Source organism: Peromyscus leucopus, chromosome 12, assembly GCF_004664715.2.
Source record: "Peromyscus leucopus breed LL Stock chromosome 12, UCI_PerLeu_2.1, whole genome shotgun sequence".
NCBI classification, from domain to species: domain Eukaryota; kingdom Metazoa; phylum Chordata; class Mammalia; order Rodentia; family Cricetidae; genus Peromyscus; species Peromyscus leucopus.
The window spans coordinates 64,494,827-64,555,774 of NC_051073.1; the positions used below are offsets into that span (position 1 = coordinate 64,494,827).

Sequence of the window (60,948 nt, forward strand, 5' to 3'; positions counted from 1 at the left end):
CAAGACTTGAATATCAATACTCAAACTGTCATGTGACCGTCTTTGCCGCGAGGGACAGTATGATTAGCAGTGGAGGCACTCAAGATGTCAGAATCATTGACATAAACAGTTAGCAAAGTGAGGTACGGGCTGGTCAGGTACAGGAGCCCACCACGTTGCAGCAGTAACAGATGCATTCTTACAGCCATAGCAAGGCACGGTCACACCCTCCCCTGAGATTCCACCCGTCTTTCCCCTAAGTCACTTCATCTGAGTCATGGTTGGTAGGCAGACTCTGCTCTTCATGGGTCGACGACGACTCCGTTACCCTGTTCTCTCCCTTTTCTTCAGGTGTAGCCTCTGGAGACACTTTGGAAGCCCTTCGTCCACGTTCCACAGGTTGAATCAGTCTTTCTGGTGTCCACAATGGCTTTTCAGCACCCTGAGGGAAATCACAAACACAGTCTTGGCTCCGATGAATCCCAGGATCCGGCTCTTCCATTGACCTGACATAACATCTCTCCAAAGGACCATGACATTGGACTTTTCCAGAGGGGCCTAAAAAACATTCTGCAACAGTGGGGTCATTCTTGCCCAAAATCTGAGAATTTAAAGTATATAGAATAGAAGATAAAATATTGTGAGGAGTAGTCATACTACCTCACAAAAGACTGGCTGAAGGTTCTATGGAATGCCTGTGATGTGGGTTATATCAGACTGTTGTCAAAATTCCTGAAAAGGCTCAGAAATGTATGTAGGAGCATTGATTTTTTTTAAAAAAATATTTTACAGGGGCATAAAATAGTAAAAACCAGTGCTAAGTCATCTGAAGTATTTAATGGAAATTTTAATATTTTCTTTCACGAGGACTACACATTTAAAGGATTAGTCCAATTTTTATCTTTGTAAACAGATTTTCCAGCATTTTATTACTTTTAGCACAATATCATCCATATACTGTATTAATAAAAGCAAGAGGAAATAGCTCTTTAGTTCTTTTTAAAGCACTAGCAACACACTTTTGACACAAAGTTGGACTTAGTCGTTGTTAATCCCTTTTTCCTTGTTGAATGACTGCCAATAGTTGAGGCATTGACTGCCCTTGGAGGGCCACAGCCAGGGTTGACCCTTGAGCATTATATCAGCACAGAGGCAGATGTAACCACTGATGTCTCTTTTCTTTCGAAAGGGGTGGATAGCAGTCTGGCATGTGGCATTAGCAGTCTTATAGGCCAGTTGTTTAACCGTAACCATCTCCACCTCCCATCAACCATCAGGCAGTTGATCACCTGCCAATGACAAGGAACAAAATCTTGATATGGCTTGTGGGGCCCCTGTCCAATTTTAGAAAGCTCCTCTGTCTCTTTTCCAGAATCTGATAATTTATGCCATGCCTGTAAAGCCAAAGCATTGATTTGTGCATAAGCCTCAGGAGAATGTATGATTGTTGTTGAGCATTACTGTACATGCCTTCTACTGTTAACCTTTCAAAAGTTGTGGGCACATTATTTTATTGCTTTCAATAGCTTGGTCCTGACAGCTTTCTGAATAATCAGTCTTCCACAGTAAATATTCACCCCAGGAAGACAAGCCTTGGAGAAGATCCTTTAGTCAGAGGGAAGAAAAGTTTCCCCAGATGTGGAGTCAAGGAGAGACAGTGGGAAGGAGCAGCTGGTCCTGTACTGAGCACAAGCCTGCTGAGGAACCTTAAGTCTCGCTGGGCAGTGGTGGCGCACACCTTTAACTCCAGCACTCGGGAGGCAGAGCCAGGCAGTGAGTTCCAGGCCAGCCTGGCTACAGAGTGAGTTAGTTTCACGACGACGACGACGACGACGACGACGGTCTCCAAAGCTACAGAAAAGCTCTGTCTCAAAAAACAAACAAACAAAAAGAATCTTAAGTCTTCAATGAAAGGGGTATATAATTCCTAACTCTTTGTCCCAGGTTATTAGGATCGGGGGTTCACTCATGGGGTGGGGGTGGGGGAGAACATCCTCTCAGATCTTCTGCCATCTCCTGGGCTCGATGCACAGTCCACAGCCCCTTGCATCAGAGACCTACACCCTGACTTAGAAAGAGTTAATTCTCCTATGGGGTGGGGGAGGATGAGGGATAACCTCAGTGAGAGATGAAGTAAAGCAGTGAAAAAAGGTGTCATGCTGTTAGCATTCAGACCCGCCCCTTGGGGACCCACCCAGCATCCTGATGTCATCTTACATAAAGTCCCCTTTAAGAGAGAAAAAAAAAAACCCTCCCTTCTTCCTCCTTCCTTCCTCCTTTTTCACACCATGAGGTAATGCACAGCTCCACTTCCCCTCCCTCCCTCCCTCCCTCTCTCTCTCTCTCTCTCTCTCTCTCTCTCTCTCTTTCTCTCTCTCTTTCTCTCCCCTTCTCTCGATTCCCTCCCTATAGCAAGAAATCCAAGGGAGTCTGCTTAAGGGGTATAGAGAGTTTATTCAAACATAAATTGGAGAAAACAACTCACTAAACGGAATAGGCAAATTGTTGCAGGGACCTGGAGGGCTGGGGTCCTGTCCCACGCTGCTCTTGCCGCCTGAGTCAACCTGCACCATCCAAGACCACGAGGGAGAGAGGGGCCATGTGTGTGTGTGTGTGTGTGTGTGTGTGTGTGTGTGTGTGTGTGCCCGTGCCCCTCAGCTTAAGCTAGCCCCTCAGCCCCTCGGGGCTGGCACTTCAAGGTCATAGGTAGGGCAGGTACCCACTACACTGTCCCCTCCCCCTTTAATAATAAAACTTTCCACATGGATACCGCATCTGCATGGCGTCCATGGGGCACCTTGGATCAAGCCGCCAAGGCCTCTTGAGCGCGGCTTTACGAAACATGCTGTCAGGAACTGCACTTGAAGGGTAGGTTTTTAAGAGCTGAGGAGATTGGAACTGGGGGAGGGGAACATGACAAGGAGGGAAACCCGCAACCTCATCACAGAAAGAGGACACTAGATGATATCTCTTCAGGTTCTGATTTTTCTTCTGTTCCCAGCATTAGTTCTGATTTTTTCTGATCACTTTCATTTTTAATTTCGACTGTGCCATTTTTTTTTAAATCTATTACTGTTTTTATTTCTTCCCAAAGACCAATTGTCCAGCCAAGCTTCCATGTTTCCTTGACTACTAAGGGAACAGACAGAGAAACACCAAGTGGCCTGAACGTTGTACGTTGGTCTTCCAGGAACTGGAGGGGACTTTATGTCCCAGGAGTCAGGGAGTCTGACCTGCAAAACCTGTGACGTGCGCCTCTCAGGGCAGCTAGGCCAGGCCAACCCCGTGGTTCCCTGGATAGCCCCCAAATCTGTCACCATAACTGCTATGGTCGGAGGCACAGGCCTCTGGATTTTTTCTGCCTCAGCTTCCCACCTCCTCAGCAGGTCTCTGCAGGCGGCAATGGGGGTTCATCAGCACTGAGAATTATACAGAGGTGCCCTGCCCCCGACCAGCTGCCACAGAGCCAGGGCCTTGCACAGAGGCGACTGTCTGAAGCTGGGCTGCTGGACTGAGCCCTCAGCAAGCATCTTGTGGTGTCTTTTGTCGGTAGCTGGTTGTTCCACACCCTCCCCGTCTCTCGGCTTCCTCATCAGTAAACGAGAGGTCTGAACAAGATGAGATGAGGGAAAATGACGACTGACATGTTGAGTTTTACTCTTTTCTTGTCACCTGTACACGTATTGTTTCTGTTAGTCCCCGTGAAACAATTTTTACTCAATCCTCATTTTTCTTTTTCTTTCTTTCTTTCTTTCTTTCTTTCTTTCTTTCTTTCTTTCTTTCTTTCTTTCTCTCTCTCTCTCTCTCTCTCTCTCTCTCTCTCTCTTTCTTTCTTTCTTTCTGGTTTTTCGAGACAGGGTTTCTCTATGTAGTTTTGGTGCCTGTCCTGGATCTCACTCTGTAGACCAGGCTGACCTCAAACTCACAGAGATCCGCCTGGCTCTGCCTCTGAGTACTGGAATTCAAGGCGTGCACCACCACCGCCCAGCTTCAATCTTCATTTTTCACAGGGAAAAAGGAATAGGAAAATCAGTCATTTTAGAGGATGTTGTGTGTGTGTGTGTGTGTGTGTGTGTGTGTGTGTGTGTGTGTGTATTTCAATGGTCACATAGAGGGATTGGGAGATAATTCAATAAAATGCTTGACTCACAAGCACAAGGTTTTGATCCCCAGAATCCTAGAATCTGTGTAAAAATGTCAGCTCTATGGTACCCTTGAAATTCTAGCACCAGAGAGAGACAGACAGATTCCGGGGCTTGCTGACCAGCCAGCCTAGCATAATTGGTGAGCTGCAGCCAATGAGAGACCCTGTCTCAAAGGAGATGGACAGCATGCCTGAGGATAGCAGAGCTTGCCCTCTGGCCTCCACACACGTGCACCAGCACACACATGAACATGTGCACACACACACATGCATATACATGAATATATACACATATGCACACACACACACACACACACACACACACACACACACACATACACACAAATCTTTTTAATGGTCACTCAGAAACTTCCACAGAAACTATGGCCAGGAACACTGTCTCTTACGTTACTTAGTGTCCCTTATGTAATAGATTAAGAGAAAAATTCCTCCTAAAAGTCAGTGCCTGGTAACTGTCCCCTCAGAAGCTATAATATATGCCATTGTACGAGGCAGAACTAAGTTTCCAACTCTTTACTTTTGTCCTGACTCCCAGGAACCTTGCAGCTAATTACAAGCTTATAAAAGACATTTGACGCCCAGCAGTGATGGCGCACGCCCTTAGTCCCAACACTCAGGAAGCAGAGGTAGGTGGATGGATCTCTGTGAGTTCGAGGCTAGCTTAGTCTACAGAGCAAGTTCTGGGACAACCAGGACTACATCGAGAAACTCTGTCTTGAAAAAACAAAAAGCAAATAAATAAAAAAGAACTGGGTGGTGGTGGCACACACCTTTGATCCCAGCATTTGGGAGGCAGAGGCAGGTGGATCTCTGTGAGTTCGAGGCCAGCCTGGTCTACAGGACAGCCAGGGCTACACAGAGAAACCCTGTCTAGAAGGACACCCCTACCCACCCATCCCCACTCCCATCCCTCCTCTCCCCCCCCAAAAAAAAGACATCTGGGCTCTTGGCAGCATTATCTCTAACCTGTGGCCACTAAGCTTGTGGAGAGTCCTCTGAACAGAGTGACTGTGCCACCCACACTGAGTGGGACCCCTTTCAGAGGCTAACGCCTTAATAAAGACATCAAGGTGCCAGGTGCCAGCTGGGACCGTCCCAGACAAACCCTGCCTGGAACGGAAACAGTGTTGCTGCAGCCGTTTGGAGGGCGCTCTAAACGCAGTGACTGCACAGAGCTGGAGCGAGACTGTCATTCCCAGAAAACAGCGGTTGCAAAGAATCTCCACAGTATCTGCAGACCGGGAAAAGGCAGGGGCAAGGCCTCTCCTGTCCTGCATCCGGGACCGCTTCATTTCTCAAAGACCTCATGAGCAGCACTGATGCCATGTCTGGTGGCCAGGTCCCTTATAGAAGGAAGGGTCAAACAACCTCTTAAGAAAGACATTTGAGGGGGGGGGGTCTGGAGAGACAGCTCAGTAGTTAAGAGCACTAGCTGTTGTTCCAGAGGTCCTGAGTTCAATTCCCAGCAACCACACGGTGGCTCACAACCATCCGTAATGAGATCTGGCGCCCTCTTCTGGCCTGCAGACAGAACACTGTATACAAAATAAATGCATAAATAAATAATTTCTTTTAAAAAAGAAAGGCATTGGTCCATAATCTCAGCACTCAGAGGCTGAGGCAGGGTGTGTGTGTGTGTGTGTGTGCACGCGAGTGCGTGCATCATTAATTCTAGTCCTGTTGTGCTACATGGCAAGACCCTGACTCACAGCGGTGGGAGGTGGCTCAGCTGAGTTCCCAGCACCCGCACTGGGTGGAAGGATGGCAGACATCTTTAACTCCAGCTCCACAGGATCCGAGGTGCTCTTCGGGCCACCTCGGGCACTTCAAACTCACGTGTACATACTCAGCACAGACAGATACTTAAAAATTAAATCTTAAAACAAAAACGGTGGTTGTGAGATGGTGTTGCTGAAGATGCCCAGCACGCTGTACAGTTCTGCCCCCAACCTACGGAAGGCAGGATCGACTTTCTGACTTCTCCCTAGCCAGGACCAGCTGAGTCGCCTTGCTCCCACTTTCCGGCAAGACAGATCTCAGAGGACCTCACAGAAGTAGGAAGAGGGGACCACGCTTCTTCCAAGAACCGACACTAGAGGTCGCCCTTCCCCAATATTAGACGAAATTCTGCGGCAAGATGTACTCTGTTCAAAAGGCAGCCTGGGAAGTGAGCTCTTGGCCCTTCAAAGGTGGCAGATGGGAAGGTGTCGCTGTGGGTCAGATAAGGTGGCGGAGCTGTCCAAGTTCCAAGGACGTTCTAAGATTGCTGACGAGAGGCAGCGATGGGCAGGACACAGAGATGGGTCAGTCATGTCTCTCCTCAACCCCCCTGCCCCTTTCTCCTATATGCCACCTCCGTGGAGAGCATGGGGTGCTGTGGTCTGGGGCAGGGTGGAAAAGACATCCTTTCCATAGTGATGAACTGGGAAGAACAGAGGCAGCCTCTTTAGAGCACACACTAGTGTGCGCAAAATAGGAAGGCGCTGTGCGGACAGCTGGACCTGCACCCATTTCTCACTAGCCTGATAGTCTCTGCAGAGCAGACAGACGATGTGTTAATGATGCTTAGGGGACTCAAGAGAGCCCCAGAGGCTGACGGAACCTGGTTTGTGTGCCAGTTTCTCTCCATTGTGCTGTTCTTGGTCGTACTTTTCTTGTGGAGGCCTGTTTGCCTGTGTAAACACAAGACTGCTTCTAGAAGATAATACTGTAATCTTTAGTTCTCTAGCCAGATGCCATTGTCTGCTGGAAGCCGGTAGGTCTTGTTCTAGCTGAGGGTTACAGGTTAAATGCCCAGTTCAAGTCACTAGGCTTTGTAGAGTAGGAGTCAGGCTGTTCACCTTCAGCAGTGACGCCCAGTTCACATAGGAGAGCTACCTGCTTCCCTCAGCAAACCATGCAGGGCTAGGAAAAAAACTGTCACTGAGGGATAGGGATGCAACTAGGCATTGGCCCGGCTGCCGTTTGGGTGGTCAGTGTCCTTTAGAGACTGATGGATAAAGGTGAGGTCGCTACCATGACACACTGCTGAGGACTGTTGGGTGGGGTCTTGTGGAAGGTCTCAGGTCATTGTGGGTGTGCCTACCAAAGGATTGTGGTACATCAGTCCCTTCTTCTGCTTCCTGGCATATGAAGTGAGCAGTTTCTTCAGCCACACCACATGCCCAACTGATTACAGATTGATACCTTAAAAAAAAAAAAAAGTGAACTAAAGGAAGCCTTCCCTCATTTTCAGTTTCAAGCCTGTGGTGGTTTGTAAACGTCCCTTATAGGTTCATATGTTTGCGTGTTCGGTCCTCAGCTAGTGGAACTGTTTGGGGAGGATTAGGAGGTGTGGTCTTATTGGAGGAAGCATGTCGCTGGGAATGATGGGATTTGGGGTTTCAGAAGCTCGTGCAATGCCCAGTCTCTGTCTCTATCTGTCTCTCTTTCTCTCTGTCCACTGCCTGTGGATCAGAATGTAAAGCTCTCAGCTACTGCTCAAGCACCATGCCTGTCTGTTTCCTGCCATGATGATCATGCACTAACCCTCTAAAACTGTAAGCAAGCCCCCAATTAAATGCTTTCTTTTGTAAGAGTGGCCATGGTGTCTCCTCACAGTAACGGAACAGTGACTAGGACAGTACCTCGGGTATTTTGTTATAGAAACGGAAACATGACTGGCACAGTCCAACAAAGGGAAGCATTGCTTCCGGTTGTGTGAGCCATCTCCTGGTCCCTCGGGCAGAGCCACCCACGAGCCCTCCTGCCCCGGCCTTTTGGAAGAGAACAGCACCCTGACCCTTCACACTCCAAGATTTTCAGATGTCAGGTCTCAGTGTGGCTGGTCATACCCTGGTGCTGGCTGTGACCCAAGTGTAGGGCAGCCATTTGTATCTTCAGCAGAAGGTAGAGTTTTGTCTCCATGGAAAGCCCGAGGGAGCCAGCTTGCCATGCGCCGATTCCTCTTCCCACTGGAAGGAAACAGTGCAGGAGCCGCTCCTCAGCAGACCATGAAAGCCAGACACCCCCAGGTACTGAAGGGCACAGTGATGATGGAAGTATAATTGTAAAAGCACAACATGTCCCATGTGGTCAAGTGTCAGGGCTGGAAGTACTCACCCAGCTGTGCACTGGCTCTTACTGTGGCTAGAAAGACCTGGGGCAGGGGCAGGACTGTAGCCGACCCCTCCCAGGACCCCTGTGTGGTGGTTTGAAAGAAAATGGCCCCTGAAGGGAGTGGCACTATTAGGAGGTGTGGTCTTGCTGGAGGAAGTGTGTACCTGTGGAGGAGGCTTTTGGGGTCTCATATAAACTCAAACCATGCCCAATGAGACAGACTACTTCCTGCTGCCTGCCTATCAGGATGCAAAACTCTCAGCTCCTTCTCCAGCACCATGTCTGCCTGCATGCCGACATGTCCCACTGTGATGATAATGGACTGAACCTCTGAAACTGTAAGCCACCCTAATTAGATGTTTTCCTTTATTAGAGTTGCTGTGGTCATGGTGTCTTTTTACAGCAATAGAAACCTGCAGATATCCCCCAAGCCCAGGTAAGAGTATGATGGATGCTCTAGGAAAAGATCTGCCCATCTTACTATTGAAGAGTGACCTCTCCAGTGAGCTGAGTTTAGCCATGGCTTGTTCTCTGGAACACAGGGAGGAGCCTTAGATAGTGCAAGTGGACATTTTGAAACATATTAAAGACATCCGTTTAATTCTTTGAAGGCAACTGATGCAAAGTAGGAGCCTCCCCACCAGGACCGTCTTCCCAGGAGCCCATGGTATCATCATCCTTCCTGGTTCTTACTCAAGAATGATAGTGTTCTTCTAAAGGGGTGCCCGCCTTCCATAGTGTTCTGTACCTTGGGAGGCTGGAGAGGGAGTATAACAATGTCAGCAAGCTGGCATTGGGCTCTCCTTGACCTTGAAGACAGTCTTTAGTGTCAGGAATAAGACAAAATATTCCTGAGATATCCATGAAATGTCCTTGCTGGAGGATGTACGCCAGATTCCTTTTATTATCAAAATGTCCCTGAGCCCCAGTCTGCAGCTTAAGGAAGGTTCTGACCACACAAACATCGCACATTATTTTTGGTCACCCTATTCCTACCTGCTGCTGATTCAGGATCTTGGTGTCCCCACCCGATGTCTCCCCCACTCTGCTTATTTCTGGGACTCCCCAAAGCTTCGTAGACATGCTCTGTGTCTACTCCCTTGGCTTTCTCTCCATTCTACCACACTAAGGCAGGCCTGCGCTGGAGGAAAAGGATACTTAAAATTCTCACCGCAACCTTGGTTTTTCTTTTGCTTTCTACTAGAAGTTTCTCGGGCCCGGTTGAGTTTTCCATTGTCCTCCAGGACCTCTGTTTTCTGGGAGATTCATTTGATGGTCACATGGTAACCGCTTTGCTCCTGGCTCTTATTTCTTTAAGAGCACCTTGCTTGGGATCACTTCCAGCATCCTGGGCCACTTAACACCGATCACTGCTACTTTTCAAAAACTCCCTTGCTATCTTCATGATTATTTTAAAGACATGTCTATCAAGCCGAAGGATATGTGACAATTAAGCCTGCAGAGAGAGTTTAGACTTGGTACAGTTACTGGGAGAAGCACAGCTCACCCCTGTTATTTCCACCCACTGGTCCCAAATAGGATGTGGTATCTCTGGGGTGGGCATGCAGGGATGGAGGTGGTCAGTGTTAACCTAATTTCCCCCCTACACACACCCACCTAGGAATCCTTATCTGTTGTCACAGATTGCTCAACCAAGAGACAGCTATCTCTGGTGGTATTTCTCTTCCCCCGAGTGAAAGAGGATGTGTGTGCTGTTCCAGTCGGTGTCTGAGTAGCTCCATTTTTTGGATGTCAGGGGCTTCCCTGGTGGCCTTCTGTTCTTTCTTGCTCTCAGACTGGTCAAGTTGCAAACTTTCATAAGGCCGGATATGGTAGTGCACTGTTGCTGGAGGGCTTCTCTCCAGGTTCCACCAAACCCCGCAGTCCCACAATTCACGTATAAAATAATCACTCAGACGCTTAAAATACTTATAAACTGTATGGCCGTGGCAGGCTTCTTGCTAACTGTTCTTATATCTTAAATTAACCCATTTTTATAAATCTATAACTTGCCATGTGGCTGGTGGCTTACCGGAGTCTTTACATGCTGCTTGTCCTGGCGGTGGCTGCAGTGTCTCTCCCTCCTTCTTCCTGTTTCCCCAATTCTCCTCTCTCTTTGTCCCGCCTATACTTCCTGCCTGGTCACTGGCCATCAGTGTTTTATTTATATAGAGTGATATCCACAGCAGTGCACATCTGTAACCAGTGTTCCTGTAGTGAGATGAGACCACATAGTAAAATGAACCTTATCTTCCTCATCATTCTGATGCAAAGACTGGTCCCAAGTAGCACATTCTAAGCCCTGATGGTGGAGGCAATGGTCATAGTGACCAGGTAACCATTTAGGAGCTGCCCCTGTGAAGGATTTCCCCATTGTTATCAGTAAACTCTCCCCAGGATCATGGACTACAGTTTTCAGAAGCACCCAGAGAGCCAAGTGACTGATGGGCTCTCGGCACTCTCAAACCCTGGGTGGGACAGAGGAAAGACATTGGGCACTCAGCACCTACTGTGTGCTCTAGCAGACTTTCTTGAACTGCCAGCCCCCAAATCACGACTTGGAGACTTATTATTAGTTATGAATGCTCGGCCTTAGCTTAGGCTTGTTTCTAGCTAGCTCTTTTATTTTTTTAACTTAAATTAACCCATTTCTATTCATCTATGTGCTGCCCCGAGGTTCGTTTACTTCATCTATGTACTGTCCATCCTGCTTTCCTGCTTCCTCTGTGTCTGGCTGGCTGGCCCCTGCTGGCTAGTCACCGGTTGGCTGGCTGCCAACCAGCCCTGCCTATCCCTCCTCTGTCTAGCTATTGGCCGTTCAGCTTTGTGTCTTAGGCAGGCAAGGTAAAACAGCAACACATCTTTAAATAGTTCAACAAATGAAGCATAAACAAATGCAACACATCTTTACATAGTGAAACAAATATTCTATTCCACGACAGTGTGCTTGGTGTTTAACTACATTCAACCCTTCTGGAAATACTGAGAAGTAAACTGATGGTCATGCAGTCCACCACTACAGCCACAGAGGCCTCCAACTAGGCAGCCAGTGATAGGTTGGGAAGGCCCTGGCTGGAGTTGTAGCTTGGGCTCTGCCATGTCTAGCCTTATATGATACAATGCTTTCCAGTCCTCTGAGCCTTGGCTCCTTCATTCCAGGAGTGGGGAGGATGACCAGGACGCGCCTTCTTGGCTCCCACGGAAGATCGTATAAAAATCGATCAGCGGCTGGGGAGAGGGCTTAGTCACACAGTCCCTGTTGGGCAAGCAAGAGGATCTGAGTCCTAGCACTGAGTGGGAAGACAGGGGTGTCCCTGAAGCTTATCAGCCAGCCAGCCTAGCTGAATAGGAGGACTCCAGGTTCAGTGAGAGGGCCCTTCCAAAAAACCGTGACAGATCAACTGGAGACACCTGATGTCAACATCTGGTCTCCACAGGCAAGCACACACATGTGCACTCATACCAGCACGTGCACGCACACACACAAACACATGCGTGTACCACTTATAAGAGAGAGCAAGAGCAATGGAGAGGGAGGAAGAGAGAGGGCGCACATATTCAAATCAGGTGAACATTTTCTCAATTATGAAGCACTACACAGGTATAAATAATGCCCAGGCTGAAGGAGGAGATCCCTGAAGGGAAGATGCTGTCTTGCCTGTAGTATATAGCCTCTTCATGTCCCACGTCCTGCTTCCTCTCCCAAGTAGCAGGGCAAGCGTCCCATGTGGGGTATTGATAAGTCACTATGGAGGATCAGCATGGATGCCTATTCGTATCCTCTACCCCACCCTTCATTTGCCTTCAATCTTCACAGTCTCTCAAAGGTAAAGGACCCGCCATGTTTCTCTACGGCCATGGTGCCTGGAGCCATTCCATAAGAACATACTGGCGTTTTAGAGACAGAGCCCCCTGGGGAGACCTCGTTTAAGATGGATAGGGTAACATTAGATGATCACAGGCTTTGCACGAGCCAGATAGTTGAGAAGCAAACATGAGGAGAAGACACACCCGCTTAGGCATTGCCTGAATAGCTACCGACCCTAGAGCAGCCGTTCTCAACCTTCCGAATGCTGTGACCCTTTAATACGGTTCCTCATGCTGTGGTGGAGGGGAAGTGTGGAGCGTGGAGGGAGGGTGAGGGGACTGTGGAGGAGAAGGGGGACCCCCAACTATAACAGTTTCATTTTCTTTCAACCTTGTGGACAAATGTGGAATCAGGGTTGACTGTGCGAGCAGAGAGGATTCTTAGGGAATCATTTCACTCAGTGCTTGGTACATATTTGATGTTTCCACAAGTCTCAAAGCTCTTTCTTAACAAGGAGAAAACATTCTCTGGAGATACGGCTAACCCGACTCAAAAAAAAAAAATTAAAAAATTAAAAAAAAAATAGAAAGCAGCTTAGGAAAGCGGAGTCCTGAAAAGCCGTGACCACGATTCTGCCACGTGGTGGCACCACATACCGCAGGGAGCCCGTGGGTGGAGTAGGCAACCGCTGGAGAGCTCTTGCCACAGGAAATTGGAAGAGCTTTCAGAAGGGCAAGTGAGAACATCCTTGGGACATCTGAAGTAGGGCAGTGTGGTGCCTGGCAAGGAGGTGGGAGCGAGAGCAGCCGATCCAGAGGCGATCACGGAGCAGCAGCTCAGCAAGTCTTCCAGAGAACTGAACCCGGGTCCTCTGGAGGAGCAGCCAGTGCTCTTAACTGCTGAGCCGTCTCTCCAGCCCCTCTTCTCATTTCTTAGTAACAGTTTTAAATAGTAATTTTTTTTTTTTGTTTTTGTTTTTGTTCTTGTTTTTTGAGACAGGGTTTCTCTGTGTAGTTTTGCACCACCTTTTCCTGGAACTCACTTGGTAGTCCAGGCTAGCCTCGAACTCACAGAGATCCGCCTGGCTCTGCCTCCCGAGTGCTGGGATTAAAGGCATGTGCCACCACCGCCCGGCTTTAAACAGTAATTTTTAATTTGATGAGATAAAACTGATAACTTCTCTTTTATATTTTCTGATTTTTTTTTATGTGTCACAAAGATTTTCTTAAAGGTGTCCTTCTAGACCTTTTAGATCTTGTATTTAGACTTCAAGTGAATTTTTATATGTGGCTTGAGGTTGGGATGAAAGTTCATTATTTGCCAGGTGGATGCTGATAACTTGTTAAGACCAGTAAGAGCTGAGAGTGGGAGCACGGCCTTGTAATCCCAGTACCTAGGGGACCGAGACAGGAGGATTACGAGTTGAAGACCAGCTTGGGGTACATAATCTGATCCTGGGAGGAGGAGGAAGAGGAGGAGGAGGAGGAGGAGGAGGACCATTGGCTATCCTTCCCCCATAGAGTTACCTTAGCACTTTAGTCAAAACTCATCCAGCCACGTACACATGTTTATTTTTTTTCTCTGATCTACATAGCTATCCTTCATGCTACTAGCATGACTGTGGCAGCCTTAAGCGTACCTGGAAGTGAGTATTAACTTTTTATAATTTAAAAAACAAGCTAAAATACAACCTTGTAACCTTTGCATTTTAATTAGTGTTTAGACGATTTATACTTAATATAATTTTCAATAGAATAAGCCAATACAACGGAACTTTAGGAACTATTTTGTCTAAAAGAGGACGCTAAGAAGTCAGGCGTGGGGACACACATGTCATCCCAGCATTCAGTTGACAAGGGGGGGATCATGAGCTTAAGGCTAGCCTGTGCTACATAGTCGTGAGTCGCAGGCTGGCTACACAGTCAGGTCCTGTCTCAAAAAACAAATAAATATATAAATAATAAAAAATGTAGAGATGCAATACAACAAAAAAGTAAGAAGTCAGGAAGAGAGAGCAGAATGGAGAATAGATAATAAACAAGCGGTTAGAAGATTTAAATAGAAATTAAACCTAGACATACATTTTAAAATATTGTCAGTGGGTAAATAATTGTGGTTGAAAGATTTTTTTTCTTTAATTACAGACATTAAAGGTTCAGCTTCCTTGTTTCTGGGCTACAACATCCCTGATGAAAAACTGGTTGTCAACGCTACATTTCCTCTTCTGTATTTTCTGTATTTGCTATGTTTTTTTTTCTTTTTCTGAACACACATCTCTATATCTTTAATTTTTATTGGATTATGATGTCCCAAGAAAGTGATTCTTGCTTGTATTAATTCTTCTTCTTCTTCAGGTATTGTTTTTCAGCTTGTTAAATTCTCAGGGGGTTATCTCTTCAAATATTTCTTCTTCCCATTTTATGCCTCATTTTCTTGGGGGGCTGGTAACATGCTGAACACCAGTCCTGCCCTAAAGCTCCTGAGGAGGTTTCTGTCTCCCTTCCTTCTCTTGTGCTTTGGTTACATGACTTCTCTTCATCAACCTCTACACTCGGTGACTGTTCTCTGTGCTCCTGGCTGTCCTGGAACTCACTCTGTAGACCAGGCTGGCCTCGAACTTAGAGATCTACCTGTCCCTGCCTCCCAAGTGCTGGGATTAAAGGTGTGTGCCACCACTGCCAGGCATATTCTTATCTATCTCTCTATCTATCTATCATCTATCTATCTATCTATCTATCTATCTATCTATCTATCTATCTATCTATCTATCTATCTATCTATCTATCATCTATCTATCTATCTATCTATCTATCTATCTATCTATCTATCTATCTAATCTATCATCTATTATCTTGGTGTTTTGTCTGCATGTATGTCTGTGTGAGGGTGCCGGATTCCCTGGAACTGTAGTTACAGACAGTTGTGAGCTGCCATGTGGGTGCTGGGAATTGAACCCAGGTCCTCTGGAAGAGGAGCCAGTGCTCTTAACTGCTGAGCCATCTCTCCAGTCCAAAATAATTCTGAATTTCTGATATTGTTTTCCATATGAAACATTTCTAATTGAATAACTTCAACAGCTTATTTCTTTGTTTAAATTTTTCTATGCTGTACATTTTTCTAATGTTTGCTTTAAAATAGTAATTATGGTAACATATTAGCTTCCTATAGCTATTACAACAAATCACTAAAAGCTTTAATGGTTTGAAGCAGCGTAAAGTCATTATCTTACAGTTCTGGTGATCAGTAATCTGAAATAGGTCTTATGGGGCTAACACTGAAGTGTCTGCAGGGTTAGGGCCCTTTCGCTTTGTGGAATAGTTACCAGTGGTCTATAGGAATTCTCCTCTTCATTTACATATTCCCTTTAATCCGAATTCCAACTCTTGTTCCTGTTTCTTCCCCCTATGTAAGTAATCATTCTAATGTGGTGGGTTTTTTTTTTTTTTTTTTTTTTTTTCCAAGACAGGGTTTCTCTGTGTAGCTTTGTGCACCTTTCCTGGAACTCGCTTTGGAGACCAGGCTGGCCTCGAACTCACAGAGATCCGCCTGCCTCTGCTTCCCGAGTGCTGGGATTAAAGCCGTGCGCCGCCCCCCGCCCCGCCCCCCCCCCCCCCCCCGCCGCCACCACCCGGCTTTAATGTGTTTTATGTGGTCCTTTTTGTGTTTTTTTTTTTTTTTTCAAATGTCTTTCATTGCTTGACATGACACATACTTTAACCATATGAAGGGTATTATGGGTTATATCATACTCATTTTCCTTCTCCTTTAACTCAGCACTGAGAGCTGAGGTTCCGTTCCCAGCATTCCACAGCTGCCTCTAACTCCAACTCCAGGGGATCGGACACCCTCTTCTGGTGTCCAAGGACACCACCAGCCACGCATATGGAACACATATATACATGCAGGCACTTCACCCATACACACAAAATGAAAACAAACAAATCATGCAAAATCCAAAACACATTTGAACTCGGCACTGTGTTTTAAAAGTCCATCCATGCCATTGTTGTTACAACTGACCTCTTGCTTCTGACTGCTACGTAGCCCTTCAAGCTGTGTGCCTATTGTAACTCCTCCTTTCTGTCCTCCAGTAATAGCTGGCTGAGCACCTCCAACACCAGCAGAAATGCTGCCATGAATTCCCTGTGGATGGCCCCTCTGGGGCCTCTGTAAGACGTGCTTTGAGACACACTAGGACCGAAAGCCCTGGATCATATGGTGTACACAATCTCACTAAACCCTTCTTCTCTCCAGAACTGATGCAATGAACTTCCACCGTACCACAGGGCAGGGGGTTTCCTGGGTCCCACAGCCCATATTCAGCATCATTTTGCTTTCTGACCCTGCCTGCCAAACTGGTGAGCTCTTTGTTCTTTTACTGTCCGCTGCTTACTGACGGGTCCGGTCACGTCGCCTTTTATCTGGCTTTTTCCATCTACAATGTCCTCAGTTGAAAACTGTCCCCAGGCCTCCCTTGGATCTTCCCACAGGTATCATTTATCCGTTATCGTCACTGATCACAGTAACCGGCGACTAAGGGTAACTGTTTCCTCCCTGGCCTGCATGGTGCTGTGAGCATGAAGGACCCTGAATTTTAAACAAACACTGCTCTCAGCAAGACTTCTGGGACCATAGTGTTTGTTTAGTTTTTAATTTCAGTCACAAATAAAACTTGGATATCCCCCTCCTTGGGACCCAGTACTCAAGGTGTGTGGGGCCTGGGGTCCATTCTCCCCTTAAGGTATTTGGAGTCTTCAAAGTTGCTGTCATCCTGTCTTTCTTGGGAAGATAAGATGGATGCAACTCGTGAATGGTCTGTGTCAGTGTGGCTGTGACTGTGAACCTGTATGAAATCTGGTCGGACCTGGGCTGTGGAAATCACTGGCCCCAAAGTGGAATCTGGAAAACAAAACCTCATTCAAATACTCTCTCTCTCTCTCTCTCTCTCTCTCTCTCTCTCTCTCTCTCTCTCTCAGTAACAAACCAAAGACAAACCAAAGGCACAGCTTTCTTCTGTGACCTTTAACCTTTCTATACCATGCTCGAAACTCTCACGCCGGCACCCTTGCTGGGGACCGCACAAGGTGAGCAGGGTCAGGGTTGAGCTGCAGAGGACAAGAGTGAGTTTTTCTAAGGCCAGGCGTGGGATTGCGGTTTGCCTCACGCCTCCCAGTACTTTTCACACCAAGTGCCCCAAACTGTCTTTGCAGGCGCGGGTCATCCCTTCCTCCAGGCTTCGGTCAAATGCGCTTCCATCCTGTGTGTTCCTGATTCTGCCTGCCACGGTGCAGTTCGTCTTCTGTACAGCAGTTTGTTTTGCTGCACCATGAGGTCCATTTGGAAAGGACCCTCCCCTCCCCACCCCCACCAGCACCTCAGTTGTATACGTGTGAGAGAAGAGGGGCTGTCCTGGTTTTAAGGAGGAAGGGAGGGAGGGAGGGAGGGAGAGGAAGAGGAAGGGAAGGAGGAAGGAAGGAAGGAGAAGGAAGGGAAGGAAGGAAGGAAGGAGGAGGAAGGAGGAAGGAAGGAAGAAGTGGAAAGGAGGGAGGAAGGAGGAGGAGGAGGAAGAGAAGAGGGAAGGAGAAAGCAGGAAAGTAATGAAAAAGAGGAAAGGAAAACAGAACAGCTGTCTGGGATAAAGCACAGTGACCAAAAACGTGAGGAGGAAAGGCTTATTTGGCTTCCACGTCCTGATCACAGTCCCCTGTGGGGGGAAGTCAGGGCAGGACCGTGGAGTCAGGAACTCAAGCAGAAACCACGAAGGAGTGCCGCTTATGAGCTTGCTTCCCGTGTTGCTCAGCCGGCTTCCTTATACCACTCAGGACCACTGCCCAGGGGGGGCACCACCCACAGTGGGCTGGTCCCTTCCACGTTCATTATTTATCAGAAATGTCCCACAGGCTTGGCCACGGGACAACCGGATGGAGGCAATTTCTCTGTTAATGTTCCCTCTTCCCTAGTGACATTAGCTGTGTCAAGTTGACCAAATGAACCAATACACTGTCCAGCTTTAAAAAAAAATTATACAGAACCTAACTATGCAATTGGTCTGAAACTCTCTATGTAGACCAGGCTGGCCTTGAATTCAGAGACCAACCTGCCTCTACCTCCCAAACTCTGAGATTAAAGGTGTGCACCACAAACTGAGTGGTGGTGGCACACGCCTTTAATCCCAGGCACTGTTTTGGAAGCAGAGAGCATCCTCGCAACCATACCTGCCAGCACCATGATCTTAGGCTTCTTCGCCTACAGGTCTTGGAGGAATAATCGCCATTCTTTATCGACTAGCCAGCCTCAGATGTTTTGTTACAGTAGCACAAGATAGACTAAAACACCTGTCCTGATTACCTGCTAGAAAATTGAAAACTGGGAATGTAGCTTAGTGGTAGCCTGGTATTCATAAACCCCTGGGTTCGAATCCAGAACAGCAAAAAAAAAAAAAAAAAAAAAAAAAGGCATAAATTTTAACCCACTTCCTTGGCATTTCCCCCCAGCGTTGCTCACCTTGAAGGTGAGTTTCTACTATAGTGTTTGGTGATTGAGTGTGGACGAATGGGTACAAGGATAACTTGAAGAGTATGTGATTAGATGGACAGATGGATGAATGACAGATGAAGAATGACTGTGTGGTAGGCAGATGGAAGGGAGACAGAAAAAGAGGAAGAACGTGGTAGTAAAAATGAGAGCAGAGCACCTAGACAGCAGGTCTGTGGCTGTCGGGGTGTGGGGGCTGCAGCCGTGGCCCCAGGAAGCGGGAAGGTGGAAGGGGGTGATAGGTCAGCTCACAGCCGTCTGCCTTATTCCTGGAACTGTAGGTAGGTTGTGCCTTTCCACGAAGGCACTAACATCCATTAAGGGGGCCAGGGAAGGCCATCTCTCTTTCCCTGCACTTCCATTTCCTCCTTAGGAAGTGAGAGTGGAAGAAATCACGTGGGAAATCTAAATGGCCCATCCCGGCAGCCTCCGAGGTCTCCGCAGAGCTGGAGTGATTGCTAGGAGGGAAACTGAAGCATACAAGCCTTCTCCTGTAAATCCCCTCCAAGTCTCCAAGGATCTAGGTAACCAAGAAAGTTTAAAGTCCACCGTGCACTAAACCTTGAGCTCCAGGCTAAACTGCCCTCAACTCCTGTTGTACGGAGGGGCCAGGTACAGCAGCCAGGCAGGTAGCTCCTGGCCATGACCTGAGCCCACAAGAGAGTCCAGATTACAGGTTTACCTCAGTGCTGGAGATGTGATCTCCAGTGGGTGTTCCTTACTGGGAATGTGGGAAGACTCATCTAGACAGACTTTACTGATGATACTTGGAGTGTTTCCACCCAGGAAAGCCATGGGAGTGAAGATTCTACCATGCCTCCAGCTGAGAACTTTACTGCATGATCCCAGGTTAAGCCTAACACACACACACACACACACACACACACACACACACACACACACACACACACACACACACACACACACAGAGCTATTTCTCTTTTGTTTGAACCTCTGTTAACTTCTGTTGTCTTCCAATCCCTAACAGGCAACTTCTCTTTTTTTAAATCAGTTAAAGGCCACTAATAGCCAAAATGAATAAATTGGAACATGATCACACCGGAGGCCGTGGCATTTCAGTCTTCACTGACTGTGACCTGATAGAAGAGTCTAGGAATGCCATTGTTAAAGACTGTGCCTTTTGCCTGGGGTCATGTGTGTGAAATCCTTCGTATTTAGAAGCTATGGAATCTTGGGTGCCTAGTCTCCTGCGACCATAAAACCTCTGAGCATGCTCATGCATGGAGGGAGGGGCCCCAGGCAGCCATAATCTTTCAAAATTTCAAACTTGGATTTCTCTTCCTGTGGTTGCCTTACAACCTGTCAGCACAACAGTACGTAGCTAAATGGAATTAAAGAAACCCGAGAAGCTGGGCATTGGTGGCACACACCTTTAATCCCAGCACTCGGGAGGCAGAGTCAGGCAGATCTCTGTGAGTTCAAGGCCAGCCTGGTCTACAGAGTGAGATCCAGGAAAGGTACCAAAACTACACAGAAAAACTCTGTCTTGAAAAACAAACAAACAAAACAAACAAACAAACAACAACAATAACAAAAAACCTAAGAAGGTGATGGACACAGAGACTAAGAATCAACAATTTATACAGGGCCAGCACCTCTCAGGAGAGGGGCTGAGATGTGTGACTAATGTCAGACCCTAGAATGGGCTTGAAGTCACTGGACCCTTTTACTTTTCTCCTCTTCTGAAGGTGGCCACGTTGAATAAGTGTCCCCTTTCTGCTTTACCCATCACTTGACTCTTTAATTGACATGGGGATGAGTAGCTGAATCCAGCCTAAGGTGACTACGCCTGGCTTTTGCCTTTAAAACTCTGGTAACAGGGCTGGGGAGATGATTCAGTAAGGAAAGCGCTTGCTTGCTCTGCAAGCTGAGGACCTGAGTTCAGTCCCCAGGATCCACATGGAAAAGTTGAGCGTGGGGCTGGGGAGATGGCTTAATGGGCAGAGCGCTTGCTTCCTAGCGCTCATGGGAAAAAGCCAGGCAGTCGTGACTGTGATGTAACCCCAGAGCTGTAGGGAGAGAGGGAGGAAATGGTGGAAACAGGAAGGCGGGGCTTCCTGGGCAGTCAGTCCAACCGAAACCTATGAGCTTCAGAATCATTGAGAGACTTTGTATCAATAAAGGCAGAGTATCACAGAGCAGGACGCCTGACATCCTCCTCTGGCCTCTGCATCTATGTGCACGCACGCGTGCACACACACATGCTTACACAGCTAAGCAGAGTGACATGTGCTTATTTGTAAACCGACACTGGGGAGGTGGGGACGGACAGATCCGTAGGGTTTGCTGGCCAATCTTGCCTATGCTGTGAGTTCCAGGTCAGTGAGAAACTCTGTCTCAAAAAAAAAAAAGATGAATGGCACCCGAGGAACTCCCAAGGTTCACCTGTGGCCTCCACACACACATACACTTGCACACTCGCACGCACGCACGCACGCACGCATGCACATAGAGCAAAACTCTGCCAGTAACACCACCAAGGTCCTCTGGGAAACTCACCCTTTCACTTGACACCTGACTCCTGCCTTAACTGAAAGGTTTCGATGGTGCTCCCTGGGGCTCCCTCTCAGATAACTCCCTCCTTTCGGTAAGAGCCAAACTGGTGATTTCTATACATTCCCTTTCAACACCAGAACAAAGCATGTCCCGTTCTCATTGAGCGGCTGGCCCTCAGCTCCCTGGGCACAAGCAATCCTCCAGTCTCAGCCTCCTGAGGATATGAGATTACAGGCCTGTGCCCTGGCCCACTTTGCAGAGCCGTGTCTAATTGACTCCTTCCCCCTGAGTCCAGATCTCTCAGACTGCTAGCTTCCACCTCCTCTCCTATCTTCTTTGAAGAGATTCCCCAGGGTGCTCTCCAAAGAGAGGAACATTTCTTTGGAAAACATTACTTCTTAATGGGTCCATTAGATATTCTAATAATTAAGAATGCATGTGGAGAGGAAGGCCCCGCCTGACCAGTACCACTCTCCATCCTACCTCACTAGAATTTTCACATGGCTCCCCTTGTCTGTTTGTTCTTTATTATTTTAAGGTGTACATGCATACGTGCATGCGTGCATGCATGCATGCATGTGCGTGCGTGCGTGTGTTTGTGTGAGCACACGTGTGCTCATTGGAGGCCAGATGTGTCAGATCCCCCTGGAGCCGGAGTTTCAGGTGGGTTGGTCATAAGCTGCTCGGTATGGGTGCTGGTAACTGAACTGGGAGATCCCCAGCAGGAGCAGTGTGTGGCCTTAACCAGTGAGCACAAACCCCATTTGCATTTTAAAATCTGCTTTTTTATTTCGGTGTTTATCCACCTGCAGGCTTCTTTTTGGTTTCCACTTGTTCTGCCCCTTTGGACTGTGAGCTCCATTCATGGAGAAAGCATGCCTACTGTGTTTTCCATGGTGGCCCCGGCGCACAGCAGAGCTCATGCCCCAGAGAGGCATTGTTAAACCGGTCATCGAGTGGGTGGATACAGTAGAATATTCGTGATAAGTGATGTACCGTGGTGGCCTTGGCTTGCATTAACTGAAAGACATGGTGCGGCAGGATGGGGCAGGTGATGCTGGATACACAACTGGGTTCTGGGGAGCAGAGCAGAGTGGGAAGAAGCCAACGGGCGTAAAAAGCATCCTTTATGATAGAAATGATTGCCCACAGCTGGCTGGGGTGGTTTGCATCCAGAGGGGGCAGAGCAGCTTCAGGCCACTGATTCATGCTAACAAACCAGCAGGCTGATGACAATGTCCACCTTGTCCATGGGGACACCTGGCAAAGCCACAAAGCCAGCATCCACTACGGCTTAAAGCATGCATGCATGGATACGTTGGACCAACTGCAAGGATCACCTCGTCATCTAATCCCTTAAGATGGAAGGAAGCTCCATGAATGTTGTCTGAGTTTTTGCTGGATTCCCAAGATGAATGGTGCCTGGTGCCAAGTAGGTGTTTAATATGACTTTCATGGAATAAATACTGAGGGCTCTTGTCCAAAGTCAGGAAAACCTATATGAGATCATTAGAAGACGGAGTGAAAATGTTTCTTTCGCACAGTGTCTGGGAAATGAAGTTAGGAGCGATTTTACACATTTAGCACAAAGGAGCTCTGCTGGTTAGTCTTGATTATCAGTAGACTGGACTCAGAATGCTTAGGAGATCAGTAAGCACACCTCGGGTGCCTCTGTGAGGGCATTAGACCATGATGGTTCTAGCCCAGTGAAAGGTTTGATCCACGGATGGAGCCTAAATTTGAATATACTATTAGGAGGGGACAGAACTGTGGGAGGTGGGGTGTGGCTGAAGGAAGTAGGTCTCTAAGAGTGCCTCGGAGGACCACATCTTGCCCTGGCTCTTTCCAGTGGTTTCTCTGAATCTGGTCTGTTGTGATATGAGATGCCCCACCACCCCCTCACAACCATTTTAAACCTCTGAAGCCATGATTGAGACATATCTTTCCACACGACAGTTGTTTCTGTCACATCCTGGGCCATAGATATGATATGATGAACCCAGGGCTATAAAATGGAACAAAAGCAAAACTTATTTCCTTTTCTCATAATATTTCCCCCCTGGCTATGGAGAGCAGTGTTTTTAGCCATGGAACTTCTACCTGAGGGAGTAAGAGGAGAGGTCAAGGTTCAAGTTGGAAACCACAAAAATGAGGTAAAATTTTAGAGGGGCAGGCTCCTGGGACAGGTGGCCAGACAAATTACTCCTGGACCAGACGACCACTAGAGGCAGACTGTGTGGTTAGAAGGTCCATGTCCTGGAACTCAGTCTCCAGGCTTAGCTAGCTCGGCTGTCCCATGTCTCATGGTATTTCTTGCAGGGACATGAAGAAACAGCTGTGGCATTTCTTGCTCATGCTGTTTACCTATCTCTCCATAGTTTTAGGAATAGCTACTACTGGATTTCTCTAAATTTAGTGGTGAATTTTGGTAAATTTAATACAGTCACTCCATTTGGGACAGTTGCGGGGAGAAGGACACATAGGGAAAGGTTGATTGAAGGGTACAAAGTTGAAGTTAGGAGGAATAGGCTTACACAACCCAGCAGAGAAGTGACGACAATAAGTAATCATGTAATTTATATTTCAAAATTGCCAAAAGGTCACATGTTAAATGTTTTATCCCAAAATTACAATTACATGGGGATAACAGATTTGGTTACTAGATAATATAGTTTTCTCACATTGTAAACATGTATCAAAATACTACGTTGTACGCTACAAATACATTCGATTATTTGTTAATTTACAATAAACTTCTGAAGACTTGAACTTGTCTGATTAAGAAGAACCCATTTCAGCATACTCTTTCTTGGCTTCACTCCAATCTCTAACCACATTAAATGGACTAAAGGAAAAGGTTCTTTTTCAAGATATGATTGGATTTTTACATGCTTTGGTCCCAGGTCATAGAGAATTGGGTTGGGTTAGGGTTAGGGTAGGGTTAAGGCTATGGTTAGGATTAGGTTTAGACTTAGGCTCAGGGTTAGGGTTAGGGGTTAGGGTTTTGGTTAGGATTAGGGGTTATTAAGTGTTAGGAGTTAGTGTTAGTGTTAGGGGTTAGTGTTAGAGTTAGGGATTAGTGTTAGCAGTTACGAATAGTGTTAATCTCATCAGACCAATCAGAATACTTGTATCTGACAATTACTTCATTCAATAAAATCATTGGATGTTTTTCAGTTATCTAATGGTCAGCTGGGCTGAGTGCCGGACAAGCCCTTGAGAACACACCATGAAAGAACACACATTTGAAATTCTTCTTGTATCAAAACAAGCTGTGAGGAGGACAGGATGCAGTTGGAGGTCACTCTCTCTCCTCTGCCTGGACCCGGGTTACTATAGTTCACCAGGAAATTGTTTGGACCCTGAAAAAGCTCCAAATCCTGCCTTGGGGAGCTCAAGATTCTTGTCTTCCTTGCAGCCCCTTTGTGACCAGAAGATGGCTTCACAACCACATGCTGGGCCACACTGCTCCTGTTGTTCCCATCAGAGCACATGGGAGAACCCGTGCTCACCGGTTCCTGGTTCAGGATGAACAGCCTCCTGTGAAGACAGCCCCAGATGCCCGGCCTCCAGGGTGGGGTCCCTCTGCATCCTGAGGCTGAGGACCTGTGGAGACAGCTGCCTGCAGAAGCCCCTTTCCCATGCCCTTTGCCATGCACACACTGCCTCTCTGTCTCTCCATGTGTGGTGAGGACACCCATGGAGAAGAAGTGACAAGCTGTGAGTCCTGCTGCTTCCCAAGAGTCCCCAGGGCCTGGTAGTGTGGGAGGTAGCGAGCTGCCACGGGTCTCCTGGCACTGACAGATGCCAGCTTCTGTGTGGGACCAAAGGTTTTTAATGGTGCCCAATGTGGTGTGACCCTCCCCTAGCTTCCTTTATCATTTCTTCTATTTATTGGGACGTACTTGTTAATCAAGGGTTGATTCTGAAAACCGGCAGGGTGGCGGGGGTGTAGGAGAAGTCTCAGGGGAACCTCAGAAAGTCTCAAAATCATTGGCTCATCAGAGAAAGTCACTATCTAAGACTCAGGTTCCAGTTCCATCCCAACCATGGCTTTGACACACACTACCAATGTCGAGACCGTGGCAGCTGCCCAATTCATACCCAGTGAGATGATGGTCTGACCTAAAGCATCGGCACCAGGAAAGAGTGAGTGAATAGAAATTTAGGAGCCTCAATATTTGGAGGTGGATTCTGATGATGTTCTGAGGGTGAAGGAAGATGAACAGAAAGTCAGCATATGGAGGGATTACACTTCTTCACAGGGATGCTTTAAGAAGTAAGTAGCATAGATCCCTGCTAGGTTCTTTTTAAGATTTATTTATTTATTATCTATACAGTGTTCTGCCTGCACTACAATCCACAAGAGGGCACCAGATCTCATTACAGATGGTTGTGAGCCACCATGTGGTTGCTGGGAATTGAACTCAGGACCTCTGGAAGAGCAGCCAGTGCTCTTAACTTCTGAGCCATCTCTCCAGCGCGCCCCCCCCCCCCACTAGGTTCTTAAAGCTCCCGTCCCCTCTCATTTTCTTTAAAGGCAGGGTAGTTCCGGCTCTACCTGCCCCACCCCATCTTTCTATGACTGTCTCAGCTGTGGTGTGGCCAGGCTCCCCTGGCCGCATAGAATAGCTGGAAATAAACATGGCCTCTCCAGTACTGCTTAGGGAAAGTCCTGAAAGCCGTTATCTCGTGGACAACGTGTTTCTTTCTTCCTCTGACACAAAACTGACAACTCTTTGGGAAATGGAAAAGAGCCTAAATCACAGCTGAGCAGCCGCTATGGGAGAGTGATGGTCTGCAGTGGCAGCCAGGGCTGTGGCAGCTGAGTCTCCAAGTCCTTGCTGTGGTTCTGACTGTGACATCATGTGAGAGGTCTCTTTTTTCTAAAACACGGCGAATGAATGGACATCAAATGTCCGCTTCACGAGCAACCTCGTCCCTCCTCAGATACACACAGACTGAGATTTTCCGGGATTGTTCTGAGGTCTGGAGGAGCTGGCAGGAACCAATTGAACGTGGCTCGTTTCTGATTCTTTGACCTGAACACATCTTCTGTTAGAATTCCTAGCCACTCCCCCAGCTACATGACGGCGTGTGCGCTGGCAAAATGCTTAGCCATCCTAGGGCCTTACGTCCTACGTAATCTGTGTGCTGTGTGATCTTGTAATCTGAGTGCATGTGTGGCGTAGCTAGGTAAGCCCATATGTGCGTGTGCGGAGGGGGAGGGGGCTATAAAACAGGTTCACTTACTTCTTCCTCTCTTCCTGCACAGTTGTTCCATAGGCCGATGCGCATCTTTCCTATTCCCCTCCCTTAATAAACTCTTATAGTGGGTTTTGTCCTACCTCGTGGCTTTTCTCTCACGGTAAACAGTGCCGCTTAATGAATAACACTGCGCCTCATAATAAATCACATCTTCATGCCCTTGTTTATTCCACAAACACTTACTGAGCTCCTTCACTGTGCAAGTTCCTGTGTTGGAAGTCCCAGGGAGGGAGCAGAAAGGACATCTCAGGGCAACTGAAACCCACTGAGTCATGTTGGACAAGGCAGCCAACATCTGTGAGCCTGTCCTCTTGGCCACAGCTGCAGCCGTAACCTGCCTAACATCGCCCCCACCAGGTCAACAGAGGTAATGCATGCAAAGTGCATACCTCAGTCGTGTCCAGTGTCCCGCAGGTGGCTGGTCAGTGGGAGACACTGTAACCAGAGTTTTAGGGTAAAAGCCCTGGCTGCTGCAGCTCTAACAGGCTGAAACAGAGAAAATATGACGAGAACAAGAAAGCGGGTTCAGTCAGCGTGCATTTGTAAGAGGAACAGATGAAGGCTTCCCACACTCATCTTCAGGATGCCGATTTGCACGGTAGATTTAGAGGAAGTACTGGGGGAGGGAACCCTAAAAGGTGTGATCCCACTCCTCTTTGTTATGGCTTTGGTGCCGCAAGGTGGTCCCATCTGTCAATTCCTTTATCACACACAGAGCCCCATCTGGTCAGGAAGTTGTTTTTTATTCTAACACGATCTGATTCCTACAAGATGATCTGCTCCAGGGCGAAGTCTCTCCATCATAGAGGAAGTGGACTGTCCTGCCTGGGAGGCTTTGTTGTTTCTTGGGGATCCAAGGGACACGTCCACGCTTTTGGACAAAGGCGAGTTCTAGATGCCTGCTCAATGCATTTAGAACTCCTCCGGGTGTTTTCTACCTTCACACTTCAATGTCTGACACTGTGTCCACGTACGGAAATGCCCGAAGGACAGTCATGTAAGTCACCATCTCCACCCCCACCCTCAAGCCTCCTCACCTCCCTCCTCCTTCTCCCCATGCTCATCTCGCCGTCCCCCTCCCTTCTCAGACTCCTGCTGCCCTTCCTCCTTCTCTGTCGCCTCTCTCTCAAGGTAGGGCACAGCTTCCAGACATCTCAGGCTGTGGCTTACTCCCACCCCTCAGGAGAGATCCCCAAATCCACACATAAACATGAGCATGCCACAGTCTCTCTCTACCCAGATGGTGATGAATTCGAGACCTGAGAAACTGAGTCTCTCCCTCCACGGGCTGGGGCCACAGTCCGCTAGCCAAGGCTCTATCACCTTCCAGCATTGAGAAACTTCCCTTAACCCCTCCACACTCAGAAGGACTTGTGTGAAAAAAAAAATTGAGGTTTTAGGGTGTGATGGAGTGAAAAATCATAGATCGTCAGTCAAGTCAACTCTAGGACCATAAAGATCCTCTGGCAGAGCTCCTACCCTTTCTGTACCAGGGGCTTGTTTGGCATCGATGATGATGATGATATGATGATGATGGTGATAGTGATGATGATGATGATGATGATGATACAGGATCAAAACTATAGCTCTACCTGTCTTCCAGTGGGGAATCATGGGATCCAGATTATAAATCCAAAATAACAAAACCTTTTGCAGAAATCTCAAGAACATCTCTCAGGTCCTCCCATATAAGTAAAAGCCAGAACAAGCCATCTCCCTACTCTTGGACACGTCAGGAACCAGTTGGTTTATTATTTTAGGAGGTTTAGAAAAACAAAACTCATCTTACTGCTTCTACATTGCAAAAGCCTTCACTGGTTTCCACATGGGAAGGTGTGGAGTTACCCGGCCGGCCCTTTGTGTATACACATGAGGCTGACCTTGCTTCTTGACGGATTGCAAAACCAGGCAAGTGTCATTTCCCATAAAGCATCTGGAAAGGCTCCCAGCCACACTAACTGAACTGAGGATTCAGCCAGCACACCGAGAACGAGCTGCAGGAGTCTCGGCTCTTGGAGCTGATGGAGGGAGGGCAAGGTTGATGAACCGAATGGACAGGTTCACCTCTGCTGTCATGTAAGTGACCTTCGTCAGGAAGTCTGGAACACTCGTTTCCCAGTCTGTCCCAGACAGCTCAGCCCTTAGTGTTTCTTTGGAACTGTGAAGGGCCTGGGTATACAGCTCAGAGGTAGAGCACTTACCTAGCTTGTCGGAAATCCTGGCTTCCATTAAAGAAGGGGTCAGGGAGGTCCAGGGAACAATTGATGTGTCACCCTTACTCTGCTAAGGAAGGAACAGAAAGTCTGACAGAACCCCATCATGGAGGCGGGGAGTGGGCTCCCATCACTAGCTGAGGTACTGTTGGTATTCAGGAGAGGTCGAGTCAGTTTTAATGATGTGACCTCTGCTAGGTCAACCACATGCCAGGGCAGGCCCTACTTCCGAGAGTAGTTGGGTGATACAAACTGGACTCGATGTTGAGGGGAGGGCTCAAAGTTGGGTGGGTGGAATTGTGAGGGTGGAGGAGGTGCATTTGGGAAGGACTGGGGTGATGGGGGTGACTATGAATCAAATGCATTGTAGGAAACTCTTAAAGAATTAAAATATTTAGAAAAAAAGAAACTGAGCAAACGCATAACCTGAGGGCAATGACTTCCGAGCAGCTGACCTGGCCTCTCTTTCCCTGCTGGGGTCACAGAACACGGTTTTGATGGAGGAGTATGGAGCAAGTTTTAGATTCTCACTTCATGACGTTAGAAAAGTCACGTGAGCGACTCCCCCTCCCCCGACCTGCTTCTCCATTGTTCGCCCCTCTCAGGGAGTCAGTAGTCACACCTGCTTCAGGATGTGACATGCTTAGAGACCACATTCAAAAGGCACTGACCCAGCCCCTGGAATGCAGCGTCCTGTAGTCAAGGGCTATTACTGAATTAGTTCAAGCCTCATGGGACATGTGTGCGGGCAGGTGGAATCAGCCAAGTGGAGGTGTTCAAAGCGGCCATCCATCATGAGCTGCGTAGAGAAAACACCGGGCAGAAGCCATAGAGGGAAGGTTTGTTTTCTCTCATAGTTCTAGAAGCTTCCGTCCATTGAGATGGGAAGGCTTGGTGGAGGAGCTCCATCTACGGCTCTGGGAACACAGTAGTCAGGGGTCTCTACAGGACATGACAGAATGAATGAGTTATTAGACTGGATCATTGCATGGTGGTCTGGGAGTCTAGCAATGGCTGTCTTGGGAATTCATTAGTTGTTGGGTCTCCCGAGACTGGACATCTGTGCAGTCCTAATCTGGTGCTGGAGTCCTGGAGGGTTCCTGGAGAGCTGCTGGTTCTGTTGCAATCCTGAATAAGTTGGATTTAAGACCCATCTCAGCAGGGGGGTGGATGAACTTGCCAGCATGAAGACATGTCCTAAATATCGGGTGGGTCTTCCGGCCTCAAATAATCTGATTAAGAAAAATCCCTCACTGGAGTGCCTGGCATCTTGGGTCTTGGCTGATTTTAGGTATGGATAAGTTGATAACCAAGGTTAGCCATTACAGGGACCGTGAGGCTTTATGTTTTCACATGGGAACAAACCAAGAAGCAGAGAGAGATACAGACTGGGCCCAGTGGCGAATACAGGCGCCCCTTTAGTCTCCTATAAACAGGCCCCATCTCCTAAAGGCTCCATGGTCTTCAAATAATATCACAAGCTAGGAATCAAGCATGCAAACCATGAGCCCCTGGGGGACCACTGCAGTTTCTGGGTGTGTCGTTTTCCATACATGTTAGTGTATGTTGTTGAATATGTAAATAAATGGATAAAACAATTGGTAGGAAAGCTAGGACCAAAACTCAGGCCTCCGGCCTTTCCAGACAGCTGGATGCGTATTGCTTCTTCATGTGTACCAGATGTTTGTGTCTTAAAGGGAATTAGGAACAGCTTATTCTGGAGCCATTTTGAGTGACCATGGCCCCCGGACCACAGCCTTAGGGTCGTCGTAAATTCCATGTTCCAATGTGGAAGCAGCTCCAATGACATTTTTTATAGTGTCACAGGACAAAGAAAGTCATCAATCAAGGCATGTAGTTGTTTCTTCACTCTTTGTTCTTTACTCTTTGGGGGCCCTGACACCCAGCTCCCAAATAAATCACACATGGATGCTTATTCTTGCTTATGAATGGCCAGCCTTAGCTTGGCTTATTTCTAGCCAGCTTTTCTTAACTTAAATTGTCCCATCTACCTTTTGCCTGTGGGCTTTTACCTTTTTCTATTTCTGTATATCTTTCTTTCCTTCTTACTCCATGGCTCACTGTGTAGCTGGGTGGCTGGTTCCTGATGTCCTCCTCTCTTTCTTCTTTTCTTGCTCCTTGATCTCATCTCCCAGATTTCTCCTATATATTCCCTCTGCCTGCTAGCCCTGCCTATCCTTTCTCCTGCCTCACTATTGGCCGTTCAGCTCTTTATTAGACAATCAGGTGTTTTAGACAGGCAAAGTAACACAGCTTCACAGAGTTAAACAAATGCAACATAAAAGAATGCAACACATCTTTGCATCATTAAACAAATGTTCCACAGCATAAACAAATGTAACACATCTTAAAATAATATTCTACAACAAAGGCAAGTATAAAATACATTGGTGGGTACATACACTGAGATGAGGGGAACTTTTCAATAGGCCCAAGTTGCTATCTGATGATGGGTTGGTGGAAGCTAGTAGTCTGCTGTTAGTAGAACCCAAAAGGTTTCTATTAGTCATAGGACAGTAGTTCAGATACTGAGGTCAGCAGGGAATGGCTGTTCTAAGGACTAGAACTGGCCCAATGTAAGGTAATAACCTCTGGACCTGCAACTGTCCACCCTCTTCACAGCACTGAGATTCTTTTATATATATACAATTTATTTTTATTTTATGTGCATTGGTGTTTTACTTGTGTGTACATCTGTGAAGGGTGCTGGGTCCCTTGGAACTGAAGTTACAGACAGTTGTGAGCTGCCATGTGGGTGCTGGGAATTGAACCCAGGTCCTCTGGAAGAGCAGTCAGGGCTCTTAACCCCTGAGCCATCTCTCCAGCCCTCAGCACTGAGATTCTAATCATTCTGCAGACACAGCTTCTTTTAAGACCTTTTTTGTTCACACTTGGTATCACTGACGCCAAACTTATCTCAGCTCTTTGCCATAAAGGAAATGACCGGTGCAAGTCCTCCGAGAGACTTCGCCCCGGGTACCCATGTATCTAATAAACCCTCTTGCTTTTGCATCTGAAAAAAAAAAAAAAAAAAAAAAAAGGAAATGACCACAAAAGGTTAGGAGAGGAAAGAGGCATCTGAATAAATCATGAAGTGTATAATGTTATCTAAAGAAAGCATACTACCAAACAAAAGATTGACACCATCAAATGATGCAACATGGATCTGGGAGGCAGAGAACTACGATTTGAATGCACCGAGTCAGGGCAGCCCTGACAGTGAACTACCCTAAGCATGGCAAACACTGGGGCGGATTTTTGTAGGAGATTCACACAGTGGTTATTTTGGAGGCAGATCATTGGCTATGAAGAAATCCTAAATTGTAAACCTGTTTTCATTACTGCATTCACGATTATAATCGATGGAGTAGAGAAACTACCGAACCAGACCTCTGTGCGGGCAGAAAGAAAGATTTACTGGGGACCAAACTGCACTGGGCACCTCTTGGGGGAAGGGGTGTTGTGCAGAGAGAAGAGCAAAAAGGCAAAAAACCAAGGAGATTTTATGACAGTCAGCAGGGTGGGGGTGTGAGTGGACACAGGCTGTCTAGGTTGAACTTGAACTAGGTGCCCTTGCCAGAGGTATTGACATCTAGGGGGGGGGCGTTAAGAAGGGTTCCTGGGTGATAAAGGGGGGTTCCTGGCACACAGAAACCACCTTAGAGGTCTACTTTCCTAGTAACCAGAAATCCTTAGGCTTGATCACCCCATGCCAAGCCTTCAGTGTCCCGGCCAGAGTCCTTCTGTTTAGGACAATGTCACCAGCTGCCATTTTGGGGGAAGAGGGGCCTTGGACCTGGCAGTAATGAGACCCGAGCCGAGAGATGTTGAAGCAGAGGACACTCACTGGCTTTAACTGTCTGTGAAAGAGTACTGGAACATTCTTCAGTGTAACCACTAGCAGGTATGAGCATCATCTCGCAACTTTCCAACCTCACTTGGAAAGATTTGGCCATTATTTTCTTTTTCTTCCTCTCCTCCTCCCCCATCTTCCTCTTCCTTGTAAGACCAGACTATATTTCTCATGCCAATCTTGAACTCTGGGATCCAAGGGATCCTCCTGCCTCAGCTTCCTGAAGAGCTAGATGTATATCATCATATTTGGCTTGTTCATTTTTTTTTCCCCTAAAAACAAGCCCAGCATGTACTGAGAATTATGTCTTTTTAACAAAATCTTAATTGCTTGATTTTTACCAAAAAAGACTCAGGAGCCAGATGCTGGGGTGAAATCCTGCTAGCTCAGAGCGGCAGAGAAAGCACCCAGCTGACCTTCCTCCTCCTCTGATGTCCCAGAAAAAGACCTTTCTCCTATGCTGTCTCAAAAAAACAAAAACAAAAACAAAAAAACTCTTCTCAAACTCCTCCCTTCTACTTCCTGTGCGGCTCTCTCTCCATCCTCCTGACTCCCTCTTACTCTCTGTTTTTTTCTTGTTCACTTCCAGTCAACTGGTTGCTTACTGCACCTCTTGACCTGTGGCTGACTTTATTTAGTCCTGTTCACAGTAGTCAAGCAGAAAGCTCTTGGACTAAAGGTGTGTGCTAGGGCTGAGCCACACCACAACTAGAAACAGGTTTTCCCAGTAAATAACACAGTCTCGGGGTTCACAGTGTGATCAAATATCCCGCAACAGAATTTAAGCGTTCCATTACCTATTTTACTGTCTATGCAGTAACACTGTGCATATGCCAGGTGCCCCTGTTGGAGGGACGGGACGCACTTTAGAGGCCAGAGGGTGATGCCTGACGCAGTGTGAGGGCACAGTAAGATGTGCTTCGGAAACACAAAGCAGAAAGTGACACTGTGTGAGGCCGGCTGGGATCCAGGAAGACAAAGCAACCTCTCAGACTGGTGTCCACACGAACAGGGCCGCTCTGCCTCCCTCTAACCGATGAAAGAACGGCCAGTGTAGCCGGACCAACAGGCAGACTCTGGGGCTCGAGAGAACGACTTACCTACTTTGTTTTGTTTGGTTTTCAGGACAGGGTTTCCCTGTGTAGCTTTGCGCCTTTCCTGGAACTCGCTCTGTAGACCAGTCTGGCCTCGAACTCACAGAGATCCGCCTGCCTCTGCCTCCCGAGTGCTGGGATTAAAGGTGTGCGACACCACCGCCCGGCAACTTGCCCACTTATTAGGAAATGGAGATATTTTCAGTTGGGAGACATTCTTTTTGAGAGAGAAGATAGTTCTTTGTTCCTTGCCACAAAGCGTTCACCGAGCACAATTTCATCTTTGCTGTGGGTTTTGAAGCGGAAACACTCAGGCAGTCACCTGTGAGATGAAAGATCACCCAGCCGGAGAAGTTTTCCTTGGAAACCACAGTCTGTGTCTGTAAAGAAATGTGCTGGGGTGGGAAACCAGCAGGGGAGTGAGGCAGATCCTCATGCTTTAATGTAGAGATGTGCCATGACCTTAACGAAGTGTGTTTCCGAACACCAGGTAGCATGCATGGGTCTGGACAGTAAGCTTTACACAGAATGGCCTGGAAGAATAAATGATAAGGTAGCAATGCTCAGGTCCGAGCTGTGGGGTTTGGAGGCACTTATGAGGGACTATGAGTTAGACAGATTCCCTGCCTAGGCAGAAAGAGGGCCCTGACTAGGTAATAAAGATGGCTGGTTCTCCCTCAGCCTCCTGACCAGAGACAAAAGCCTGGTGTCTAACATCTCCCATGGCATACTTGCCCAGCCCAAATTGAAGGCGTTGGGGTTTTAGCCACTGTGAGCCAGATGAAGTCATCTCTAATCCCTAAAACAAACAAAAACAAACAAACACAAACATAAAAGCCCATTCATTACCAAAGCCAGCACAGAACACAGAACAATGATGGTGTTTGTAGCCAAGTTAGCAGAGGTTTGTCCATTCACTGTTCAATGAAATTACTCCCCAAACCAGTTTATTCTGGTTTCCTCTGGGTTTCAAAAGAAAGCGCTCTTCATCTTCAGCTGGGGAGGGACAAGGCTCAGGAAGCCCCCACCCATCCCTGGGGAGCTCTAGGCAGTTAATGGTGGCTGGGGAGAATGAGTAGTGTTCTTCAGTGGTGTAGCCGATGGAAAGTTGCCCTCATTCAAGTGAATAACCTCCCAGCCATGCTCATGTAGACCGCCCTGATTAAACTCAGTGGAAGAAGAAGGTCAGGAGCGGGAGGGAGGGCAGGCAGGAAATAACACTGAAAGCAGAAAGGGACATGAAGGTAAGGAAGGTCTGGTGGGAGTCGGAAGTGGGAAAGGGAGGATAATGCAGGGAGAATATGACCAAAGTACATTACATATTATATATATGGAATTGTGAATGAATATATATATATTGTATATATGGAATTGCAAATGAATATATATGGAATTGCAAATGAATATATCTATTATATATGGAATTGTGAATGAATATATCTATTACATATGAATTGCAAATGAATATATCTATTATATATGGAATTGTGAGTGAATATATATTATATATATGGAATTGTGAATGAATATATATATTATTTATATGGAATTGTGAATGAATGCATTTAAAATTTTTAAATATCAAAAAGAATGTGTCTGTTGGCTCTAAAATGTTTAACTATTGGGGGAGAATGGCTCGAGACTGTGTACAGAAGAAAATATTGTGATGACTCAGTTACTTTAGACTAACAGTATCTTTACCTCCCTTGTTACTGACCCAATGCTCAGGGATAAAGTGGAGAGATACATCGACGATCAACTTACACATTTAGAAAGTTCAGCAGAATTGCTTTGTTGGAAACTTTCAGGTTATCCAAATAAGATTTATGGCTTAGACTGAGCTCCTGCATGAGGCCCGACAAGCTAAACCAAGATGGAGTCACTTGTGCTCAGGCTCCATGCACCAAGACAAACCAAGCTGCTTATCTGAAGTTCCTAACTTCCCCAGGGGAACCAGAGCCAGGGCAAGAGAGCCTTGGAGAGCGAGAACTAGAGAGAAACAGAATTTTCCCTCCCCCCTGCCCCCACCCCCAAATGGCCAGTTTTAGCTTGAGGAAGTCCCTCAGCTTCAGCTTTCCAAGTGCCGCAGCAGCAAGAGCTGCAATTCTGCACTGTTAACTGTGTAGCCTGCAGCATCTCTTGCCTACTCAGGTGAAGCCGCGATCTTATCCCAGAGGAAAGAACTTCAGGATGTCAGTATAAAGCAAAGTCAGAAGTTATTAAGCAAGGGGCAGACTTGCAGAGACAGGGTGGGTGGAAAGCAAGACGTGCACCCCGCAGTAGCTACACGTGTGATTTGTAGCTTCTGAAAGTGTATCATCCTAAGGGTGTCACTTATAACTAAGTTTAAGGATCAAGCCAAGTTTTAAAGTTAAGTGAAGAATCATCTGACTTGCTCATTTCTCTTTCTAGAGCATTCCCTTTTCTGAATTTCAAGGTGGTCAATGAGAGCACCTTGTTCAGATTTGTAGATGAGAAAGTGCTAGCAAGACCCAAAGGTCAAAGGTCATGAGGGGAAGACACAGGCCTTGACCTCAAGTATGGCCTATCAGCTGTGTGAATACTTTTTCAAGAGATATTTCTCAGAGAGTGGAGCAGACTTCTCTGCAGGCAGTCGCTCAAGGGTTTGGTCAAGTATGTTGAAATTTTGTGACTCTCAGCCAGTGAGAGACCTAAACGGGACTCTTTCTCATGTCTGCTTAATTTCCCTTGTGTGTTTGCCTCAGAAAGTGGCTTTGAAACCGCATCTTTGTGGTATGTTTCTGCTTCTCTCCGTTGTTCTGTGAAGAAAGCTGGCCCCTCTCCCACCCAGCGTCCTGAAACCTTTTCCTATACAGGAGAATTGCAGCGGAAAACCCAGCTGAGGTCTCTGGGCCTGATACAGTTTTGAGTAGAAGGAAGTATTCTTTCTGTGAGGTTGAAGAGAAGCTAATTATTTCAATGACCAGCAATTCCTAAAAAAAAAAATAAATAAATAAGATTTTGATGAAAAAGATACAGACTGAGAGGTCAGTGCTTTTCTAGCAAATTAATTCCAACAGAAGCTTCTAGAATATTACCTCTAGCTCTTTTTTTTTTTTAATCTTTGAATACCTATTAAAGTATAGGGTTAGTATCCATTCAATCAAGTTCCTATGAGCCACTCACTATGTGCTGAGCAGTCATGGGAAGCAGAGCAGAGGCCAGTCAGACATTTGCCTTGTACTTGCAGAGCCCATGTATTATCAGAGAAACTCGATAAGCAAGAAAAACATGAGCGTGGTTACAGTGAGGTGAGGATTTAGTAAGGCCAGCGGCCTGAGTGTGCTGTTTGAAAGATCAGGACGGCATTTCAAAGAAAAGTGGCCTCTGAGCAAGGGCATGGAGGGAGGAAGGGACGGGGACATCGTGGCAGGGGTGTTGTAGCCCTGAGCAAGAAAGAGAATGCCTCATTGTTCCAGAAAAAACAAAACAAAACAAAAAAGACCTCTCAGCCTCTGGTCCGTATTAAGATTCACTGCGGTTCTGGGGCAGTTCCACTGTTTATATAAAGTGTCATGCTATCAGTTTCACTCTTTCAGGGGCAAGTTGGGCTTTTATTTAGGACTCTGAGTCTACTATGGAGGTACTACCTCATCTGTAAGGATGGAGGATGGTCCACCAGCCACAGAAACGAAGAGATTGTTAGGACGGGAAGCAGGAAGGAAGGGACGTAGAGTAAGAAGCATGTTCACATCTGTTCCCATCATAGCTCTGGCTTTCCTCTGCCTGTCTATTCCGGGCTGTTTTCCTCATTTATCTCTCTTTAGTTCAGCGGGTTTCGCCAGCGAAGCCTACCTTCCTTACCCTACCTGTGATGGAGGAGACTCCGTGTGGGGACCGTTCACTCACTGCCCTCTCATTCTGTATCCAGGCAACAGAGGGGCAGCCTTGTGGAGGAGAGAGGGGTGACAGAGGAAGTTGGGCAGGGAACAAGGGCTGCCTGGGACACAGGAGGACATAAAGCACCAATATTCTTCCAGGAAAGAGTTCCCTATCGTGGACAATATCTGAGTCCTGAGTCTGCCTTGAGCGTCAAGGAAAGGGCCATCTATCTTAACACACTAAGCAGCCTGCCCAGAATCACAGGCCCTCCTCTCTTCCTTCTTCTAACTGGCTCAGGACTTGAATGTTGCTAAAATTCAAGGCTACTCTGACCAAGTCACTAAAAACTTATTACAAAAGGATAATGCTTCTCTCCTGAAGCCTAGAGGTTTCAGCTCTCAGCTGACCAACAGGGGCCTCTCCAACACACACACACACACACACACACACACACACACACACACACACACACAGAGAGAGAGAGAGAGGAGAGAGAGAGAGAGAGAGAGAGAGAGAGAGAGAGAGAGAGAGAGAGAGAGAGAGAGAGAGAGAGAGCAAATGCAGTAAGGCAGCTTGTTGGAAGACTCAACAGACCGCTTGAATCAGGCAATTAAACTGCCATGGAAAACTCCCCAACGTTCTTTTCTAAACTGGTAACCTGACGCTGGGAGACAGCTTTCCTAGTTACTAAGTATCCACTAGGTTGAGCCCTGGGCAAGCCCTTGAGAACAGACGCTGGAAAGAACCCACATTTGAAATTCTTCTTGTATCAAAACAAGCTGTGAGGACAGGATGCAGTTGGAGGTCACTCTCTCTCCTCTGCCTGGACTTGGGTTACTATAGTTCACCAGGAAATTGTCTGGACCCTGAAAAAGCTCCAAATCCTTCCTTGCAGCCCCTTTGTGACCAGAAGATGGCTTCACAACCACATGCTGGGCCACACTGCTCCTGTTGTTCCCAGCAGAGCAGAGGAGAGAACCCGTGCTCACTGGTTCCTGGTTCAGGATGAACAGCCTCCTGTGAAGACAGCCCCAGATGCCCGGCCTTCAGGGTGTGGTCCCTCTGCATCCTGAGGCTGAGGACCTGTGGAGACAGCTGCCTGCAGAAGCCCCTTTCCCATGCCCTCTGCCATGCACACACTGCCTCTCTGTCTCTCCATGTGTGGTGAGGACACCCATGGAGAAGAAGTGACAAGCTGTGAGTCCTGCTGCTTCCCAGGAGTCCCCAGGGCCTGGTAGTGTGGGAGGTAGGGAGGAGTCAGGGGTCTCCTGGCGCTGACAGATGCCAGCTGCTGTGTGGGACCCCAGGGGTTTAATGGTGCCCGAAGTGGCATGACCCTCCCATAGCTTCCTGAATCATTTCCGTCTTGCTGGGTCCTGTCTTTTCCGCCAGTAGGAGGAACCATGTCGTGACCACAGGATGCTAACACGGAAGGAGAGTGCAGGTGGGACCAGGTGCAGGAAGAGAGCATTGTGAGGGCCGGTGGCAAGGTGGTCACAACGCTTGGCCTGGACCCCTTGTCTTGGTTCACAGCCCTGTGCTCTTTCACGGATGCCAAGGGGAAGAGGACGTCTGAGCGTCACTCCTTAGCGGCACAGATCCAGTCCCCAGATGTGACTAGTAATGACCTCTCAACACCAGAGATTAGACATGTCCTGCTTCGATGTGACATCATAGGGACCACTATGAGGTCTTAGGTGGTCCGGACAGCGTGTAGGAACCTGTGGATTTGCCCAGCTCTTCCTTCTACTATCCACCCTCACCATCTACAGTAAGATGTGTCTCTAGCACCCTTTGGCTGAAAATTATTATAAAATTATAGATACGCAGGACAGAAAGGTCCTTACAGAGCAGGCAGTTCCCATCAGCGCTGTACATTAAAAGCAGAGGCCGGGTTGAGTCAGCCTCCATAGCTCTGTCCACAGACCACTTAGAAGCCTGAAGATCTGAGTACAGAATGTGAATAGTCAGCAGTTAAACTGTGTAATTTAAGCTGGAATGTTCAGCGTGCCGCCTCATTCACTCTCCACCCTGCAGAGGCTGATTAGAAACTCCTGTCCATTCACCAGGTTTCCAAGTCTGTAGCCATCTGGGTGTATCTGGTTTGTGGCAGGCCCTAATGTGACAACCAAAAGATCCCGTTTAAACCATACCCCGCTCTCCAGCTCTAAGGCATGCAAGGGAGGTGGGTGTGTTGTAACAGGTGTAGAGAGAGGGACTACAGAAGAGACATGGATGCTCTCAATTTTGAGCCCACCAGGTATAGATTGACACGTCCCTTACATGTCCATTTCTAGTGAAGACCATACTGTCTGTCTCTGCCTCACAATGGAGAAACCGGCGCTCACTGCAGTAGGGGTCCACCCTGGGACCTCACGGCAAGCCAACTCTGATCCCCAACCCTGGCCCTGGTACCTGCGTCACATTCCTGGCCAGGACTACATGGGGTGCAGTATTCCTGTACTTCAGGAAACGAAATAGTTGATTTTTCATTTACACAAAAATGAAAAATAAATACCAGATGGTTGGAAACAGTGTAAACTCATCTTGCTGGAACTTACAAGGCCATTCAGACCGAAAAGATGTCAAGTTAGAAAATCCACAAAGCAAAAAAGATGTTTTGAATGAAAATGCACTTTGTCTCTCACACACACACGCATACACACACACACAGTATCTCATTGTTTCTTCCTCAGGGAGCAGCTGTGAAGGAAATTAAGGAAGCGACAGATACAGCATCCCATCTTTGTGCCTCATACAGAGCTCAGCTTTGAGGCCAGCCTTCCTGAGCTTTGGGGGGTGTGGCATGCATGACCCTCAAAGGGGATGGCCTGATGGGGAGCTTATAAAGTGACTTGGGAGAAGCCAGGCACCAAAACAGGCACCTCACTTGGAGGCTTCTGTGTGGAAACTGTCATCATCTTAATGAGAAAAGGTAAGTGCATAGTTGTAACTTTCACTAGGATGAATGAGTTTAAGATAGAGAATGCCTTGACTTCCCATCACCCCTTTCAGCTCTCCCGGTAAGTATGGACGGAGGGCTTTCACACCAGCTCTGCGGGAGCCATCTCCTCTTCCTCAAGCAAACTTACAAGGTAGGTACTATTGGTACGTTTTCTGGTGACAGGCCGGAGGGTTAGGTAAGCCTGCGCTTGCCCTGATGGCTCCTCCTGTTCCCCACACTCCCGCTACCAAAGGAGACCATGGGAAATTTGCCTGTGTGCCAAGACGGCACTGGTAGAATTCCCTAGAGCGATTCAACTGCACCTGATGGTAAGATCAACTGAAAACTGGAACTGATTGTGTGAACAGAGTACGGTACATTTGGACACAAAAACATTTTGTTTAGATACGTGATTTGCTGGGTGTAGTGGGGTAACCTTTAGCCCGCACACGAGGGAAGCAGGCATCACAAACTGTAGGATGGCCTGAGTTACAGAGGACAGCCTGGACTATGTAGAAAAAAAGAAAAGAAAAGGAAAGGGGGGAAAACGCAATTCTTGTTCAATTTGAAGGCTACATGGGTTTGTTTGTTTTTAAGGACTATTTACCCATGGAAATATTTTATTGTAACATGTGAAATCTCAGAATCTATTTCTAGAAGTAAACTCACCAAGACGATCTTCCTGTGATATTAGACAATGGGAAAATAGGCACCGTAAATCATGCAACTTTTATCCAGAGCTATACATGCATGCCAATAGCATGCTTTCTCTATCAGTGTTAAGTGAATCCGAACAGAAGGGACATGGAAAATCAGCCTCTCCCCTCTCAAGGAGTTTTGGCTATGGGAAGAAAACTCAAACAACCAGACGGCATCGGCACCTCTGGAAACCATGTAGTCAACAGGAGTTAGCCTTGTTCTGAATCCTCCCACAGAACTTAAGGGTATGTTTCAGCCCACACGAGAACATCTTGTAATAGGACATTTGTCAGCGTTAGACATGGGGCTCACTTGTCATTGCTGCTGCATGGTGACGCAGGGCTCCTCGGGTCTCACAGGCAGGCATTCATTGAAAGGCACAAAGTTGGATGCAGAAGGGAACATGGCCGAGAGGCTATGAGTGGAGATCTGGCCCTGTCATTGTCCTGTTCCCTTCCCGGCCTCAGTTTCCTCATCTGCACACCTGGCGGGGGTGGGGTGGGGTGGGGTGGGTAGGTATCCTCTAAGGTCCTATCCATTTGGAAACTCAGTAAAGTGTACATACTATGTGCCACATGCAAAGTCCAGTCCTTGGGAAAGCCCATTGACTTAGGCCTGTTGGGTAGAGCTACAAAGATTCCAAGAGCTCCTGAGAAAGGGTGCAAAGTTTTCTGAGTTTAGGTTGGACTTCTACAAACACTCCACCCTCTGAAATGCTAAAACACGGCTGTAGTTTATATAGCAATGGGAAAGGGTGCCTCCAGGACTAAAGATGGTGGTCCCCTCCACAGATCTGCTCAAGAGAACTTCAGCAGCCGCCCCCTCCCCAGCCCGCCCCAGCTGGCAGCTCCCACTCCTTACATAACTGTTCTTTTGAAAACCAGGCAACAAAACCTTCAGAAGAAAAAGCTATTGATTATTAAAGTTATTTGGAGGTTCAGAGACTCGTAATGAAGTGGTTATAATTATTCCTGTTATGACACATCCTTTTCAATGCTTGGATCTGAGAACATTTGGCGTGCATTGACTCAGTCACCTTCATCTCGGAGAGAAAGGCAGCGAGCTGGAAATAGCTCATGTGCAGGGAGAGGCAAGGAGTCACCAAAAGGGTGCAGAGGAAAGAAAAGTCAGGGGAAAGGGGCAGAGAGGAGGCCGAAGTGTCTGTCCATAGCCTGCACTGACGGCCATCACACTCCCTGTCTATCCATGGTCCCTCCCCAGAGCCAGTTGTGACCACCAGCGGACTTCCGTATGGAACTGACGTTGCTCTCTTCCATATCAGCTGACAGGCCTTCTCTGGTTGAATGCACATCCTCTACAAAAACCACTCTCAGTGGTCAGTGAAAACACTTGGGACATAGAATCCTGTTTCTGCCTTTCATAATAACGGTGCTAGTATTTAACTGGGCAAGGCGACACATGTCTTTAATTCCCAGCACTCACAAGGCAGAGGCAGGAAGATCTCTGTGAGTTCAAGACCAGCCAGGTCTACAAAGCAAGTTCCATGACAGCCAGGGCTAATAGTGAGATGCTGACTCAAAAATAAATAAGTAAATAATTTTTTAAAAGCTAATATTTACTGAGCACCTGCTTGGTGTCAGACACTAATATGAATATTCACATTCTCTCTCTCTCTCTCTCTCTCTCTCTCTCTCTCCCCAGGGGGGTGTGTCTTTTTATGTCATTGGAGCTGGTCTTGAACTGGTGGACTCCACAGTTGTCCCACCCAAGCCTCTCTCGTAGCCCCCTTTCCCACCACACCTGGCTTTATTTTATCTCATTTGATTTTTGCAAAGATTCGTGAGCTAGGCATGACTGTTAGTCCCACTTGATAAACCAAGAAACAAAGGCCTAACTTGCACAGTTACACTCAGTAGGTGGCAGAGGCAGAATTGGAACTCCATCTGAGTAACACTGGGTTCCCCACATGCTGCTCTCGGTCAAGGTTCCTGGACCAAGCTTGGGTTGATAGGACAGCCCAGCGAAACGTTGGCAAAGATACTGTGTGGGGGTCTGAGGGAGCATTCCCTTATGAATCTCACAGGACACTTTATGTTGTACATGATTTGGATTTGAGCTTGATTTCTTCAAGCTTGGACCTTTCAGGGCACTTCTTTGTCTAGCCCCTGTATACATATTATTTTTGTTCCAGAAACAAATACCTACCGAACCCGACATTTCCAAGATTCTGGGATGGTTCTGAGGCGAATTGGACAGGCGCCCACCCTAGAGAAATATTCAGTGAAGCGTGGGAGTGTGTGGGTTCACAGAGGAGGCTAATCCAGCAAGAGATGCTCTAAAAGAGGTGCTCAGTGCTCTGGGGTGATGGACTCACTGTGGCTGGATGGCCAGGCTGGCAGCAGCTGCAGGATGCAGCGTCTCAGTGCTGAGGAGAAAGCCAGCTGAGGGACCAGGCCCGCCCACAAGGACTCTCCATCACTGTGTGTCCTCAGGAGACCCAGACACCTCCAGCTGCATTATTTCTCCCTAGGCCTCTCCTGAAGCCACCCAGACCCAAGATGGTGACCATGCTGTTGCTCCTGGGCACACTGGCAGGCCTCTTCACTGCAGCCGAGGGACAAAGTTTCCATCTTGGGAAATGCCCAACTCCTTCAGTGCAAGAGAATTTTGACGTGCTAAAGGTGTGGTAACTCAAACCTCCCCTTTGTTTTGAGCATGCTGAGAGGTTCATTGTATTCTTTAATCTCCAAAGCAAGTCTTGGGGAAGTGTAGAGGTCTCTGCAGACACAGGCCAGCAGAGTAACAATCCGGGTGAGGCAAGAAGGAAATTCAGTTCAACACAACTTAGCCGGTGTTGATTCAAACTTCAAGAGTCTGACACCAAGCAGTTTATTTTAGTCATATTTAAGTACAGAGCAACTTGGAAACATTTTTTTTCTTGGTGTAACACAATCCTGTGTGCACAAAGATGCATAACTACATTGAAACGTGCTCAAAGTACATGTCAGGTCTTCTATGAAGATGGGCTCTATACCTAGGCTGCATGTATTATCTTAAGGGACTAGAGGAGGTCTGGTGTAGTCTCCATCATACAGATAGCACAGAAGTCATCTAGTCTATTAGCCACCTCTGGCTCTAGTTATGGAAGCTTGCAGGGTGCCTCTGGTCGTACAGATAGTGCAAAGGTTATCTAGACTACTAATCATCTCTGGTCCTGGTTGAGGGATCTTAGGGGAGTGAGATATGACTTGGTCCTACAGACAGCACAGGGGTCACCTAGGCTATCAGTCACCTCCATCCCCAGCCTTCTGGGTGGAAAACAGGTTATACGTCTTTTCCTTGAAGAGACAACCCTGGGTGTTTAACATTCCTGGCTTCCCTAATGCTATCTGTAAGCATAAGGACCTTTGTGCTCCCAACAGGCAAAGCACTTACCTTAATTTTGGGGTTTCCCTGAAGCAGTCTCTGAGGCCAGAAAGGGGACAGGGAGAGTCTTTGGTACCTCAGCTTGCCCCCCCCAGATGGATGCCAACAGGCCGTAGGAACTCCCATGGCCCTGGCTGGAGAGAGCAGGGGGTGGCAAGCATGAGTTGTCAGTGTATGGGAATTGTCCCCCACCACTGTGGGGAGGTGGGGGTGAGGGTATAATGTGAACAGGGCACTAACTGTGGCTGTTTCACTACTATGGACCTACAGAAAGAAAAGCTGCGTGTCCTTCTCAAGTGACACAGGTAGTTAGTGCATGCCCATAGGACTCAAAACTAAGGCTTCCTGTCGCGTAACTCGAGACAGGACCTAGGAAAGGCCAGAAGTCCCCCAGGGGTCTTTTCTTGTTACCTACAAGACAACTGGCTCCCCATAAACGCTTCTTCTTCCTGGAATGAGGCAGAGGGAGCAGCAGAAAGGGGCAGCTATTAGATGACGGAATTCAGCGGCTCCCACGACGGTGGAAGGCCTGAATTCTAACCGTAAGGCCCTTCTCCTTAAAAGGTTTTGGTTGCTTTTAGGGAGCAGCACACTTGGTTTGAGAAACACTGAAATTATCAGTCACTGGAACTTTGGGGTGAGTGCTGGGAATGTTAGAGGGTGGGCTGGACAGAGCTGGGACGAAAGAGCTTAGGCATTAGAAGGGCGGAATAAGATGGCAGAGAATGCCCACGGTAAGAGAGGAAAAGCCACGCGCTAAGGTCTGCACTGACGTTCTCCATTAAGATTTTAAGGATTCCCTTTAATTGAGTCAACCTGGAAAACCACACACACACACACACACACACACACACACACACACACACACACAACACCTTTATGATAATATCCAGGGAATTTGAGTCAAATTTTAGTCTGGGAGTAGAAATTCCAAAATATCCTGGAAATTATAACTGATATCTTCACTTACAGAAGTCCTTTGAGAACTGAATCGAAATGTTTTTTAAAAGATCTTTTAAAAAATGTATGTGTATATGTGTGTGCATCTGTGTGTGAATGTGCGTAAGTGTGCAGGTCCCGTGGAGAGAGTGTTGGATCCCCTGGAGCTGGAGTTACAGGCAGTTGTGAGCTGTCCAATGTGTATGATGGGACTTGAACTCCAGTCCTCTTTAAGAGCAGCAAGTGCTCTTAACTGCAGAGCCATCTCTCCAGCCCCAAAGCAGAATTATTTTAAGGCAACAATTGTATTAAGATTGGTTTATATAGCACATTACTGGCTTGTTCAAAAAGGTTTTTATTTCAAGGATTTTTAATATATTCGCTGTTATGCAACCATCATTAAATCAATTTTAGAACACTTTCATTATCCTAAGAAGAAAGCCCAAGCCCCCTGACAGCCTCTCTAGCTGGGTTGCTTAGACTTTTCATCTCCCTGACAAATACCTGAGAGAAACAACTTGAGAGAGGGAAGATCTCTTGTGGCTCCTGGTTTCAGTGTTTTCAGGCCATGGTTCATGTGGCCCACAGGCTTATGGTGAGGCAGAACTTCATCGGATACGTAGTTGAGAAGGCTGCTTAGCTTACGGTGGCCAGTAAGCAGAGAGAGAGCAGCCAGACAGCAAACAAGAGCTACCTCTCCCGGGCATGCACTCAGTAACCTGCTTCCCCTAACTAGACCCCTCCCGCTTACCAACTATCAATATTACAAATCGAGCAAGGGACTAATCCATTGATTAGTTCGGAGCTCTCAGCATCCAGTCACTTCCTCAAAAGTCCCACCGCTGAGATCTGCTCACATCAGGACCAAACCTCCTAGGCTTGAACCTGAGGAGAAGCTTTCCATCCAAACCAGAACAATCCTTTTCTTCCCAGCGCTGCCATACCCACACGACCAATACTTTACTTTCTGTCTACGGAAGATACAATGCTAGCTTTTTGTGACTGAAGGAAGATGTCTTCAAGGTTCACCTGTGTTGCAGCACGCATCAACACTTCGTTCCTTGTGTTGGCAAATGATGTATGGGGTGATGCTACAGTTTATTTATCCTTATGGCTTGAGTTGTTTTACTTTTTCTGTGATAGAAATGCTGCTGCTGTGGACTTTCAGGCTTGGGGACGTTTTTGAAGAGAGAGGCCTATGTTTTCAGTTCTTTGGGGTATATATGAAGCAGAATTGCTGATGTGGTAATCCGTGTTTGGTTTTTTTGACAAGCTGTTGGACCGTTTTAGAAGAGTTGCACCATTGTACATTCTCACAAACAGCCTCCAGCACTGATTCCCTTACCTCTTCACCAGCAGCAGTTACCAATGCCTTCTTTTCTTGTAGGTGCCTGGGGGTATTAAGCTGTATCACCTCCGTTTCCTAAGGCCTAATGGTGTTGAGTATCTTTTCATGTACTTATGAGCCATGTGGAAATCTTCCATCCGAATCTTTTGCCCTTAAAAAAAAAAAAAAGGGCAGGGGGTAAAAAAAAAAAGCTGGGCATGGTAGTGCACTTGGGAGGCAGAGACAGGCAGATCTCTGAGTTTGAGGCCAGCCTGGTCTACAAAGTGAGTTCTAGGACAGGCACAGAGAAACCTTGTCTCGAAACGCGCCCCCCAAAAGTCTTTTAATTCTTGATACCCAAATGCTCTTCCTCTATGCTAGATGCAAATCTCTTCTAAGATATGTTAAAATAGTTTATCCCATTTGATGGAACATTTCCCTTTATGGATATGCCCTTTGAAGCATGAGGGGTTTTTTATACTGATAAAATCCAATTTGTTCATGTTTTTGTTGTTGTTGTTGCTTGTACTTGTGGGGTCAAGCCTACAAACTTAAGTTCCTAATTAGTAAGCATCTCATTAGTTCAGTAGGTAGCACTCAGTCCCTAGAGAAGCCTTGCCCAATCCAAGATTTACCCCTGTATGTTCTTCTCAGGGTTTTGTAGTTTAAGCCTTTGATCCATTTTCAGTTACATTGGTGTCATAGAAGTATCCAATTCCATTCCTGTGTCTTTCCAGTCTTTGTTAAAAAGACCAATTCTCCATTGATAGTCTTGCTATCCATAGTGAAATACATTTGTGTCATAGAAGTATCCAATTCCATTTGCGTGTCTTTCCAGTATTTGTTAAAAAGACCAATTCTCCATTGATAGTCTTGCTATCCATAGTGAAAATCAGTTGACTGTGGATATGAAGTTTTATTTTCAAAAACCTCAGTTCTATTCTAGCTATGTCTGCACTTACTCCAATTTTGATTACTACAGATTTGTCATAAGTTTCTAATCAAAATACAGGAGTCCTTCAACTTTATTCTTCTAACTATTCTTTGTCCCTTGTATTTTCGTGAGTTTTATGATCAGCTTGTCCATTTTTGCAGAGAATTTAAAGAACAATACATAGAGTATTGCCATCTTAACACCCTCTGTTTATGAGCATGAGCTATCTTTCTATTTATGATTTTTTTGGTTTTGTTTTTCTAGACAAGATTTTTCTGTGTAGCCCTGGCTGTCCTGGAACTCTGCAGACCAGCTGGTCTCGAACTCAAAGATCTGCCTGCCTCTGCCTCCCAAGTTCTGGGATTAAAGGTGTGTGCCACCACTGCCAGGCATCTATTTACCTCTTTGTCTTACCAATATTTTGCAGTTTTCAAAATACAAGTTCCTATATTTCTTTAGTTAAATTTATTTCTAAATATTTTCATTCTTTCTATATTATTATAAATAGAATTTTCTTAATTTCATTGGCAGATTTTTCATCACATGTATAGAAACACTTTTGTATATTGATCTTACATCTTTGTTGGTTTGTTTGTTTTCACTGTTTTTTCTGAGGCAAGCTTTCTCTAATCAGTCCTGGCTGTCCTGTAACTTGCTCTGTAGACCAGGCTGGACTCGAACTCACAGAGATCCACCTGCCTCTGCCTCCGGAGATTAAAGGCGTGTGCCACCACTGCCTGACAATCTTGCATCTTTTAAATTTGCAGAACTCATTATTTCAATAGTGTGCCTGTGGATTTTTTATTGTTGTTTGTTTGTATTTAAGACTCCTTAGGGAGGCTAGAAATATAGCTCACTTGTACAAAATCAAGTCTGACTACCATTACCAAGTAAATTAAGCTTGGTCACACACATCTCTAGATGAAGGCAAGAGGAACATTCAAAATCACTCAAAAGCAGTTCCCCTGGATTTTGTGTACACAGTAATAGATCATGTACAAATGAAGGTGATTTGGCTTCTTGAGTAGTTAAGGACTGTTAAAGGTATTATAAGATGGAAATGTTTCTGAGGGTGCTTATGAAACCTGTTAGCCTTGCTTTTTTGGTACTCCTGGTGAAGGTCAATAGGGTTGTTTTGTTTTTGTAGGTTTCTGTTGTTGCAGTTTGTGTGTTTGTTTGAGACAGGCTGGCCTTAAACTCTCCATGTATCTGGTGCTGACATTGGATTCCTAATTTCCCACTCGGTGTACCTCCCAGGTTCTGGGATTAGAGGCCTCTGCTAAATTTCAATGTTTTTAACTGACTGTTGGGGCTTACTAAAGGAGTTCGAAAAGTAGGTCGAAGATGTGGGTGTGCCCTTGTGCAGAGGCACGTGACTGAAGTCATGTGACCGAAGGCTTGTGTCACGTGACTGAAACTGTCTCGTCAGTCGTTCTCAGGTTGCTTCTGAATGTTCGAAGGTGAATGCATGCTCTACTTGCTCTGTTGAGTGACAGATTTTTAAATTTACAGAACGATCATAATTACTATTTTGACTAGGCAAATATACACAAGCAGTTCGAAATGCTGAGTGTGCAAAAGGGAGCTGGGTCCATAGCTCAGTGATAACATATCTGGCTAGTATAAAGTCTATGGTTTGTTCCGTCCCCAGAACCACAGAGGGCAGGGGTGGGGAGGACACAACCAACCCAGACCCCAAGGGTCCAAAGGAGCATACGATGACGTTCCCCTTAGTTTCCTCAGTTCCCCCACCCCAGCAGCAACCATTAAAGCCAGCCTATTGTGTACCGTTTTTTTAGACAATGTGTACATATACAAGCGAATATGTGTAAGACTCTGGTAGCCAAAATAACAGCTTCCAGAAGTCCATGGCTTGTTTTCTAACCTGTGAACATCCTACCTTCCATGGGATAAAGGGATTCTACCGAGGTGACCTGAGATGGCCAGACTGGTTATCCAGGTGGACCCAACTTAATCACATAATTTTTTAGAAGCAGAACACCCTTCCTAGCTGTGTTAGAGAGGTTTGATGAAGTGAGATCTCATCAGGGAGGCACAGTGAAGGTCAACTGAACTTGAATATGGAGGACTTCCAGGTCCAAAAAACAGGCAACCTATATAACATGGAGAAAGCAAAGATGCCCATTGTCTCTGAGCCTCCGGGAGGGGAGGAAGCCCACATCTCAGAGTCTGGCTTACAGAACCACAAGTCAATAAATCTTTGCTGGTTAGAGTTTGTAGCTTGTCACCACCAAAATAGAAACCCCTTACGATAAGCTTTTATTGTTCTACTAAAGGCCGTTTAAATACACCCCACCTCAAACCTGGATCTTTGATCCTTCTTCTTTAGACACCTGCAAGATAATTGCATATACCTTTTTTAAAGGGGGGGGTTTAAAGTGTCTTCAGATAGATACACCATCTATTATTTCCCCAGCCCCTCACTGGACTGTTTCCTGCCTTTTATTGTGATGGAGATACAACAGATAACCTTATACATACACACCATTTTTTTTTTTAAGCAGGAGATACAGTTCCAGAAGTTCAATTGCTGGGCTAAAGAGCATGTGCTTTTAGTTTGGCTCAATAGTACCAAGCTGCCCTCTGCAGAGGTTTCAGTAAATCAACACCATCGGCCACTACAGCCAGCATGTCTGATTTACACCCAACTCAAAGATGCCTTGTAGAATTATCAGCTGGTGGAGGTGGAAGGTGTTTTCCAGCCACCAGATAATCCCTTCCTTTCACAGAGGCTGGGATTTCACACAGGTTTTGACTGAAGAGAACTCTGAGGACATAGCTAAATAAAGAGCCCTTGAGGAATAGAATGTGGCATACAACCAGTCCCCGCACAACCCATTCACTTCTTCTCATTTGAAATACGAGCTTGCCCAGCTGGCTGGGGATGATGCAGCCCATTTGGCCCGGTTTCCCCTGGAAAGGGCTCTGCTTCTAAGACGACCATGGGAGAGAGCCAGCAGGTCCCCAGGGAGCCCCCGGGGTTTTGCCCTGCTTCTTCTTGTTGTCTGTGCAGTATCTTGGAAGGTGGTACGAAATCGAGAAGATCCCATCGAGCTTTGAGAGAGGGGACTGCAATCAAGCCAACTACTTGCTGATGGAGAATGGCAACATCAGAATGGTAAACCAGGAGAGGAGGTGAGCGAGCGAGCGAGGAGTGTCCTCCCGGGACGGCCTTGTTCAGTGCTTAGGGGCGAGGGGGGGGGCGCCTGTGTTATTCAAGCTGAGCAGAGTGGTCGGGACTGAAGTGTGTGTGTTCTCTTCTTTAACCCGCTCCTGAGCACCTGCCAATACCAGATGCTGAGAGAGACAACAGTAATTCAGCCAGCACCCCTGTTGTCATCGCCAGACGGGGACTCTGGTAGCAGAGGACATTAGGCTGCCTTGTCTGGCCTCCAAACCAAGAGAGAAGCCCTTTCTGGCCATTTACTCACCGAGGCCGTCAAGTTTTGTTGAACACTTCTGGGAACGTGCGGCTCATTTTATCCGGTGGCCGTTTATCCCACTTCCAGTCCGCTTCCCCGCTAGGGACCTCCCCGCCCTTTTCCCTCGGTTTTCTCTTTTTCCTTCTTTTGAGTCAGGATCTTATGTAGCCCAGGCTGGTCTCCAACTCACTGTGTAGCCGAGGATGTTCTGGAATTTCGGATCCTCCTTAGCGCTGGGATTGCGAGTGTATGCCACCAAGCCTTGTTTGTGCAGTGCTAATGTTACCCCAGGGCCTTTTGTGTGCTGAGAAGCACCCTACCGAAGGAGACGCATCTCCTTTTCTTGCCAAGCCAGCATCAGATACATGTACTCTCCAGCTTATGTCAACAGGATGACTTTTAGAAGTATGGACTTCTATCACTAAGCACACTGGACATTGATATTCAATCTAAAACTCTTCGCTCTGGAGAGCAGACATGAAGAGACCCAGGATGAGGTCCTTCTTGCTTACCCTCCATCAACAAACGTTACAATCACCAACCAATGCATTTAAGGATTTCCTGTATGCAAGGCATGACCTCTGCCTCTGAAAATAGATTTATTTAATCCCCATGACATAGCAAAATAGATACTGTTACAAACTCATGGATGAGACAATTTAGGTCCAGAGAGGTCAAGCACCTTGTTCAGGGATCATACAATTGACAAATGATGAAGCTGAGGTGTGGACCCAGGAGACGGGACCCAAGAGACCAAGTGTAAAGAAGGCTGGGGGTGAAGGCCTGTTCTTTCTGTTCCTTACAAGATCTGAGGACAGTATTCAACTCCAAGAAAACAACCACCCTCAACCCTCAAGTACCTGGGTCCACAGAGGCTCTCTGTGTCCCCCATACCATCCACTCACTTCCCTGTGGGCCAGAGCCCAGCCCGTGACTCCCATCCTGCGTAAACCAGAGGGAGGAGGGAAGAAAAGAAGGAAGGAAGGAAGGAAGGAAGGAAGGAAGGAAGGAAGGAAGGAAGAAAGGAAGGAAGGAAGGAAGGCAGGCGCTTGAGGGCCCCTGACAAAACTCCAGCTCCTTTTGGAGCCCCAGGGGAGGGCTGCATGAAGGGCTGACTACAGAGATTGAAATGCCTTTGCCGGGAATCTCCCGGGAATTTTACAGGCTCTGTATTATTAGTCATCGGCTTCTCCTCACAGTGGAATTCCAGAGAAAAGGTTTATCTGGGCCGTAGTTCAGAAGGTTCCATCTGGAACCAAGGAGCCTTATTTCTTGAGCTTCTGGTGAAGTGGGCACAGCATGGTGGGCACATGGGGTAGAAAAAACAATTCACCCCAGGAGGGAGGAAAGAGAAACAGGGTCCCACAGTCCTCTTTGAAGGCACACCCCCAGTGACGTAAGGATCTCTTCCCAGTCTCAACTCCACCATAATAGCATCACCTTGGGGACCAAACCTTTACCCGGTCCTTTGGGGGGACATTTATCCAGACCGTAGCAGGCAGGAGAGTTCTAATGACCTCTTTTCTTTATATTTTATTTTGGTTTTTCAAGGCAGGGTTTCTCTGTGTAGCCCTGGCTGTACTGGAACTCACTCTGTAGACCAGGCTGGCCTCGAACTCACAGAGATCCACCTGCCTCTGCCTACTGAGTGCTGAGATGAAAGGTGTGTGCCATCTCCACCTGGCAGTAATGACCTCTTTGAGTGAAATATCATGTCCCATTAGGTACCAAACCCATGAAGTCCACACGTAGGGAGCTGGGAGTCTCAGCCTGTGTTCAAGAACTTGGGGCCCAGAAGAGCTGGCCTAGAGCTGGAGGAGTGAAGGGATAAGGCTTTTGCCACTTGGCTGCCCGGTTCTAGATCTTAGGTTAGCTTGTCTGTAGCCAGCAGCAACAGAAGAACCATCCCCGAGGCTGTCTGGGCATCAAAGGAGGTAAAAGGTGTAAAGCTCTTACAGCAGTGCTTGGCATGTGGCAATCATCTAATAAACATGACCTTTTAATGGCTGACCTCCCGCCACTTGAAAACACAGACTGGAGCCAGTGGGACGGGACGGCTCAGCAGGCAAAGGCGCCTGCCCCACGCCGAGTCCCCCACGTACCCTCTGACCTCCACACTAGTGTCAGGATAGAAGCATGCGCCACGGACATTAAATACATGTAACGAAAATAATATTTAAAAGAAAATAAAAGTGCATTTTTCCCCACGAGCACGTTGTGGCCTTTATGACCAGAGACTGGCGTTTGGAGAACTATTCTGGAACAAGACACAAATGGTCGTGGAGAGGAGCCTGGTTTGTTGCTAGGTTACCATTTGCAGATGTAAACAAACCGTCTTCTAGGGGAGACAGCAGGGTCTGGTGCCTGGCCCTACATGGTGACAGGCAATGCAGCCAGGAATTAGGAGAGTACCTTTCCCGACCTCCCTTACCTGCAGCTTTAGTTTCAGAGCAGCACCCCTGTAAGAGGACTTTTCTGTCCCACCTGCCAGCTCCCAAATCACGACATGGAGACTTATTATTATGAAAGCTCAGCCGATAGCTTAGGCTTGTTTTTAACTAGCTCTTATAACTTGAATTAACCCATGTTTTTAGTAATCCACATTCTACCATGTGACTTTTACCTCTCTCCCATTTTGTGTGTCTGACCAGTTCAGCCTCTGGCTGGCTTCTCTGCTCTTCTTCTTCTTCTTCTTCTTCTTCTTCTTCTTCTTCTTCTTCTTCTTCTTCTTCTTTTCTCCTCTTCCTCTCTTCCTTTCTCTCTCCTCCTCCTTCCTCTCCTCTCTCCTCTCCTCCTCTTTTCTTCTTCTTCTTCTTCTTCTTCTTCTTCTTCTTCTTCTTCTTCTTCTTCTTCTTCTTCCTGGCATCCTCTGTGCCTGAAATCCTGCCTAGCTATTGGCTGTTTGGCTTTTCATTAAACCAGTCTGAGTAATGCATATTCACACTGTGCAAAAAGATTATCCCACAACATGTCCCTCACTGCGAACCATAGTGCTAATCTCCTGACTTCCTCACACATACTTAGCTCTCACGGTTGCCCTGCTTGAGGACTGACAGGCAGGCAGCCCCTTTGCCCTCTCCCGAAGAGGAACAGTCATGTCTAGGCACCAACCCCCTTCTCTGGCCTCTTCCCCAAGGCTTTGCCCTGGCCTCTGGGTTCATGTGGTCATTGGGAGTTAGTCTGAAATGGGCTAGATCCTTGTGAAGGGTCCGAGTACTTCCTTGGTTCCAAGACCAGCACATTTAAAATATGCCACCATTTTATATACCACTAAGAAAGAATGGGGACCAATTATAAGATGTGTGTTTTTCCACAATCATGTCTCTGAGAATGGGACTTGTCTCGGAAGCATAATGGCCAGGTCTCCTTCTTGCCTCTGTGACAACCGGCCCTGTTTCAAAATCTCCCACGCTCACCTGGACACTAGCTGAACTGGAGGGGTTTTCAGACCTCAGGCCTCTCGATGGGATGAATCCGTAAAATGTCCCTGCATTTGTCCCTGCAACAAGGGGTGATGGGAAGTGCCTCCAGACCCCTTCCCGCTTCGCATTATTTTCGGTGATCTAGTTCCTCCTTCCTCTGTTTCTTTTCTTCATCATCCTCTCCTCTGTAAAGAGATGAGTCTTGTAGGGGGTTGTTTCCTCTATTTTCTCATCCCCCTTTATTCCCTCTCTTTGAAGCCTGGGAGCAGGAAGTGCCTGAAAGGCAAATGGCAAACATAAAAAGCCAGTGTGGAAATGCAAGGGCCTAGCGTAGACCGCAAACCCCGGGGCATTGCCAAAGTGGCTGCTTGTTCACAAATGCCGTCTTCCTCCACTGAATCTCAGACAGTCACAGAGGGAAGGGCAGGGTCCAGAACCAGGTCTGGCTGGCCTTTCAAGAGCCTCTCATTGCGCGGTGGCACGTTATCCAGCACCGAGCAGGCCAATCTCTGTGAATTCGAGCCAGCTGGCTACCAATGAGTTCAGGAAAGGTGCAAAGCTACACAGAGAAACCCTGTCTCGAAAAAAAAAAAAAAAAAAAGCTCTCACACCAGACACCACCCCGCTGGCGGCCAGAGCCCTTAGGACACAAAGCTTGACTTTCATTGATTTGGGGTTTTCAATGAGTTGTTTTTCCTTCCTTTCCCATACCTGTTTTCCTTTCCTTGTTTCTTTTCTCTCTCTTTTTTCTCTCTCGCTGTAGACCGGATGGAACCATGAACCAAGTCGAAGGGGAAGCCAAACACACTAACCTCTCGGAGCCAGCCAAGCTCCTAGTCAAGTTTTTTGAGTGTAAGTATCCACTTCCCTCAGGGAGCATCAGGGACCGGAGATGTGTAGCTAGAAAGCCGGAGCCCTGTGTTCACACGCCTCCGAGTGCTTAATCTCGAGATTAAGAGGTGGCTGGTGACATGGCTCGGTGGATAAAGTGTTTGCCGTTTGAGCCTGAGGATCTGAGTCTGATCCCTGGAACCCACCTAAAGCTAGAGAGAACTAACTCCACAAGTGTCCTCTGACCTCTGGAGAAGGGTGGGCTTAATAGTTCTCACACCCCCCATGTGACACACCGACTCAGTGGGTCCCCAGAGCCCCGGAGGGGAGGCTTCCCTTGCCCTGGCCCTTCCTCATGCTCTGCCTCTGGTTCTCAGTGACGCCAGCCACACCATACTGGATCCTGATCACCGATTACGTGAACTACGCTCTGGTCTACTCCTGTACCACCATCATCTGGCTCTTCCACGTGGATTACGTTTGGATCCTGGGAAGAAACCCTTATCTTCCTCCAGAAACAGTAACCTACCTGAAAGATATCCTTATTTCTAACGGAATCGACACCCAAAAGATGATAAGCACTGATCAAACGAACTGCCCTGAATTCCCGTAAAGGGAGGGACAGCCACTCTGGGTTACTTCTATGCTTTGCGTCCCCGGCTCCACCCCAGCTCCTCACGAAGACAAACCGAGCGACTGTGACAAGGACCAGAGGGAAAGTCTGGCTATAGAAGCCCGTGGAGGGGCCTCAGGGGAAAGTTGATCCAAACCCAGCCAGATCCCAAACTGTCACCCCACCGCCGCCGCCGCTAGCCCAGTAATAAACCTTTTGCTGATCAGCTGTGTTCACAGTGGATTCTGAGTTAGAGTTATTGTGGGAGATTCATTAGAAGCAGATGGTGGGAAACCCTTCAGCGGTTATGTTTAGAAAAACAGCTCTGAACTGTCCTAATTTAAAGGATGGCAAAGTCAGGGTCTGCTGACCGATCCAGGGTTCCACTGCACAGCAGATACAACTCCAGAGGGAATCCTGGAGGCTTTCATTTCTGTCTGGAGGCTTCCTTGAAGTTAGTTTCTCATCGAGAAGTCTTCAGAGTGGAGCTGAAGAATGAGAGTCCTGGAAGGGTCTCTGAGACGAGGAGAGTCGGTGAGGGGAAGACAAAGAGATTTTAAAAACGATGTAAAATGTTCTCTTTCATTCCGTTGGTGTTTACTGAGGTCCAATTGCATTCCAGTCACTGAAAAATCCAGAGTTCCCTGCCCCTCCACCCCAGAAGCTTCAGCCCTGTGAGAGAGACATCAAGATAGAGGGCACCATGGGAAATCTGAGAACATCCCAGCCCCTTCAAGACACAGGGTCAAGCTTACACAGTCTGCCTAAAAGCCTTGAGGGCATTCCCATGCCCCGGCTCCACTAGGAAGTCAGAAACCACCTGGTGGTGTGTGTTCTGACCACGTGACTTTCAAAATCAACTGACCTCAGATTTATCACTCCGCAAGTTCACTTGCGTAGAATACATATGGTATGTGTTAATATATACAATTCTCGTTTAATTAAGGGAAAATAAACTCAAAATGTAGCTTCCAATTCACAATTCAAAAAGCCTGAAAACTGCTGGGCAAAAAGATAATAAGGGGTTGAATGTGGTCAGCTGCTTTCCTCAGCACAGCCTGAGGTGTCCTGAGCATGGCACCACACTGTTCGTCCAAGGCACTTGGCTACTCTAGAATACAGTGATTCCTCGGAGGGCTAAGCTTGTGGTCACCTGCTATCTCGTGATAAAAACTAAATTATGTAGCCAGTGAGATGGCTCAGCTGGCCTAGGCACCCGCCACCAAGCCCACGGACCTGAGTGTGATCCCTGGGACCCCCTTGGCAGAAGGAAAGGGCTAACTCCAGCAAGTTGCTCTCTGACCTCCACACACCCGTTGAGGAATGCATGTGCCTACATGCAAACATGCACACACAATAAATAAATGAAAAGTGCCCTGGTAACATCTGCCTGAGTGGGGGAGGAAGGCCAGTAGGAAACACAGAGCAAAATAAAGACAACAGTACACACTAAGCCCAGCACAGCCATCATTAGCTCTAACCTTTGTCAAGGTATCACCAGTCTCAGTTCAGACACAGTTCAGAGATGATTCTATGACACACTGTCCCCCCCAACCCTGGAGTGTTTATAAAGCAAACCCCAGTTATCACAGCTCATCACTTGGCCTATAACTACCTGGTGGATATAAGCATGTATAAAACAAAAATATTGCAAGTTATGGCTTATGTCCTGGAGGTATTCAGAGAATGTAATCTCTACGTAGTTTTAAGAATATTTGACATAATTTAGGTGAAAGGGAAGATGTATGTACAGAAATGTTCATGGTTTTATTTGTGTCAGTCCCAGATGGGAAGCGATGATACTAAGACAGCAAGGGATCCTGGGTTATAGAACAGCTGTTTGATATCAGCCACATGTTCATGAAAATGCGAGAAAGTCACGCGGGAGTTGCTGCTCTATGTGTGGGGATTTGGGAGGTCCCTGCTGGTGGCCCTGTAGCTCTGCAGGCACAGAGCAAGGACTATCTCAGTAGCCACACCCAGCTGATCCAAGGGATGTCTACCTGAGCTAGAGGCCACCAGTCTACAGTCTGATCAGCCTAACTAACTGCATGGAAGAGACATGCAGAGATCTGGAGGCAGAGCTCAGTGGTACAGTGTAAGGACCTGGATTCAATTCTCAGCTTCTAAAAATAAATACAGAAAAACCCGAGAGGTTTGGAATGCTCGAGAGCTGTAAGATCTCATAGTTGGCAGTGATGGTTACTGGTGATAGGCAATGGAAGTTATGGGAGTACAGAGCACAGATGCTGGTGTCAGAGGAGACCTCCCACTCACCCCAGGCTCCTCACAGCAGCTTCAGTTGCCGGTGTTTTTCCATGTCCCAGCTCAATTCCTGTGAAGCTTGGCTGACTTAGTTCCTTAGTTCCTGCCCTTGGATTTCTGCAGGATTAGGTATGTCTGCACACACACACACACACACACACACACACACACACACACACACACACGGTGAGATAGAGCACATACACACACATAGCACGCGCTCACACACACACACACACACACACACACAGGTGAGATAGAGCACATACACGCACACACACACACACAACACATACACACACACACACACACACACACACACACACATTGCCTTACCTTTTTATTCTGAGATAATTTGACTTGACTGAGTAAATGTTCCTTGCAACCAAAATAGCCTCAAGACAAAAGAGTTAATAATATAATGTTGCGTGGAAAAAAGAAAGCAGCAGTTTAACTATGTAGTATTTATAGTCGCATGAAATAATGGCATTAAATCAAGTACTAAGAGTGAACAAAGAAAATGAAAGCAATTAAGTGTTAGGATGGTAGAATTATGGGTGGTTCTTCTTATTTTTTGTGGCTGCTATTTGTAGCATAAGCTCTAAGATACATACAAACCCTAAGGCTTTGTTTTAGTCTAACCTGATCCTCTGGAAAGTATAGTGTCAAAGCCCCAAATGAGCCGCCTCTTTCCAGAACTGCCTCAGACTCGAAGGCCTTCCAGAACTATACTCATGTTCGAAGGTAAGGGCATCATTTGTAAATATAGAGTATGTTATATTAAAATTTTTCACTTACTAAAGAAATTACTATTTACTACCAGTGAGGACCCTTACTCATTTCCAGAAGACATAAAGGGAGATATCATGTAATTTAGACAGTTTTTATTTCCACTAATTGGCTAAACACTGTTTTCTTTTATGACAGACTTCCCCCCAAAGAAACCATCTTAGCTTGATAATTATGAGTAACTGGAGGCTTCCAGTATTTGTTAAATATGGTCAGTTTTTACTCTAAAATTCAATATTTCGCTGAGTTATGTTAGTAAAGTAGACTCAAGAGCTATGTAATGTTTTCCTACAGGAAAGGTGAGGTGAGCTCATTAGAAATGGCCAGGAGCAGGGAGATGGGAAGCCCGGGGTGGGTGGGATGGGGGCTAGCCTTGACTCCTCAGTCCAGCAGATTTGCCAAGGATTCTCCTACAGTATTATGGTGTTGGACAATAAGCAAATTGGTGCTGAGAGAATACCTCTACTTTTGGGGGTAAAAATATCCCAACATATTTATAAAATGACTGCCAGGCACAGGCCTATAATCCCAGCACTGAGTAGGCCGAGGCAGGTGGATCAGAATATTCAAGGCTAACCTAGGTAGGCTACACAGTGAGACCTTGTCTTGGTAGGCAACATCAAACAACTAAAAGACTAAACCTTTGCATTGCTTTGCATTGTCTTCAAGGCCTTATCCACATATATGGTTCACCAAATCATTGCGCAGTGTGCTGATGTATTTCTTATAGGAGTAAATAACTTTATTCCTGTTATATGTTATGTTCTATAGATTGCAAACTTTACATTGTTCTCTTCCAAGGTTTCCTAGTCTGTTAATAGTAAGTGAAGTATAAAAATGTAAGCCTTCAGCCGACTCTTTTTATTTTTATTTGGTTTTTTTGAAACATGATCTCTCCATGTAGCTTAGGCTGTCCTGGAACTTGCCTTGTAGACCAGGCTAGCCCTGAATTCACAGGGATCTGCCTGCCTCTGCCATCCAAATACTTGGAATAAAAACGTATGCCACCACATCTGACTAAGCCGATTCTTTTTTAAATGTTTATTTATTTATTTGTGTGTGTGTGTGTGTGTGTGTGTGTGTGTCTGTGTGTACATGTGTGTGCCTGTGAGGACACATGGGGGCCAGAAGAGGGTATTGGGTTCCTCTATTATTCACCACTTTATTCCTTTGAGGCAGGGTCTCTCCCTGTGACTGACACTCACAGTTTTTAGCTAGGCTGGCAGTCTGCGGTCATCCTCTTGTCTTTGTCATCCCCAGTACTGGGGTTTCAGTGTGTACATGAAACCGCTAATTGCATGGGTGCCAGGATCTGAACTCAAGTCCTCACGGTTACACAGGAGAGACTCTTGACAACTGAGCAGTCTTCCCCCTTTAAATCCCATCAACCCAACTCTTCGGCATCTTCAGTATACCCTGAAACCCAGAGATAGCAATGGTTCACCCAGCTCGGAAACCACTGTCAGTAAAGCAAGGTTAAAGGGGGACCTGAACCAGGCGTGGTGGTACACACCTTTAATCTCAGGAGGCAGAGGCCATCGGATCTCTGTGAGTTCGAGGGCAGCCCGGTCTACAAAGTGAGTTCCAGGACAGCCAGTGCTCCACAGAGAAATCCTGTCTCAAAGAAAAAGGAAGGGAGGGCAGGAGGGACTTGAGATAAGAGCTGCCAGATGCTGGAGTTCAACAATGTGGTGTAGTCAAAAATGGAAACTTTGCCAGGTGGTGGTGGTGGCGGCGGCGGCGGCGGCGGTGGCGGCGCACGCCTTTGATTCCAGCACTCGGGAGGCAGAGGCAGGCAAATCTCTGTGAGTTCAAGGCCAGCCTGGCCTACAGAGCGAGATCCAGGAAAGGCGCAAAGCTACATGGAGAAACCCTGTCTCGAAAAAAACAAAACAAACAAACAACAAAACAAAACAAAACAAAAAGAATAGAAACTTTATCCACAAGTATCTTAGGTCAAAG

General features: G+C 47.0%; 1 protein-coding gene across 1 annotated transcript; it reads left to right on the forward strand.

Annotated features, from left to right (window-relative positions):
• Window positions 1–39,098: 39,098 nt before the first annotated feature.
• On the forward strand, window positions 39,099–56,173 carry Apod (apolipoprotein D). The gene is made up of 6 exons (XM_028894099.2): window positions 39,099–39,164; window positions 40,090–40,328; window positions 43,528–43,678; window positions 50,658–50,779; window positions 55,252–55,340; window positions 55,697–56,173. Exons 3-6 carry the CDS (start codon window positions 43,556–43,558, stop codon window positions 55,930–55,932), a joined length of 570 nt encoding a protein of 189 aa, XP_028749932.1. The 5' UTR covers window positions 39,099–39,164; window positions 40,090–40,328; window positions 43,528–43,555; the 3' UTR covers window positions 55,933–56,173.
• The last annotated feature ends 4,775 nt before the right edge of the window (window positions 56,174–60,948 follow it).

Coding starts and splice junctions, on each gene's coding strand:
- Apod (XM_028894099.2), top strand. CDS start 43,556: ATGGTGACCATGCTGTTGCTCCTGGGCACACTGGCAGGCCTCTTCACT. Junction 50,780..55,251: donor ATGGTAAACCAGGAGAGGAG/GTGAGCGAGCGA, acceptor CTCTCGCTGTAG/ACCGGATGGAACCATGAACC. Junction 55,341..55,696: donor CCTAGTCAAGTTTTTTGAGT/GTAAGTATCCAC, acceptor TCTGGTTCTCAG/TGACGCCAGCCACACCATAC.